Source organism: Trichomycterus rosablanca, chromosome 27, assembly GCF_030014385.1.
Source record: "Trichomycterus rosablanca isolate fTriRos1 chromosome 27, fTriRos1.hap1, whole genome shotgun sequence".
NCBI lineage: Eukaryota > Metazoa > Chordata > Actinopteri > Siluriformes > Trichomycteridae > Trichomycterus > Trichomycterus rosablanca.
The window spans coordinates 6,871,134-6,932,081 of record NC_086014.1 but is presented as its reverse complement, the minus strand read 5'-3'; the positions used below and the strand labels follow the sequence as shown (position 1 = coordinate 6,932,081).

The following is a 60,948-nucleotide window of genomic DNA, read 5'->3' as shown; positions in this document are numbered from 1 at the left end:
CTCTATTTTTTGCTCTAGTGTACGTTGCTTGCATAAAGCCTAGTTGCTATTTTCATATCCATGTGCCTTTGCTAACATGAGTGGAATGGTGCAGCACAGGGGGGACTTTCGAGGTCTGCATCTGCAGTGAGAGTTCTGCACCTGTTTAAATTCATTTTTTCTCATACATCTACTATTTTGCATCAAGTTTCGTGAAAGTTTCCTCTTTGATCATGATGTATTTGCCAATTTGTCACCTCCGACATAATCAAACAGGGAACTAGGTTGTAAGAAAATACTAGAGGTCTATTTTTTTCTATTTTATTTATGCATTTTCTCCCATTTTCTCCCAATTTAGCATAGTCAATTTGTCTTTCGCTGCTGGGGAATCCCTGATAGGAGTCAGGTGGGTATATTGCAGGCACTGCCAATTATGCCTCCTGGATGGCACCCAGCCAACCGGTGGCAATGCTGAGTTTCGAACCGAGTAGTTCAGAATCTCGGCGCTGGTGTGCTAGTGGAATATCCCACTGTGCCACCTGGGCGCCCTAGATGTCCATTTTTGATTATGACAAAGGTAGTCAACTTAAAAACAATTGTACTATTTGCCTGTGACAAAATACAGTAGACCCTTGAGTTACGAACGGTTTACCATTCGAACATTTCGTGTTACGAGTGATCTTTTTCAACTTAACATACGAACAAATTTCGGATAACGAACCGAGATTCTTGAATCAGAATCAGAATCTTTTTATTCGCCAAGTAGCAGATGTACAAGGAATTTCTTTTGGTGCAGGTGTCAACATACATACAAGTTAAATAGTAAAAGGTAGACTATTTCTAAACATATAATAAACAATAAACAATGTAGCAGCAGCATGAACAGTACAACATCAGGCAAAGTGTGCACTGATGGTACACTGACGGAGTAAGTAAAAAAAAAAATAGAAAGGTATCATATATATATATAATAAAATAAACAATATAGTAGTGATAAAAATTGTGCAATAGAGATTATTTACACATAAGTGTTCATAAAAATATGAAAAATGCGGGAAGCTCGTGTGAAACCCATGAGCATTTATTAAAACGGAGGGATGTGGGAGTAGTCCTTGTTTAGTGAGCTGATTGCCAATTGCGGTTTGTACAAGTCTTTAATGCTCTCACTCTATGTCTCTGCTGAGATGAGAACCTCTGAAAAAATGAGTGACCGGGGTGAGAAGAGTCTGCCATAATATTCCCTGCCCTCTTTTTCATCCTAGAGGAGTATAGATCTTCTAGGGTGGGAAGACGACAGTCGATGATTTTGTCTGCACATCTCACTGTACGCTGTAGCTTACGTTTGGTGTGCAGAGACGCCGAGCCGAACCAGACGGTGATAGAAGCTGTGATGACGGACTCGATTATCACGGTGTAGAATTGAACCAGCAGAGCTTGAGGCAGTCTAAGTTTCTTAAGATGTCTCAGGAAGTACAAGCGCTGCTGGGCCTTCTTCATAACTGCTGTGCCATCCTGTTAGATGGTCGTGCCCAGGAATTTACAGGACTCGGCTCTGCTGACTGTGGAGCCGTGTATGACCAGTGGAGGCAGTGGAGAAGGTTTTTTCCTGAAGTCAATGATCATCTCCACCGTTTTTTGTGTGTTTAAAAACACACGTTTTTGAAACACGTGACGTCACGAACAAGTTGACTCCGACCGTCTCTCTCTCTATATATATACACAGTGAGCGAACATTCGGACAGTGGACGATGTTTATTTCAGTGTTTACTTCATATTTCGTAAAATTCTATATTAAAATGGCCAAAAAGAAGCTGCAGAGAAAGCGTAGTTGTGTTGTATAATTACTCCTGCCAGTAGCTGTCACTGTGTATCAGACAGAGGGGACAGTGAGTGAGAGAGAAGAAGGAATTCAGTTGAGTAAAGTATTCGTGCAATTGCACCTACAAAATACAATACTATTAAAATAAAGAAGGAAATAATAGAGAAATATGAGAGTTATTGTTGTTTCTGGTAGATACATTTTATAAAAAAAGATGGAAATGTATTATGGTGTTTGGTACAGCACACATACTGTACTGAAATGTGATGTGTTGTTTTATGTACAGTACTACTGTGTATTGTTGTTTATTATTGTTTATTACAGTAATGTCTATTCTATAATTTAAGATTTAATACATTTGTATTTTTTAACAAAAAAGACCATTCAAGACATTAGAAATTTCATGATTGCTTATGGGAAAAATAGGTTTAACTGACGAACATTTTGACTTAAGAACAGCCCTTCAGAACCAATTAAATTCGTAAGTCAAGGGTCTACTGTACACCATTCTGATCCACACAAGTCTCATAAAACAATTGTTTTTTTTTATGATAAAAGCAAATTGCTTCAGCAGGAAATTAATCCATGAATTTTGCTCTCTATCGGAAAATCCTGAAGTAGAATAAATTAGTTTGTGACCTAAAGCCAGCTGGGTCATGTAGCAGGACAATGTTCTGACTTGAATCCCATTGAGATATTGTGGGAAGACCCTAAATGGACAGTTTATGCTCTAAAACCCCTCAATCGTAGCCTTATTAATGCAATTCATCAAAATGTAAAAGTCTCATTGCATTTTATTGCAAACAAGGGTGGCACATCCAGTTATTAGGTTCAGGGGGGCAATTTCTTTGTGACATGGGTGATATAGATTTTGAGGTTGATAGAGAGAGAAAGTGAGAAAAAAGCACACTCTTTTAATACTACATCCTACTTTTATCTTCTCGCAGGTCATCAGAGAGCATGTCAAAGGTGAATTCGGCGCGGTTGCGAGCTCAATCTCAATCTCCAGAATCCAAGCTCGAGAAGCTCAAAAAGTCCAGCATCCAAGGGGACAGCCAAACCTGGCCCAAGAAACCCCTGGACAACATGAGTACAGTGCAACGCAAACAAAAGACCAACGGCTGCAATCAGGGGCACACCCAAAACAATGGCCACAGGGGGCAAACAGCTGCATCTGTAAAAAGCAGGGACCTTTCTCAAGATGACCTCCTCTTTCTACTCAGTATGCTGGAGGGAGAATTACAGGTATTGAGTTAATTAAAATCAATATAATGGGATTGTTCAGCCAATTTCTCAGCTCTTTTACTACCCTGTTTTAAAAAGTTGAGCCTACAGTTAAGACTTGTTAACAGTTTTGTCTATTTAATTTAGACTAAAACAGCATTTTAATGTTTAAATGAAAATGACCATTCCATTTTGGCCAGAATAATCTTTCCACAAGATCTTGGGAGTGTTGGGAGATCTTGGAAGGTTGCAATCGCTTTTCCAGTTACAATATTAAATAAAAAAAAATAATAATAATAATTTATTAATTAATCTGTGCCTGATGCAAATGCAGATGACTAGATAATAAAAATTTCAAGGCGCCCAGGTGGCACAGAGGGATATTCCGCTAGCACACTAACGCAGAGATTCTGAACTCCTCGGTTCGAAACTCGGCGTTGCCTCTGGTTGGCTGACCGCCATCTGGCGGGCATAATTGGCAGTGCCTATAGCCGGACTATGTGTAAGTGGGTGGGTCTTCATAATCTGTGTAAGCCGCTCAGGTGGCGCAGCGGTAAAAAGTACGCTAGCACACCAGAGTTGGGGTTTCGAATACATCGTATCGAATCTCAGCTCTGCCTTTCCGACTGGGCTTGGCGGCTGCATGAACAACGATTGGCTGTTGTTCATAAGGGGTAAAAAGTCGGACCATAGCTCCTCATAACCGGTGCGACTGCGGCCCCTGCTGGCTGACTGATGGCGCCTGCACAGGGCTGAGGAATAATGCTGATGGGGGTGTGGCCCTCCGTACACAGTGCCCGTCAGTGTATGAACTCGACTCGTGCAGGTGAAAAATGCAGTCTTTACTGACTACGTGCCTGAGGGGGCGTATGTCAGTTGAGAGGCGTCCTCAGTCAGCGGTGAAGGGTTGAATCAGTATAGAGGACGCAATCAGGGTAATTGGACACGGCTAGATTAGGGGAGAAAATTGGGGGGGGAAAGTGGGGAAAAATAGAAAATTCATAATCTTTAGTTTATTCCGGCTGGTTGCTGGGCCTATAAACCCACTGGAGGGATTATATCTCTCGGCTGGCCTGGGAATGCCTGGAGATCCCACAGAAGGAGCTGGTTAAAGTTGCACAGTACAGATGCTGTTGCCACAGCGACCCTGAATAAACAAGTGGAAAAGAAGAAGTGGATGATGATGACTATACTGCATGACCCATGATTTTAAGGAAAGGGATTGGTGTATTTAACATAAGGGAATACAAAGAACTGCAGAAAGCATTGTAAAATAATAATAATAATAAAAAATGACAATAAAACTTTAAATTAGTTCTAAATTAAGTCTGAAAATGCATTTATTTTGTTGTTCTAGGCACGGGATGAGGTGATAACAGTGCTGAAGGCAGAGAAGACAGACCTGGCATTACTGGAAAGTCAGTATGGCTTCGTCACCCCTCAAAAGGTCCTTCAGGCACTTCAGAGAGACACTATACAGGGAAAAAGCTGTGGCCGAAAGGAAGACATCTACGAGAAGCCTATTGTCGAGGTCAGGGGCTAAAAAACATTTTTGACCTTTTGTAATTGTCTTTTTTCTTTAAGGGCTGTCCAGAGAACTCATTTCTCTTTACTTTTGTTCCCCCGAAAGCTGGACAAGCTTATGGAGAAGCAAAGAGAGACGTACAGACAAATGCTGGAACAGGTGCTGATGGTAGAGCAGGCGCATAAACAATCTCTGTACAGGCTGGAGGACGAGAAGCGCAATCACAGCGAATACATGAAGAAAAGTGATGAGTTCACCAACCTGCTGGAACAGGAAAGGGAAAGGTCAGTAAAAAAAAAAAAACAACAGCTTGAGAGCAAAACCCGACAAATATATGGATAAGACGGCTGAGACGGTTACACCACAAAATTGCTGGGGTTTTTTTTTTATTGAAGGAGCCGTGATCATGCTTAGAACGGGAGATTATCGTAGCTCAGTTAGAAACTCAACTTTGATCTTTCATCTTACTTAAGCTTAAATGGTAAATTTATTCTGAAAAACAACTTTAAAAATACAAGTACAAGTCTTACAACCAGTGGCGGCTCCTGCCAAATCCCTCCAGGAGGGGGGGGGGGGTGTTGGCCAAGGTGACCCGTTCAATGGGTAATTTAAAGCTTAAATAATTAACATCTTAAGTCATCTGTCAGTTTGCCCTCACATATAACTTTGAACATGGAGAGAGACCAGCTTTACCAATAATCATAAAATTAACTAAAGCCTTCACACTAACAACTTAACAACTAACAATTTAATTCAGTCTTCATCAGATAGCATTTTATTTTATGTGCAGCAGATCCAGGATAAAGATTGGCATCGGGGCTGATGTGCAATGAATAAAGAAGTACAATTACACAATTGGGGAGATACAATAAGTGCAATCACAATTCACAATTTAAAAATTACTTTACTTACTTGTAATTTACTTGTTACTTATATGATTTCCCCCCCCCCCTTTGTAGATACTTGCTTGATGTTTAAATTTGGTCTGGGTGGCCCTAATTCTTTAGTTGCTAATTTATCCTGATTACTACGATGACTGAATGGCATTTACCTTAATGACACGATGGAGTTGCTCCGAACTGAGGTAATGGTAGTCATGGTGATGAGATCGCTACAACAAGTTCCGTGTGACGCAAGTACGAAGGTGCGAGCCCTCCCGGAACCCATTCAGAATGTATTGCAGCGCCTGCAGTTTGAAAAAAAAAGTGCTTTAACATGAGAGTCTATGAGAGCAATCCGGGGTGATTTTCAGTTAGACTGAAATCTCCCAAAAAGGGCGGTACTGTACGGAGCACAACTCGACGCTGATTGGACTACGATATTCAGAGGCAGGACAGACAGTCCAGAACAGTCTTAGCTAGTTTAACACTGGCTGAATGTGATGAAAATTTCTTCCCTTTCGCCCTTTGGTGATGCGTCGCCCGATCGTCCTAAGGAACGAGCCGCCCCTGCTTACAACCTGAATGACCAAATCAGGTCCAACGTGCACAGAAGGGTTTATACCAGGGGTGTCCAAATTATGGCTCGTGTTCCATTTGTGGCCCATTACTAGGGTTGCCAACGTCCCGTAAAATACGGAATCGTTCCTTATTTGGAAACTAAACGTCGTGTTCCGTATTGAACTGATACAGTACGCGCTTTGTTCCATATTTTTATCAATGGGAGAGAAATACTGAGACAGGGCGATATGTATGAAACAAGGAAACTGCCTGGCTGTCTGCCATGCTCCAGCACCCAGAGAATGTACGTGAGTCACGACCAATGAGAAGCGCTGTCAGTGTTGCTACGATATGCGTAAAAAACGGCTTGGTCCCACCCATCTGAACAACAGGCCAATCGTTGTTCATGCGGCCGCTCAGCCTCAGCCGGCAAGGCAGAGCTGAGATTCGATACGATGTATTCGAGATCCCAGCTCTGGTTGCAGCATGTGTTTTTACCGCTGCGCCACCTAAGCAGCACGGCGCGAGATTTTAAAAATGGCAGTAATGTTAGTCCACTGGCAAAAAAAAGAAAAGATCACAAAAATACAGAAAGGAGGGGGAAATGACCACCAATGGCTGGAATGAGTAAGAGGCAATGTGTACAAGGCCAAGTGCACCATCTCCAGAGGCTGATATGGTATATCTAATAATCATATTGATTTATTTAACCCATATCTGGTTGATATATACCAGGGTTGCTTCTTTGAAAGCTACCAATTACTTTACATTGGAAGAAGCTGAACTACAGCAAAAATTACCCTAGGAAGAAATCTAGTTTGGTTAACTAAAATTACTTAATTACTAGTTTAAACTACTTTGTGGAAGAAAATATCAAATTCACAGTGTACATGTGATATAAAATTATAACAAAATATAATACAAAAAAGTGGGCCACTCAGGTGGCACAGCGGTAAAAAGTACGCTAGAACACCAGAGTTGGGGTTTCGAATACATCGTATCGAATCTCAGCTCTGCCTTTCCGACTGGGCTGGGTGGCTGCATGAACAATGATTGGCTGTTGTTCATAGGGTTAGAGGGTAAAAAAGTCGGATCACTGGCCCTCATAATTGGTGCAACTGCGGCCCCTGCTGACTGACTGATGGCACCTGCACAGGGCTGAGGAATAATGCTGAGGCCCTCCGTACACAGTGCCCATCAGTGTATGAACTCGACTCGTGCAGGTGAAAATGCAGTCTGTACTGACTGTACTATGTCAGTTGAGAGGCGTCCTCAGTCAGCGGTGAAGGGTCGAATCAGTATAGAGGACGCAATCAGGGTAATTGGACACGACTAGATTAGGGGAAAAAAATTGGGGGAAAAAGTGGGGAAAAATAGAAAATATAAAAAAAAAAAAAAAAAAAAAAAAAAAAAAATATATAAATATATATATAATACAAAAAAGTTACATGCCAGCAAAAAATGCCACAAAGTTGAGTTTATTCCAAACAGTGCCTATTGTAATACATAAACTAAACAAAAACAAAATACCCAAGTATTTATGGAAAAGTGTGAGAAATTGCATTTTTTGCATTCTCACTATTGAGAAAAAATTATACATGATGTCAGGGCTGGAGTGGGCCCCTTTTTCAGCCCGGGAGTTTCATGCCCAAACCCGGCCCACTTTTTCCATGGAGGAGGAATTTGAATAAATGAAACAGCAGCTAGCTCTTACAATGCCTTTTTATTGGGTATAAGTTCAGGTATATGTTGGAAAGTTAACAGAAAACACTTCACTTAAACATGTTTAATTCAAATTGAAATCAGATAAAGATTTAAAAGGTAAAAAAATTTGATAAAGATGAAAACGTATTTACATTTGGTCAGGAGCAATAAGTTGAAATAAAAATAATTTGAAATTAAAATTGCATTTGTCTTCCCACCAGAGAGGTGCTCTATTGTTAGGTTTACACTAAACTCTTAAGTAGCTTCACTACACGCATATTTAGTAGGCTACCTACAGCATCAAAAGCCTCCTAAGCAGTGCACTGGTTTCTGCAACTTTATTAATAACGGTGTAATTGTCTATAGACATGAGAATTTCCTTCTCTGTGTACATTAACATGAAGGCCTCCAAGAGTTCCTGTTTACCTATTTCATTTGGGCTGATTTTAATGCATTTTCAGCATTCTGAATATCTGGGTACTGGGTATCATTTAGAATCTATCCATCACATCTGTTCTGTGTGCAACTTGTTACATAAAATAGTTTTTTTTAGTTAGATAACTATCTTAGTTTAAATAACTCTGTGAGACTATCCTCTACCTGTCCCTTCAGTAGTCTCCTCGGGATCATCACTACAGTAGCGTTGGAACAAAAACATTCCATTAATGAGTTAGGCCAGTGGTTCTCAAACTGTGGTACGCGTACCACTGGTGGTACGTGAAGCAGCACGAGGTGGTACGCCAGATAATCTCGGAAAAGTAATTACATGCACCGAAAAAATAAATAATTTAATAATTATGAATAAAAAAAAATCATATGAAACAAATTGTGTAAATTACTAATAAATTCTGTTTCAAAGTTCTTATAATTCTGTTTTAATAAAATCAGTTTAATGAAAACAAATTGTATTAAAACTAATGTGTTTTTAAAAATATTCGGGGCTACGCAGCCACCGTACTTCATTACGTCTATACTTCACGTTCGTGGTTTCCATCTCGGAATTTCCGAAACGTTATCAGTAAAGTTATCAGTAGGTCTCTCACTTTTATCAGAGACAGATCTGCATTTGAATCTCACTGATCTCGCTCCTGACATCACAAGGCTGCTCCGCTAAACAGGCGCACTCACTGAAATGGTCAGTGGTAACTGCATATAGTGATGAGTCGTTCGCGAATGATCCGATTCTATTGAATGGATCTTTAAAATGAACGAAAGGAACCGAGTCTTTTATTTCTGCGCAGTTCTTATCGGCTGTAATCCACACATTCTGCTTCGCATCAGTAGAGGGAATTAATCATAACTCGTAATAAGAGCTGTTTATTGTCGAAATTCAAATCCGAAATCACTTTCAGTATCGCGGAGAGCAAGCGAGACACACACACACACACACACACACACACACAGAGAGAGCTAGTAGTATAATGACAAATAATTGAGAAATAAACCATAAACTTGTTTAATTGTGTTAAATACAAGAGAGGATTCTCTTCTGTCTCTTCTCTGTAGTTATTTTCCTTTTAAAATAAATCTTTTTTTCTCATGTAAGTGTTGTTTGAATTAGGCCTACATTTAAGGCAAAGTAGCAAAATTTGATATTAATATCGGGGGTGTCTTATAGTTTACCCAGTAGCGCCTCCCGAAGTATGAAGAGCCATTTTTTTGAACGGCTCTTTAAAAGGAACCGAGCCAAAAGATCCGACTCCCTTCAAGAAGCCATAATTCCCATCACTAATATATACACACACACACCTAATTAATGTGTGCCATATGTGGTTCTGAGATGAGAAACATAGGTGGTACTTGGAACTTTTGGTTTGATAGTGGGTGGTACTTGGTCTAAAAAGTTTGAGAACCACTGAGTTAGGCTATGTAATATATTACACTTCAAATTATGTTTATTATTTTTAGCTTGAAACTGGATGTTTGTGATTAATGGTGTGTATTGGGATCTACAAAACAAACTACGCTAAGTTGACGTTGCAAATGTTGCGCAATAGCCCTACAGTGACAATACAAAATTATTTCCATATCTCTCTTTACCGGCTGCAACTGGGGTCTGTCCTCTGGAAAACAGGTCTGTTCATTTGGCAGCATCTTTTTCCAACGCCTTAATTTTTATTAACCTGGCCTTTTCGGCTCCACCTGGCCTCTTCCTGCCCTCCATCACCACCGACTGATGGTTTGCGCTATTCTGTTGCTATATTTACTTTTACTTACTCCAGAAAAGACACCTCGTGGGCCAAACCAACTTCAACATTTGGGAGGGGAGAATTCCCTCAGATGGTAGAACCCATCTAATCTACTGCGATGTAGGGCTGCGCTGTCAGATGAATGAATGCAAGAAGAAGATTAGATAAGTGACAGATAAGTGTCAAAATTATTTTTCCCATCCAACCGGCCCACACTCGAGATTGATATGAGCTGGCCCATCAGGAATCCTCCCGATTAGCCACTCCGGGCCTGCATGATGTTCTTTTTGTTGTGTACATATAAATAAAATATTTTTTTGATAATGTTCCCATGACGGTGTAAGACCCGTTATATTTTTTATAGGTGCAAACCTAACCACCTACCCTCCCGCTCAGGTAAACACCCGCCAAAACACCCCCCACCCTATGCCTTCCGCCAACCCGCCAGCCCAGGGTATTCCTTATTTCCAGTTCTGAAAGTTGGCAACCCTATCCATTACCATTTTTTAAAAATGTAATTAAAGTTGGCCCAAAGGTTTAAGGTCTAAAAAAAGTAGTTCTGAGTTTGAACACTGGGTGTCGCTATCGCATAAAACTAGTCTAAAACGCTTCACGGCTCTTTTCCTCATCATTCAAAACTGTATCGACGTTACGCTTTTATTATTAGTGTTCCTGAACTTCATAACTCCATGAGTTGGCCTATTATTTTTTAATTTTTTTTATTTTTTAAACACAGTCTGTGGCCCAATATTGCATTTCTAAATCTGGCCCCCAACAAGAAAAGTTTGGACACTCCTGGTTTATACATTTGAAGTTTGTTAGCAATCTGCCTTTTTCACTGATGCTGTTAGCAAGCCAGCTAGCTCATTGTAAACAAAAGCAAACAAACAAAACAAACCCGCAAACATTAAAGATATTTACTAATCCTTAACCATCAAATTTACCATTCGGGCCGAGGATGCCTCATATTTATTAAAAGATTTATAGTTTGATTTGCAATTAGTTTTCTCACAGAAGTTAGCGAGAAGTGTGACAGGAATTAAACTGAGTTGTTCATAGTAATCAATTAGTACTATTATTTTTATTTGTTTTATTACACAGAGTCAGTGGCCCAATAATGCAATTTTATTTCTAAATCTGGCCCCCAACAAGAAAAGTTTGGACACTCCTGGTTTATACATTTGAAGTTTGTTAGCAATCTGCCTTTTTCACAGATGCCGTTAGCAATCCAGCTAGCTCCTTGTAAACAAAAGCAAACAAACAAAACAAACCCACAAATATTAAAGACATTTACTCATCTCTAACCATCAAATTTAACATTCTGGCCGATCGTGAACCAGGTTATCTCGTTTTCTCACAGAAGTTAGTGTGAGAAGTGTGACAGGAATTGAACTGGGTTGTTCATAGTAATTGAGGTGGCTTGGTGGGTAGCACTGTCGCCTCACAGCAAGAAGGTCCTGGGTTCGATCCCCAGGTGGAGCGGTCCGGGTCCTTTCTGTGTGGAGTTTGCATGTTCTCCCCGTGTCCATGTGGGTTTCCTTCGGGTGCTACGGTTTCCTCCCACAGTCCAAAGACATGCAGGTAAATTGGAGATACAAAATTGTCCATGACTTTGTTTGACATTAAACTTGTGAACTGATGAATCTTTTGTAACGAGTAACTACCGTTTCTTTCATGAATGTAAGTGTGTAAAACATGACGTTAAAAATCCTAGTAAATAAAAATTTTTTATTCATTTTATTACAGTGGCCCAATATTGAATTTATTTCCAAATCTGGCCCCCAACAAGAAATGTTTGGACACTCCTGGTTTATACATTGGAAGTTTGTTAGCAATCTGCCTCTTTCACAGATGCACCCACAAACATTAAAGATATTTACTCATCCTTAACCATCGAATTTACCATTCGGGCCGATCGTGAACCAGGTTGCCTCATATTTATTGAAAGATCTGTTTGATTTGCAATTAGATTTCTCACAGAAGTTAGCGAGAAGTGTGACAGGAATTAAACTGGGTTGTTCATCGAGTAGGCCTATTATTTTTAGGTCCGAGTCTGTGGCCCAATATTGCATTTATTTTTAAATTTGACCCCCAACAAGAAATGTTTGGACACTCCTGGTTTATACATTGGAAGTTTGTTAGCAATCTGCCTCTTTTACAAATGCTGTTAGCAAGCCAGCTAGCTCATTGAAAACAAAAACACTCACAAACATTAAAGACATTTACTCATCCTTAACCATCAAATACTTTAAATAAATAGGATTTACACAAATCATACAAACACAGAATTAAATGAACTAAAAGTTATAACTGGCAATAAATAAAGAAATAAATAATAATAGAGTTATTATTCGGTCTAGTCTTTAATAATGTCTGTAGTTAGTTCTTGTCATTCTTAGTGCAGTTACTCCCGACCCGTCACATCTGGCAGAAGCAGCATCGTTGGCACTGCAGTCTCGACTTTAATCCTTAACCTCGGCGGGTAAACAGGTTTCCATCAGAATGCCCTTGGGGTAAAACAATAGAGAATGTTAAGTAAAACAGTTTTACAGAGAGTTTTAAACTCCGGCAGCCCTAATTATTACAGCATAACTAAAAGGGAGTTATGGGAGCAGGTAACAAGGTCATGAAGGCTTTCACAGGACATCAGCGCCCACCTCCTCTACCCAAACCTGAGTGATCGGACAGGAGAGGCAGAACGACAGCAACCCAACATCCCTGATCACCTCAAGTTTCTATGACCAAGAACCCCCAAGCTCTGTGCCTTTGTCTATACTAATCAAAAGCCTGAGAAAATAAATATGTTTTCAGTGTAGACTTAAACATTGAGACTGTGTCCGAATCCCTAACAGAGACAGGAAGATTTTTCCAGAGTTGTGTAGCTTTGTAAGAAAATGCTCTTCCACCAGCTGTGATCTTTTTAATTCTAGGAACTATAAGTAACCCTGCATCTTGTGAGCGAAGTGGATGCGCTGGGTTGTAGTGATTAATAAGTTCACTCAGATACTGTGGAGCCAGACCATGTAGCGCTTTATAGGTTAGTAAAAGTATTTTGTAATTAATGTGGAATTTAACTGGCAGCCAGTGAAGTGATGATAGAACAGGACTGATATGATCAAATTTTCTAGTTCTAGTTAGCACTCGAGCTGCTGTAAGAATCCAGTAAGAAGAGCATTACAATAATCTAAACGAGAAGTTATAAACGCATGGATCAGTTTTTCAGCGTCATTAACAGATAGTATATTTCTTATTTTAGAAATATTACGCAAATGATAGAAAGCAACTCTAGTAATATTATTAACGTGTGTCTCAAAGGAGAGATCTGAATCTATTGTGACTCCCACGTTTTTTACATCAGAGCTAGGAGTAACAGAGAAAGTGATTAGGTTTGGCACCAGGTTAGACAACTCGTCTCTTGCAGCTTTAGAGCCAACAAGTAAAACCTCTGTTTTATCTGAATTAAGTAACAGAAAATTACCTGACATCCAGTTTTTTATGTCGTTTACACAATGTTCTATCTTACTGATTGTGTCAGTATCATTTGGTTTGTCTGATATATACAGCTGTGTGTCATCTGCATAGCAGTGAAAATGTATGCCATGTTTATGAATAATTTCTCCTAGTGGAAGCATATAGAGTGTAAATAATAGCGGTCCCAGTACCGACCCCTGTGAAACACCACACTTTACTTTTGTTGTTTCTGAGCATTTATTATTTAAATGAACAAATTGCGGTCAGTCAAATATGATTTGAACCAAGAGAGTGCAAGTCCTTTAACACCTACTGTATTTTCTAGCCTCTCCAGTAAAATGTTATGATCGACAGTATCAAACGCTGCACTAAGATCTAATAGAACAAGAAAAGAGACACATCCATTATCAGAAGACATTAACAACTCGTTAACTACTCTAATTAATGCGGTTTCGGTACTATGGTTGGGTCTAAATCCAGATTGACATTTTTCGTGAATACAATTTTCATTCAAATAAGAGCATAACTGTTTGGAAACGACTTTTTCTAATATCTTAGAGACAAAAGGAAGATTTGAAATTGGCCTATAATTAGCTAGAACATGTGGATCAAGATTAGGTTTTTTAATCAGGGGTTTAATAACAGCACTTTTAAACAATTTAGGTACGTACCCAAGGCTAAGGGATGCATTGGTTAATGTAAGCAGGGGCTCTACAATAGCTGGGAGTAAATCTTTAAGTAAATGAGTTGGAACAGGATCGAGTATACACGATGATGACTTCGATGATTTAATCAACACAGTTAGTTCATTTTGGGAGATTAGATTAAAGGAATTTAGTTGGATTAACTCGTTACTATTATCATCACTATTATCACCAATGCTGCTCAGAGTGAGTTCATACTTAACATTGGCAAGTGACGTACTCTGACTCTGAAGTCGTATTTTTTCTATCTTATCGTTAAAGAATTTTAAAAAATCATGGCTGGTACAGTCAGGTGGTATATTAGATTCAGTTTCATTGACGTTTTTAGTTAATTTGGACACTGTCTCGAAAAGGAATCTAGGATTGTTTTTATTTTTCTCTATTAGGGACGAATAATATGAAGATTTAGTTTTTATAAGGGCATGTTTATACTCAGTTAGAGCATCTTTCCAAAGTGTATAACACTTCCAGTGTAGAGTGACGCCACTTGCGTTCTAATTTTCGTGCTGCTTGTTTAAGTGCGCATGTGTGGTCATTGTACCAAGGAGCAAGTTTTTTCTCCCTAATTAGTTTAGTTTTGAGTGGGGCTACGTTATCTAAGGTTGTGCGCAATACGGTCTCTAGGTGTTGAGTTGCCTGATCTAGTTCTTTAGGTTCTGATGCTGATATATTTGGTAATTCTGGTAGGCAGTTTATGAACGCTGCTGCAGTTGCAGATGTAATAGTGCGCTTACATTTAAAGACATTTACACATACATAACCATCAAATTTACCATTCTGGGTGATTGTAAACCAGGTTGCTTCAAATTTATTTAACGATTTATAGTTTGACTTCGCAAGTAAATTTCTTTTTTTCTATTTTATTTATGCATTTTTTCCCATTTTCTTCCAATTTAGCGTAGTCAATTTGTCTTCCGCTGCTGGGGGATCCCTGATTGCAGTCGAGGTGGGTATATTGATGTTAATGCCTCCAACCCTCGCACAGCCCTTAGCGGAACCCTTTTTCACCCATGCATTCTGCACAGGCGACTCTCTATCTGCTAATCAGGGTCCTTACACAGCGTTTGAAGACCCCGCCCACTTAGTCCGGTCATCTTACCCTAGCAGAAACGTGTCTGCTGCAGGCCCTTCCAATTATGCCCGCTAGATGGCGCCCAGCCGACTGGTGGCAACGTCGAGTTTCGAACCGAGGAGTTCAGAATCTCTGAGCTGGTGTTCTAGCGGAATATCCCGCTGTGCCACCTGGGCACCTCGCCAGTAGATTTCTCACAGAAGTAAGAGAGAATTGTGACAGGAATTAAACTGGGTCGTTCATAGTAATCGAGTAGGCCTATTATTTTTATTTGTTTTACACAATTAGCATTCTGCCTTTTCACAGTTGCTGTTAGCAAGCCAGTTAACAAAAAACCCACCCACATACTGTACATACATTAAAGACATATAAACATCCATAACCTTTAAATTTACCATTCAGGAAGATTGTGAAATACGATTTTTAATATTTATGTGAAGATTTACAGTTAGACAGGTGTGACAGGAATAAAGTTGTGAAGTCTTAACCCAGAGTTGCCATTTACTTTTTCTAACCTATCTGGCAGATGGTTTCTTATGTTTTTCTAAATGCAGTGTTTCAAACCGGACCGGTCATTCTCACAAGCAGAACGGCATTTCACACTCTGGCCTTACACACTGTTGTAATGTCTATATATGGCAATGTACACTTTGACTAAGCTGTGTAACTACCTCATAGTCCATGATTACGTTATACCCAGTGCACCACATTTCAGTACATATTTTGGTTCTTGCTTCATTTAGAGGATGGAGGGGCAGATAATCAAACTACATCATGCTACATCATGTTCGCAATTGATAAAATATGATCTATCTATCTATCTATCTATCTATCTATCTATCTATCTATCTATCTATCTATCTATACAGTATATATATATATATATATTAGGGCTGTCACACGATAAAAAAATGTAATCGAGATTAATCGCGATTAAAGAACAAAATTAATCGTGATTAATCTTGATTAAAAATTTTAATCGTGTGACAGCCCTAATATATATGTATTCATCTCAATTAATCGCAAACTAATAATTAAGCAAAATATGAACAGTTATGCACATTGTTATTGCAAGAACGTGTTTACCAATAAAACATTCATAAAATATGATAAAATTATTAAATCTAAATTCATTGTAGAAAGCACATTATCTGACAAAAGTGAGGATCTTTTCCTGTTCATGACCCTGACACTGAAAACAGGTGCACCAACCATTATGTTTTGATCTAATATAAGGCATCAACAAAGCATCAAAACACAGATATGATTATTTCATAGATCTATTAAGAAAACCCTTTAATACTGTGTTTGTGCAGAAAGAATACTGGGAAATACTGTTCTAAATTACCATTTAAACATCTATAAATACCTGAAACAGTCAAGTTAGCAAACATTATCTGTAAGTAATTGACTGTAGCTATAAAAAAAAGTGTTAATTAAAACAGTCCATGTAAACGCTTAGTCCATATAAATATCAGATACGAATGTGTTTTTAGAAAACTACAAACATCACAAATATAAATTATGTATATAACCATGTGATGGAATAACCTGAATAAACTGTAGAGATGAAACATCACGCAGAGTTTCACTTTTTACCGGAGGGGGAAGAGGCGGAGCTACGCGGTTTTGATGGACAGCTCTAGCAGCCAATGGAAATACTCGTTACAAAGATTGCGTGATTTCATTCATCTTTTTATCAACACGTAAAAAAAGTGAAAACCACTAAAAGTAGTTTATCATCGGACAGTTCATGCGCTTTACATCCTAATTTATCTGAAATACAGTTAATTACCACAGAGACACACATGTATGTGGCACAAACAGCCAAATAAAAATAGTTAGATTAAAAATTTTAATCTTGATAAATGTTTTTAATCGCGATTAAAATTTTAATGCGTTAACGACAGCCCTAATATATATATATATATATATACTGATCAGCCATAACATTAAAACCACCTCCTTGTTTCTAAACTCACTGTCCATTTTATCAACTCTACTTACCATATAGAAGCACTTTGTAGTTCTACAATTACTGACTGTAGTCCATCTGTTTCTCTGCATGCTTTGTTCTTCAATGGTCAGGACTCTCCAGGACCACTACAGAGTAGATAAGCGGATAATGGATAAGACACAGCAGCGCTGCTGAAGATTTTACTTTTTTTCCACTGTCACTGCTGGACTGAGAATAGTCCACCAACCAAAAATATCCAGCGAACAGCGCCCGTGGGCAACGTCCTGTGAGCACCGATAAAGATCTAGAAGATGACCAACTCAAACAGCAGCAATAGATAAACGATCGTCTCTGACTTTACATCTACTAGGTATAGGAGTGTCTAATGGAGTGGACAGTGAGTGGACACAGTATCCACTCATACCAGCACAACACACACTAACACACCACCACCATGTCATTGTCACTGCAGTGCTGAAAATGATCCACCACCTAAATAATACCTGCTCTGTGGGGGTCCTGTCCATTGAAGAACAGCATGACAGGGGGCTAACAAAGCATGCAGAGAAACAGATGGACTACAGTCAGTAATTGTAGAACTACAAAGTGCTTCTATATGGTAAGTGGAGCTGATTAAATGGACAGTGAGTGTAGAAACAAGGAGGTGGTTTTAATGTTATGGCTGATCAGTGTATATATATATTTAGCCATTAGCCTAGCATTAGCTTAGCCTTTGTTCTCCTCTATTATTGTCACTAATAATGTGTGTTAATCTTGTCTTGGTATTTTGTAAATAAGCATGTCTAGAATGTCTCTGCGAGAGTGTGTCCGCCCCCGTCCTTGTGCCCGGCATTACACATAGCAAAACTATGTCTTTATGGACCTCGCATTGTGCTGGAACAGACAAACTTTCGCTACGAAGTTAAAGGCATATATTGTATTGTATAGAATTAGCTTAATACAGCGATTAGTGTTTGTGCACAAACTTTTGGCCATATAGTGTAACTTTAGGTGATGATTATAAAGTGACAGTAAATAGTACTCTCTGTAAAATGTCCCCCTAATACACTGATCAGCCAAAACATTAAAACCACCTCCTTGTTTCTACACTCACTGTCAATTTTCTCAGCTCCACTTACCATATAGAAGCACTTTGTAGTTCTACAATTACTGACTGTAGTCCATCTATTTCTCTATATACCTTTTTAGCCTGCTTTCACCCTGTTCTTTAATGGTCATGACCCCCACAGGACCACCACAGAGCAGGTATTATTAGGGTGGTGGATCATTCTCAGCACTGCAGTGACACTGACATGGTGGTGGTGTGTTAGTGTGTTGTGCTGGTATGAATGGATAAGACACAGCAGCACTGCTGGAGTTTTTAAATACCGTGTCCACTCACTGTCCACTCTATTAGACACTCCTACCTAGTTGGTCCACCTTGTAGATGTAAAGTCAGAGACGATCGCTCATCTATTGCTGCTGTTCGAGTTGGTCATCTTCTAGACCTTCATCAGTGGTCACAGGATGCTGCCCACGGGGTGCTGTTGGCTGGATATTTTTGGTTGGTGGACCATTCTCAGTCCAGAAGTGACAGTGAGGTGTTTAAAAACGCCTACAGTGCTGAGAATGATCCACCACCTAAATAATACCTACTCTGTAGTGGTCCTGACCATTGAAGAACAGCATAAAGGGGGCTCAGTGCTTCTATATGGTAAGTGGAGCTGATAAAATGGACAGTGAGTATGGAAACAAGGAGGTGGTTTTAATGTTATGGCTGATCGGCGTAATGTTTTAATCCGTCACTGTTCCCGTCAGTTGTTTATATGGCAGGAATGTTTCAGAATAGCAGGACGCCTCCCCAGATTTTGTCCCCCGAATATTTAATTTATGGTTGCAAACTTGATACGATACACTTGCTTTGATCATATTGTAATAGTGGGACAATACAATAGATATAGATACAATAGAATAGTTAGGGTTTTTTGCTATGTTATTTACATTAAGTTCTGAACTGGCTTCTTAAAATCATTTGTTAAAAAAAAACACACACACACGAACCGTGTGCTATCAAAGCTCAGACTCTGTGGAAACATTGCTTATTGAAGAGCAGACGTTTTTCATTTCATGCTTTCTAATTCATTGTTGTACAACGCATTGTTGCTGAATGTAATCACTTCCTTTCTGGGTTCTGGCAAGCAGAGCTAGAGATTACATACACACAGGACTATGTGTTACATGAATTGAAGAGAAGAAACCAGATCTCCCTCTCGACTTTTTTTTTTCCCGCGTCTCTTTTTCTCTCTCTCTCTTCTTTTGGTCGAAGCTTTTCGCTAATCGGAGAGGGTCTGCAACCCCTGCTGATTAATTACCTTCCAGGTTAGTCCAGGCCTGATGACCTCATAGTTTACTGGAAGGGTAAGCAGCCTCCTTACTTGCACACACACATGCACACACACAAGTTCGTAATCTTACCCCTACATGGCACAAAAATAGATCAGATCCAAAAGATCAGTGCAAACATGAAAAACTGTTTTTATATGCTTTTGGGTCATTCCTGGGATTGGGTGCCTTTTAGACCTTAAAACTTTTTGAAAATGAAACACTGTTTTAATTTGTTTTTCATGTTTTATTATTAAAAGGACGTGTTATACTTTTCCAAACTAATATTGGTCAAGCTCAATTCAGACATCCCAAGTCTCGTGGAAGTTCCGGGAGTCTCCCGCATATACATAGCGGCTCCCTGATGTCCGCAAGTCAGATAAAATCTCCCGGAATCTAGAACGAGCGGCCAGGAGCGACACAAACGCGCACGCAGGCGACACAGACTTTTTTCCCCGATCGCGTATTAAATCCGTTATCTGATATACAATCTAGCGCACTGTGTAGGGAACATAAATCAATTGTCTAATATACTGTCTAGTGCACTATGTAGGGAACATAAATCCGTTATCTGATATACAATTTAGTGCACTATGTAGGGAACAGAATTAATTATGTAATACACTATCTAGTGCACTATGTAAGGAACACAAATCATCATCTAGTTATACTTTCTAGTGCACTATGTAGTGAACATGAATGCGTTATCTAATACACTATCTAGTGCACTGTGTAAGGAACACAAATCATCATCTAGTTATACTTTCTAGTGCACTATGTAGTGAACATGAATGCGTTATCTAATACACTATCTAGTGCACTATGTAAGGAACACAAATCATCATCTAGTTATACTTTCTAGTGCACTATGTAGTGAACATGAATGCGTTATCTAATACACTATCTAGTGCACTATGTAGGAAACATAAATCCGTGATCTGATATACAATCTAGTGCACTGTGTAGGGAACATAAACCAATTGTCTAATTCATTATCTAGTGCACTACGTAGGGAACATAAATTTATTAACTAATACGCTACCTAAAGCATTATGTAAAAAACATAAGTCTATTATCTAGTACACTATCTAGTGCACTAAGTAAGGAACATAAATTCTTTTCTAATATACAATCTAGTGCACTATGTAGGGAACATAAATCTATTATCTTTCACACTATCTAGTGCACTGTGTAGTACACATTAATGTGTTTGTGACGCGAACACCTTTTAAACAGTATTGAAAGACTGAGATATTTTCATGATTAAACCTCATATATCATCACTAAATCAGAATGTACAGCACTTGGGACATGGGAAAACCTCTGGTATCTAAGAGATAAAAACAGTGTAAAATGTATACAGTCATTTGGGGGGGTAGAAAACATTGTGTTTAGTATTTGAAAGTGTTAATTATTTCAGTAAGATGTTTAGAAATTGTATTGTTTAAAATATACTTAAAAAATACAATGATCAGTACTGGGGGCACAAAAGGCACTGAATTGTAGGAATGACCCTTTTATTTGTGAACAGTATTTGTGGGCTTTCTGAAGGCATGCCTATTATGACTAATAGGAGAAATGCAAACAAGCTAGCCCTAAATTACTAAAAACACATTGGGCTTACCAGATACGTGTGCACAAACATTTGTTTCCACCTGGGTGCATTATCACTGTAAATTACTAATTGTAAATTTACCAAACACTGTATAGACATTAAAAATGTCTCTTGCTTTAACAGCACTAATTATTCAGTAAATGTTCATGTAAGCATTACAGGTCTTCATTATTTATTGTTAATGCTGCCATTTAGCACATTAAGCCTTGCACATTATAAAAAAAAAAGCATGTAATGACTCTGTTTACTCTAAAAATAGTGTGGTTGCTATTTTTTACTGTTGTTTTTTCATAGCAACGCCCTCACAAAATGCAAAATGCTGACAGATTAGTGTAATTTTGTTTTTTTTTACATTTACTTTGACTTTCATTTCATTGCAGACAGGATGAACCTGAGATATTTCATGTTTTGTCTGCTCGACTTCATTTCATTTATTAATAAACATCCATTCCTGCATTTTAGGCCTGCAACACATTCCAAACAAAGTTGGGACAGTAAAGCATTTACTGTGTTATGTTCACCACAATTAAAAAACGTTTTGGCACTGAGGATACCAAGTGATTTAATGTTTCAGGTTTTATTTTGTCCCATTCTTCCTGCAAACACGTCTTAAGATGTGCAACAGTACGGGGTCGTCGTTGTCGCATTTTTTGTTTCAAAATTCTCCACACATTCTCTATTGAGGACAGGTCAGGACTGCAGGCAGGCCAGTCCAGTACCCGTACCCTCTTCTTCCGCAGCCATGCCTTTGTAATGTGTGCAGCATGTGGTTTTGCATTGTCTTGTTGAAAAATGCATGGACGTCCCTGGAAAAGATGACGTCTTGAAGGCAGCACATGTTGCTCTTAGATCTCAATGTACTTTTCTGCATTAATGCTGCCATCACAGAAGTGTAAATGACCTTTGCCAAGGGCACTGACACAACCCCATACCATGACAGACCCTGGCTTTTGGACTTGTTGCTGATAACAGGCTGGATGGTCCTTTTCGTCTTTGGTCCGGAGCACACAGACCTGGAATGCTGATTCATCTGACCAAAATACACGTTTCCACTGTGTGATGGTCCCTCCTAGATGCCTTTGAGCCCAGAGAAGTCGACGACGCTTCTTGACATAATTAACATAAGGTTTCTTTTTTGCACAGTAAAGGTTTAAGTGGTATTTGTGCATGTAACTCTGTATTGTAGTGCTTGACAAAGGTTTGCCAAAGTAATCCCTCACCCATGTGGTTATATCAGCTATTGTTGAGTGGCGTTTTTTGATGCAGTGCCGTCTGAGGGATCAAAGATCACAGGCGTTCAGCTTAAGCTTGAGACCTTGGCCTTTACGCACTAAAATGTAATGATATTATGCACTTTAGAGGGAGAAATTTGCAAATCCCTTCCAATCTTTCTTTGAGGTTCATTGTTTTTAAACAATTTAATCATTTTCTCACATATTTGTTGACAAACTGGAGATCCTCTCATCAAAGACTACAATCACCTGTTAACATCACCTGTTTGGAATCACATAATAATTTAGTTTTGACCTTATTACCAGCCTTAAATTGTCCCAACTTTTTAGAATGTGTTGCAGGCCTGAAATGCAAGAATGGAGGTACAATATATTAACAAATGAAATGAAGTTGAGCAGACAAAACATGAAATATCTCAGGTTCAAACTGTCTGCAATCAAATAACAACTGCATTTTTATTTTCTGATTTGGGGTTGAAAACAATTAACATAAAATGAATACATTTGTGATTATAATCAGGCTAAATGAGCATGCTTTTTTCCAATAGTCATAAGCAGTTTGTGTTGTAGATGTGATGTTTTTTAATCAGTCTAGAGAATAACTAAAAGTTATTTATGGCAGCATGCATAATATAATTATAATATTGCACTACTTACACCATCCAGTCCTTAAACTGCTTCATTTTGCTTTTTCCCTTTATCTGACTAGGAAATGTTCTGTCTTAGGACAGCCAAACCCACCGTCTGGCATAACCGATCAGAGTAGATTTAATGCAGATCACACAGTTAGCATCATGCCATTCAAACCAATAGGATGAGGTGGCACAACACGCTAGCATGTCAAATAACATCTCCCTCTGTGTACCGAAAACAGTTAAACTCTCCCTGACAAGCCTGAACTTGCAAATAAAAACACTTGTGCAAGTTTATACAAATTAAAAATCAATAATAATTTATTCATGTTTGAAAAAACTCCATTCGTTTCTCCGCACCGTCCGCCATGTTTTTTATTTTTCTGTGAGAAAACTTGTGCCGCACTGAATGCTGGGATTGCCTTCACCGCTAAGGCAGCATCGGATGCTTCCTCGTTCTCGAGTCAAAATGCTGTTGAAATTTTAAGACACCTTACTAGTGAGCATATTAAGGCATCTAGGATTTCGAACAGCCTCCTTCTCGGGAGCTAGAGCTGGGCGGTTCCTGAGTCACCCGGGTTAATGATTCGATTCTTCGTACTGAATCTGAAATCACCAGTCCGAAATCTAAATGAATCCGGATCCTACGAGTCCTCTGACTGGCTGCTGCTTGGTACACAAGGCGAGTGAGCAGGCTCACTGGAAAAGCTGCGGACTCAGATGATTTGGCTGAACCGGCTTCACTCCAGTCCGTGAATCTAAGTAATAAGTTAAATATTCCAATAAACAAGCGGTTAAACACACTGGTGTTCGTTATGTGGCTGATTTTATGCACATGCTATTATTATTATTATCAGTAGTAGTGGTATAGATTAGTAATGCAGCATATTTTCTTGTAAGCAAAACAACAACAAAATATAGTTATATTATTATTAAAATGCAAATGCTTACAGGCTGCTTTAGTACTGTACCACTTAAGGAGTATCATAGCCCTTCCCCCATGGTAATTTATTGACTGTTTGTTTTGGTGCCACTGTGGCTGCCTAAATGGGTGAAGTTAAAATGGCAATTTGTTGTTGACCATCCCCCTAGAATCCTTGACCCATTAATATACCCATCTGATTGGTAGGTGAGTCCACCCCCCTCTCCCCCATGATCAGGATTCCACTTGTCTCTTGTCACTGACAAGAGAAGTGTGAGATTTGGATGCATTTTCATGCAGTAAATCAATCGCAATCAAGATGTCAGTACAAGTGACTCAAGTGAACCGGATCACATCACTGATACCCTTTTTTTCCACCGATGCGGAACGTTCCGGTTCTGGTTCGCGAACTTGATTTTAAACCGGTTCTGCTTGTTTCCACCGAAAAAAAGAGGTTCCAGACAGCGAACTAGCAAGCCAATTTGGTACCACAGAATACTTGGTTTTTCAGAGCGAACCGTGACATCATCGGTGGGCGTGTCAGAGTGTAGAGGTTTAGGTGCTTTGCTAAACCACTGTGCTGGTGTCTTGTATGGAGCTCGTCGCTGCATTTTTTATCTTTTTAAGTTCACCTGATTACATTTTGATCCAGTTTGCCGCTGATATTTTCATATTTTTTAAAAGAGATGAATTGTGTGATATGACGTGGTAAAAGTGACACGGACAGAACGAACGATGCTCAACGCGAAAAATAAAGTGTAATGTGGCTTATTGTACCAAAACAATGACTGATGAATTTGGGCAGTACAGAGCACTTATAACCTGTAATAACGGAAAGAAATGTAGTGTTTCTATGTCTAATTTTTTGTACATTTAGCCACGTTACACTTTTTTTGTTTTTTACGTTACACTTTTTCGACTCTCTCAAGAACATTTAGAACCCCGAGCTGCATAAACACCACACATGAAGTAAATCCAGCTAACACAGATATATGTATTGTATTTTAGAGTAGATTTGATGGTTATTTCACACAAATAGACCACTGAAGTCGTGCGTCATTCTGTAGTCCTCGTTATGCCCATATTTGGAGACCCGGGTCTAAGTCAGATTTCCTATGGGAAAAATCGACTCTAACGCATCCTGTGCTAAATAAACATGTTCAGAACCCTATATGTTTTGTCCTGTGTACATTTTTCTCTTGTACATCACTGGATCCTTTGAATTACGAGGTTGTTAAAGGGTCGTAATACTAATAATGCTACACAAAAGCTAATGCTACTGCACATTAATTAGACGTCAATGAACTACACCAGTCAGATCAACGGAATGAGCAGCCCGCTTTTGGTGAGTACAACCAAAGGCGTAACACCCAACTGTCCTTGCTTTCTACTTTAATGTAGCTACCTACTAAAAATATCAACTAAAACTTATGAATATCACTCCACTGTTACACTGTTGAATCGCGCTGCTTCGTGCGGTTATTTAAGAGGCTTATAAAAAAAAAAAATAAAAAAAAAATTAAGAGGCTTCCAGTCTAGTGACGTCAATTCAGTGCGCCGTAGCATTAGCTTACGTGTAGCAATATTCATATTTTGACTCTTCAACGACTTCATAATTCAGAGGATCCAGTGTTAATAGACAGAAGACTCTCCATAAAACAAAACGTAACAGCTTTGGAACATTTTTTATGACTACAGGATGCGAGAGAGGCAATTTGCGAAATCTCCATTCGTTTTTCCTATTCCAAATTTCTCTCAGACCCGGGTTACCAAATATGGGCATAACAACATGGTGTGGCCCACAAAATGACGACACGACTTCAGTGGTCTATGGATGTTCGTGTCGTGGAACTTTAGTGATGTTTTATCGCTCAAGTCGAGCGCTGAGCAAATCGGCTATTTGCGCCGAGAGTCGCGGTGAGAGCGGAGCGCAAAAAGCTTCTCACGTCAATGAACTAAAGAAAACAACAACTGCGACAAACACGTCTACGTCTTCTTATCACCAACAGCTGATCGATGCTTTTTACATAACGTCGAACATCTGTAACAGCAGCACAAATGCTCACACAAATGCTACACGCTCCGGCATGATATTACTACTCTTAACTTTCATTAAGTACTGTCGCCGTTGATGTCGGTTCTCTACAGAACACCAAGGTTCTAAGAAACCTGAACAGAACCGGTTCAAGAACCATGGTTATTTTGGTGGAAAAGCCCTGTGAGTGACTCAGATTAACCCGAGTCCATAAAATGAACCGAATTTACCACCACTATCGGGAGCGCGCGTAGGATGACGTAAAATGCCGTCTATGTAGAGAGCTCACTAGGTTTTCGAACACACCCACAGTCAATTCTCAAGCCGTTTTTTTTCTTTGCACATACCATATTTAATGTTTCCACACGTGTGTCAATGTGTGTGTATATGTGTGTGTGTGTTAGCCTTGCGGAACTGTTTATTTTGAGTTTTATTTAATTGTGTGTGTCGATCTGCTCTTATTATATCCTTGTCATTTAAATAATCTCAGGGCCTCGAAGGACAGGACAGTAACTACACTATATAGCCGTTTGGTTCAGGTGCTTCGGCCACACCCATCGCAAATAAATTACATGCTTCCAACTTTGTGGCAACAGTTTGTTTTAGCAAGACTGTGCCCCTGTACACAAAGCAAAGTCCATAATGACATGGTTTGATGGATTTGGTGTGGGGGAACTCCAGTGGCTTGTGCTGAGCTTTGTTCTTTATCATTGAACACCTTTGTGCGTTACTGATTGTAAGCAGATCTCAGAAATTCTTAGAGAAATTCAGAGATTCAGCACAAATGACCCCAGGCACACTCCAAAATGTAAAGGAAATCCTTTTTAAGAGAGGGAGACAACTATACATCAATCAGCCATAGCATTAAAATCACCTCCTTGTTTCTACACTCACTGTCCATTTTATCAGCTCCACTTACCATATAGAAGCACTTCGTAGCTCTACAATTACTGACTGCAGTCCGTCTGTTTCTCTGCATGCTTTGTTAGCCTGTTTTCACCCTGTTCTTCAATGGTCAGGACCACAGGACCACTACAGAGCAGGTATTATTTAGGTGGTAGGTCATTCTCAGCACTGCAGTGACACTGACATGGTGGTGGTGTGTTAGTGTGTGTTGTGCTGGTATGAGACACAGCAATGCTGGACTGAGAATGGTCCAACAACCAAAAATATCCAGCCAATGGCGCCCTATGGGCAGCGTCCTGTGACCACTGATAAAGGTCTAGAAGATGACCAACTCAAACATCAGCAATGGATGAGCGATCGTCTCTGACTTCTACATCTACAAGGTGGACCAACTAGGTAGGAGTGACTAATAGAGTGGACAGTGAGTGGACACAATATTTAAAAACTCCAGCAGCGCTGCTGTGTCTGATCCACTTATACCAGCACAACACACACTAACACACCACCACCATGTCAGTGTTATTGAAATGCTGAGAATCATCCACCACCCAAATAATACCTGTTCTGTGGTGGTCCTGTGGGGAGGAACAGCATGAAAGGGACAAAGCATGCAGAGAAACAGATGGACCACAGTCAGTAATTGTAGAACTACAAAGTGCTTCTATATGGTAAGTGGAACTGATTAAATGGACAGTGAGTGTAGAAACAAGGAGGTGGTTTTAATGTTATGGCTGATCAGTGTATATTCTATGTATTAATGGCAATCATTTAGGCATGAGAAATGAGACAGGTGTCCACATATTTTTGACCATGTAGTGCATTATGAGCTAGGTGTAAGCTAGGTGAACTGACTAATTACTTTTTACTCATTAAATTGATTGATTCATTCAATTATTGTTTGTTTTACCACCACTTTATCCTGGTCAGGGTTGCTGTGGGTTTGATTTATTGGGCAAAACAGGTCGCCAGCGTGCACACACACTTTCTAGCAGCACCAATTGGCGTGACTGCATGATATGGGAATCAAACCCAGGCTGTGGATGTGTATTACTTTTTTCACACTCCCTTATGAACTTCCATATGGTCATGATAAACAGGCAAATTATAAAAATGTATTTTAATGATAGAATCATATTCATAAGGAAGCTTTACATTTTACTGTTTGTAAATAAGGACTCTTTATAAATGTACATCATTTACCATTATTACCCTTTTATCGCCTTGTATTTGTTTTCCTGAAGGCTATCCATTTTTATAACATACTTCCTTACAGCTCAAAAAGAGCATTTTAGTCTGAGCAGGCCCTAGAGTTTCTCCTCCTGGTCTCTGAAGTCCACTTCACACCCCTTCCTTACTCATACTTATCTCTTCCTCCCTCCTCTACTCCTACGTGGTAGCTCCAAACATCTGTGCTTTCTCCTTATTAAGGTAGGAACCTTATCAGCCTAGACGATGACATCATCAAAAGTTCTGGAACGCTGAAAAACGACGGTTTATGAAAAGGTGGGCAGTGAAAAAGGGAGGTGAACAAAGAAGAGAGAGAAAGCAAGAAAGAAAGAAAGAAAGAAAGAAAGAAAGAAAGAAAGAAAGAAAGAAAGAAAGAAAGAAAGAAAGAAAGAAAGAAAGAAAGAAAGAAAGAAAGAAAGAAAGAAAGATAGAAAGAAAGAAAGAAAGAAAGAAAGATAGAAAGAAAGAAAGAAAGAAAGAAAGAAAGAAAGAAAGAAAGAAAGAAAGAAAGAAAGAAAGAAAGAAAGAAAGAAAAAAAAGAAAAGACAAAAAAAAAAGGACGGGCGGACAAATGGAGGGAAGAAAGGAAGGGATAGATAGATAGATAGATAGATAGATAGATAGATAGATAGATAGATAGATAGATAGATAGATAGATAGATAGATAGATAGATAGATAGATAGATAGGTAGGTAGGTAGGTAGGTAGGTAGGTAGGTAGGTAGGTAGGTAGGTAGGTAGGTAGGTAGGTAGGTAGGTAGGTAGATAGATAGATAGATAGATAGATAGATAGATAGATAGATAGATAGATAGATAGATAGATAGATAGATAGATAGAAAAAGTCAGACAAAAAAAGGAAAGAAAGATGTAGACAGAAAAAAGAAAGAAAGACAATGTAAAAGACACAGACAGGCAGGCAAAAAGAAAGAAACAAAGAAAAAGACAGACAGAAAAAAAAGCAGGCAGGCAAGAAGTAAGGGACATAGACAGACAGAAAGAAAGAAAGAAAGAAAGAAAGAAAGAAAGAAAGAAAGAAAGAAAGAAAGAAAGAAAGAAATGTAAAAGACACAGACAAAAAGAAAGAAAGCAAAATGTAAGACAGACAAAAAGAAAGAAAGAAAGACATTGTAAAAGACAGACAGACAGAAAGAAAGAAAGAAAGAAAGAAAGAAAGAAAGAAAGAAAGAAAGAAAGAAAGAAAGAAAGAAAGAAAGAAAGAAAGACAGAAAGAAAGAAAGACAATGTAAAAGACAGACAAAAAGAAAGAAAGCAAGAAAGAAAGACAATGTAAAAGACACAGACAGAAAGAAAGAAAGAAAGAAAGAAAGAAAGAAAGAAAGAAAGAAAGAAAGAAAGAAAGAAAGAAAGAAAGATGTAGACAGAAAAAAGAAAGACAATGTAAAAGAAACAGACATGCAGACAGACGAAAGAAGAAAGAACTACACTGACAAAATAGGAAGGGCGGATGAACGGAAGGCAGGAAGAAAGGAAGAAAAGAAAGAAAGACAAATAAAGAAACAATGAAAGAGACAGACAGATGGACAGAAAAAGGAAATAATAGAAAACAGGCAGAAAAAAGAAAGACAGACAATGTGAAAGAAACAGACAGACATAGAAAGAAACAAAAGAAAAAAAATGAAACATAGACAGACAGACATACAGACAGACAGAAAGAAAGAAAAACAGACAGACACACAGACAGAAAGAAACCACTACAAAAAAGAAAGAAAGATCGATAGACGGATAGATTAAAAAACCGCAAACAGAAAGGCAAACAGACACAAAGAAAGAGAGAAAGAAAGACAGACAAAGAAAAAATAAGAAACAAAAAATAGAAATAAAAACAGACTGATAGACAGAAAGGAAGAATGAAAGACCGACATATTTTGCATTTTCTCTCAATTTTCCTCCCAGTCTAGTCATATCCAGTTGTCTGTTTGTGTTTTTGCCTCCGCTGTTGCTGATCTCCACTCTATATGGAGATCCGTATTGCGCACAGAGAGTCACGCACTGTTATCCATTATCCCTGATCAGCCAGCAGAGGCCATAATTGCAGCAGTTATGAGAAAACCCTACTGCAACCCTCCCTCGAACCGGCCGTTCACTGTCTGTGTAGATGCCCGGCCGGCCGTTAGCAGAGCTGAGATTCGAACTTGCGAGCACCTTGACTAGAAAACGGTAGATAAAGTAGCACAGAAAACAAGACGAGTATTAAAAACATTTGTTAAATAGCAAGTCAAACCCAATATGCCTTTAGATTAAATAGCCTAAAACGCCTAAGATTAAATAGCATTTGACTTTGTTTAGACAGTGGGTTGCCTTGTTGTCTAGACTATCGTCATCGTCTATGTAATCAGCGCTCATCCCATGAAGAGGTAGAAGCGAACGTACTGCTAAGAAATAATAAGCATTGTGACACACACAAAACACACCGTAGCCTGTAATTTACTATGATGTAATGGAGAAAGCTGGGATGCAAAATAAAAATGCCTTGGAGACATTTTGTTTTTACGAAAGAACATGCAGGTCAAAGAAAAAGTAACACGGTTAGCATGCGTGCAGTCTTAAATACATGTTGGCAGTTTATTCGGTATAAAGACTGGTTATACACCAGAATGGTTTTGTCCAATGTGTCAAGACAACATTTTATTGACTTGACTTCTGATTTGATATATCGATTCAAATCGGTTTACATGTATAATGAATTGATATTCACTTTAAACAGCAGAGGGCACTGGCGCTATTCACTTTGCCTGGTTGACGTCACTACAGAGTTGCCAGGTTCAGAATTTTCCAGCCATTATTTATTTAATGTGGGATTTATTTCATTTCAGTTTCAGGGAAAAATGCAGCATTACCTCAAAAATAAAAGGGCATTCATTATTTAAATAAATAAAAAGTAATCCCTCACCCATGTGGTTATATCAGCTGTTGCTGAGTGGCGGTTCTTGATACAGTTCCGTCTGAGGGATCGAAGATCACAGGCGTTCAGCTTAAGCTTGCGCCCTTGGCCTTTACTCACTGAAATTCCTCTCGATTTCTTGAATCATTTAATGATACTGTATTATGCACTGTAGAGAAGAAATATGTAAATCCCTTCCAATCTTTCTTTGAGGTTCATTGTTTTTAAACATTTTAATAATTTTCTCACACATTGGTTGCCAGAATGGAGATCCTCAACCTTTCCTGGATGCTGCTTTTGTACCAAATCATGATTACAATCACCTGTTTGGAATCACATCATTTTTTAGTTTTTTACCTCATTACTAGCCCTAAATTGCCCCGTCCCAACTTTATTTTGGAATGTGTTGCAGGCCTAAAATGCAGGAATGAATGTATATTAACAAATGAAATGAAGTTGAGCAGATAAAACATGAAACATCTCAGGTTCAGACTGTCTGCAATCAAATAAATGTCAAAGTAAATGTAAATGTAAGGAACACTGTGTTTTTATTTTATTTGCATTTTCCATACTGTCCCAACTCTCTTTCTAATTTGGGGTTGTATTTGCTAGCCAGTAAGGTAGCTGTACTTTCATGGCAGTTACTTTTTTTTGTCTTGGCATCAGTTAAACCATGATGATGACGTCCTCGGTGTGAACACAGGGCGATGAGCAATCAGCTGCCGGTCTGAACATAGGGTAACACCCAGTCAGTTTAAGATTGCCCACAGGCCTGCAGTTGGATTTAAATCTGGTGATTGTGATTGGCCCGAATTAACTTGACTTACTTAGTGAAAGGTATCACATCTGTACTATTTTTATTGGTATCATAACATGATAAAATATTAGTTAAAGTTAGGTTTAATGAATAATAAATTAATTTAATGAGAAAATATGTAAACAGCGTAGTAATATTCCCCCTCCACACTACTGTATGTTTTTTTCTGGGCCTTAAATATATTCTTTAGACTTTTCTTTAGAGGCTAAATGAAGTCCACACATTCCAAAGCCAAAGGCGCTGTCAAGGAATAAAGAGCACAAACACAACACACCTTGCTCTGGTTAAGTGTGTGAAGCACTTTTCTCATCTGTCCTTTCCATCAATGTACATGCATGTGTGTGTGCGAGTGCTGAGATCACTACAGACATGCAAGAGAGCGAGAGAGAGAGCGAGAGAGAGAATAAGTGGGTGAACCATATGGATTTGATTACAGGGCAATGAAGTCATCATCAGGTAATCAGGCCTTGGGCACAAAAAATTGTACAAACATGTGGCTTTCTCTCTCTCTCTCTCTCTCACTTACTCACTCACTCTTATGCTCTCTCTCTCTCTCTCTCTCTCTCTCTCTCTCTGTGTCTATCTTTTTTGCTGTATTTATGTACACAATGTATTATTACACATTAAAAACACTTCCATCCTTTAGTCTTTAGGCATGTTTTAAATGTAAACAGAATTAGGATGTTATCAACAGCCCTGATTATAAAATATATGTTTCCTCATACATAGATTTGGTCTCTCTCTCTCTCTCTCTCTCTCTCTCTCTCTCTCTCTTTCTCTCTCTCTCTCTCTGTAAGCAGATGAGGTTTAGGGCCTGTGTCATGTTTTAGGAATGACTGTGTAATGATAGACCATTATGAGTCAAACGCAGAGAGAATGGAGGCAGTACAAGCTAAAAACTGTTTATTCCAATATTTATACAGTCGCAATAGAACTAGAAATGCGCAATTGCAAGTTGTTTTTAAATGTGGCCCCTCTGAAAAAGATGAGGACATTTTTGATAACATGAGGTTATGTTAGGTCTCTTTTTAGACTGAGTTATGTTGCTCTGGAATGAAAATGACATGATTATACGCTGAGAGTTATTTGGAGACTTCATGTTTGTGTAAAAGATGTAAAATGTAAAAGAAAGCAAAGAACATATTTTCTGAGACCCTCTTGACACGGGTTATTATATTAATCTTGCACATTTAGCAAGGATGACTTGTTTCTACACTCACTGTCCATTTCATCAGCTTCACTTACCATATAGAAGCACTATGTACAGTAGTTCTACAATTACTGACTGTAGTCCATCTGTTTCTCTACATACTGTTTTAGCCTGCTTTCACCCTGTTCTTCAATGGTCAGGACCCCCACAGGACCACTACAGAGCAGGTATTATTTGGGTGGTGGATCATTCTCAGCACTGCCGTGACACTGACATGGTGGTGGTGTGTTAGTGTGTGTTGTGCTGGTATAAGTGGATCTGTCACTGCTGGACTGAGAATAATCCAACAACCAAAAATATCCAGCCCACAGTGCCCCGTGGGCAGCATCCCACCAACTCAAACAGCAGCAATAGATGAGCGATCGTCTCTGACTTTACATCTACAAGGTGGACCAACTAGGATGGAGTGTCTAATAGAGTGGACAGTGAGTGGACACGGTAGCGCTGCTTTGTCTGATCCACTCATACCAGCACAACACACAATAACACACCACCACCATGTCAGTGGTCAGATTCAATACCATGTATTCAAAATCCCAGCTCTGGTGTGCTAGCATATTTTACCACTGCGCCACCTGAGCGGCCAGCACATGGCTTTTTAACATTTTGCCACACGTTTGAAAATGTCTTTCTTTAGGACCAATTCAAGTTTATGAATAGGTCTAAAATGTTTTAATATCTTAAATAGTTACCAGATATTTGTTGGCGATTGTGATATTTGTCTAGATTATCCTTAAATTATCCACTTTTAGATGCTTTTTAGATGCTCTCAAATTAAATATAACTGCCCGATCATGTAAGTAATAAAAATATTTAAATAAATAACTTATTTGCTGGCAAGTTCTACCAAATGTTATTTAGATTTCCTGAAATAGTGCAAATTCCCAAAATCACATGACAATTCCTGAAGGTACTTAACATAATTCATAGCAAAACCAATGACAAACATCTCCAGACCTTATCAAAATGGAAAATCTAATGGGACCGTAATGTTAAGCTTATGATGAATTTACAGAGTTAGTGTTACAATGCTAGAGTTTTTAAAACAAGGTTGTGTTGAAAATATACGGGGTGTTAAATATTAGGACATAAGTATCGTGTATGGAAGCAGAGCTCATGACAGCTTTAGGTGTTTCATAACATCTTTTATGGCAGCAGCTCTTGGGAAGTCTTTGGGACATCCAGATAAGATTAATAATCACAGCTGGAAGGAAAATTTGTATGTTGAAGTAGCTAAAGACAAAAAAGTATGAGAAACAACAGGAGAAGTGGATCGAGACAGTACACCAATGTGCACCAAGATCTGAACGTTAAGTGGAACTTAATAAGTAATAAGTAAATAAAAGATAGAAAAGAAATAAACATTGCTTAAACAGTGCAGGAGTGTTTTTCCTATTATTGTTTTTTTTTTTTTTTTTTTTTATGCATTGTCTCCCTATTTTCCTCCTGATTTACCGCACTTAATTTTGTCTTCCGCTGCTGAGAGATACCAGATTGCATCCAAGGAGAGCACGTCGCTGCACACGCCTCTTCCGACACGTGTACAGCCCTCCTCTTCTCGCCCCTGCATTTTGCACAGGCGTCTCTTCCGCCAATCAGGGTCCCTACACAGCGCATGAAGACCCACCCACACATAGTCCGGCTCCCACCCTGCAGATACGGTGGCCAATTAGTATCTGCTGCAGGCACTGCCAATTATGCCCCCTAGATGGTGCCCATGCCGACCGGTGGCTAGCGAAATATCCTGCTGTGCCACCTGGGCACCTTTTTCTATTATTATAAATACTATCCAGGCTGGAAGGGCTTTCAACACGGAAGTAAAAGGGCAAATTTGGAAGGTAAAAACGAGAAAATTTGAAAAAATGGCAGCAATTTCATAATGGAATGTTAAGTGGAACTTAATATGTAAAGTAGCCTATATCGCTTAAACAGTGCAAGAGTGTTTTTTTCCTATTATTGTTAACGCTATACATACCATAATACTGTATTAAAATATAGCATCCAGGCTGGAATGGCTTTGAACTTGGAGGTAAGAGGGTACCCAAATATCACTTTAATAGAGCTCCAAAAGCCATGTGCAGAGATAGGAGAACTTGTTGGATGAACAACCATAAATCAAGCCTTCATGGCAGAGTGGTAAGATGGTAGCCACTGTTGATTACAAAGTAAATGACGGCTTGCGGAAAAGATTCCCTGGTCTCATTAGATGTGAGAAAACAGGCACTGCACCTGGGTAATACCACCCCTATGGTAAAAGATGGTGGTGGCAGCATTATGCTGGCAGCATTATCCTCCAGGGGTACAAAAACTTCTGAGTTAACTGGCAAAGAAAAAGCAGGATCATTATCAGTATTAATATTTACAAATTGTGATATAAAAAAAATATTGATGTCTTTCAAACCTAGAGAGTGTCCAGTCTAATATAATTGTTTGTTTTGTTTATTAGGATTTTAACGTCATGTTTTACACTTTGGTTACATTCATGACAGAACCGGTAGTTACTCATTACACAAGATTAATCAGTTCACAAGGTTATATCGAACCATATATGTCTCCAATTCCCCTCACTTGCACGTCTTTGGACTGTGGGAGGAAACCGGAGCACCCGGAGGAAACCCATGCAGACACGGGGAGAACATGCAAACTCCACACAGAAAGGGCCCACCCGGGGATCGAACTGTGAGGCGACAGTGCCACTCACGAAATGGCCAGCGACAACCAAAGGTTATTATTTAGTAGTAGTAACTGCTTTAACTGCTTGAGTGCAAATTAAAAAGCCCAAGATTACTTGGCAAAATCCCCAAATCCCAAGTCGATCCCCCAAATCTCAAGAACTTGGGAAAAATCCCAAGGAGTGGCAACTCTGGTCCTTGTACAGCCCAGCCTAAACATCTGCGAAGAACTTTTCCTTAATAGGATCTGCCATGAGGAATGGGATATACGGCATCAATCCAAGAATGTAAAGATTGTTGTATTTGTTTTTATGAAAAGAGTTTTATTTTCTTTTTTTGTAAGAAAGTTTCAGAATTAAATGTGGGAAGGTAAAACAAAAAAGACATTGTACACTGAAACATTACGTTTGCATTTGAATTTATATTACATATAAAGGCTATACTAGAAATGCAAAAATTAAGGTTAGGTTTTGGCGCTTTCTAAAGATAAATTTCAGTTTCGGGTATAGCATAGAATATTCTTAAGCCTCTCTCTAAGATTGGATTGAATCAATTCATTAAGACAGCTTAAAATAATTAGTTAGCTAAATTAAGTAAGTAAGTAAGTAAGTAAATTTTATTTATAAAGCACTCTTAAAACAACTTACGTTGACCAAAGTGCTGTACATCGAATAAGCATACATAACACAACAATATATTAAAAAAGTAAGAACCAAATAAAAATACAGAGTAAGAGACAAAATAAAACAAATACAAATAGACTAAACAATTAAAATTAACACGGCTCCTCACTGTTCAAATGCCAGCTTATGTTTTTAGGAGTGATTTAAAAACAGCGGCCGAAGGTGCTTGTCGAATATTAGGAGGTAGAGTGTTCCATAGCCTCGGAGCATAAACTGCAAATGCACGATCACCTTTTAGCTTCAAACGAGCCCTAGGAACAGTCAACAAACTCTGAGTGGCTGATCTTAAAGATCGCTGTGCGGTTGCGGGAGAAAGCATACCACTGAGATAAGCCGGGGCTTGACCATTAAGCGCTTTAAAAACAAATAAAAGCACTTTAAAATGAATCCTGTGCTGAACAGGCAGCCAATGTAGTGAGGCAAGGACTGGTATAATATGGTTTCTTTTCTTGGTATTAGTCAGTAACCTTGCTGCTGCATTCTGGACTACCTGCAAGCGCCGCAACAGAGACTGACTAATCCCAATATACAGAGAATTACAGTAGTCAATTCTTGCAGAAATGAATGCATGAATAACTTTTTCCAGGTCAGAATAGCAGAGAAAAGGCTTCATCTTCGCAATATTTCTGAGCTGGAAGAAGCTATTCCTTACCACAGAGTTGATTTGTTTATCAAATCAGAGGTCAGAGTCAAAGATAACACCAAGATTTCTCACAGATGTTTTGACACATGTAGACAAGTGACCAAGGTTATTGGAGACACTATTGAATATTAAATATTATACCAATCAATCAATAAATCAATATTTAATTGAAGAATGGGATAAATTGCCTCAATCCAGTTTTTTTCTTTTGTTGGAAAATAAGTATGGGTAGGTAAAGTAAGATGGGGTGCAAATTATAAAAAAGGCCTTAATCACAGTATTTACATATGCTCAAAATGTCCCTTTAATATAATGATATAAAAAAACTCACAAGCTTTGAGTAATGTTAACAACCTTCTATGCTTCCATTAGAAACGGTTTGGCAGGACCCCATCCCCCTTCCCCCCACAGTGTTCAATTCATGGCTATGGCCTTGAAACATTGTTACAAATTACCTCTTTAGTCTTTCTTTAAACCAGCACATGCACACTGTAAAAGGATGTAAATGGATTATTTTCATGCACATAGTGAAAAACAGAATAGAAACAGCACATAAAAACAAATCTGACCTTAAATGACAACCACAAAATACCAACAAATAAAAGCATGACTGGGTTTTTGCAAAACTGTACTATAAGCTTCACAAAGCTTTTCTAATTAAAGGCTAATGCACAAGGAAGCATAGATTGGTGTAAAGAACACAAAGCTTGGGCCATTCAAAAATACACCGATCAGCCATAACATTAAAACCACCTTCTGGTTTCTATACTGTCCATCTTATCAGCTCCACTTACCATATAGAAGTACTTTGTAGTTCTACAATTACAATCTGTTTCTCTGCATGCTTTGTTAACCCCCTTTCATGCTGTTCTTCAATGGTCAGGACCCCCACAGGACCACCACAGAGCAGGTATTATTTAGGTGGTGGATCATTCTCAGCACTGCACTCACAATGACATGGTGGTGGTGTGTTAGTGTGTGTTGTGCTGGTATGAGTGAATAGGACCCAGCAGCGCTGCTGGTGTTTTTAAATACCTTGTCCACTCACTGTCCACTCTATTAGACACTCCTATCTAGTTGGTCCACCTTGTAGATGTAAATTCAGAGACGATCGCTCATCTATTGCTGCTTTTTGAGTTGGTCATCTTCTAGACCTTCATCAGTGGTCACAGGATGCTTCCCATGGGGCGCTGTTGGCTGGATATTTTTGGTTGGTGGACTATTCTCAGTCCAGCAAGGACAGTGAGGTGTTTAAAAACTCCAGCAGCGCTGCTGTGTCTGATCCACTCATACCAGCACAACACACACTAACGCACCACCACCATGTCAGTGTCACTGCAGTGCTGAGAATGATCCACCACCCAAATAATACCTGCTCTGTAGTGGTCCTGGGAGAGTCCTGACCATTGAAGAACAGCATGAAAGGGGGCTAACAAAGCATGCAGAGAAACAGATGAACTACAGTCGGTAACTGTACTACAAAGTGCTTCTATATGGTAAGTGAAGCCGATAAACTGGACAATGTATGTAGAAACAAGGTGGTGGTTTTAATGTTATGGCTGATCGGTGTAAGTATGGTTAAAGATCTATAGGAAGAAATTTAACAGGATTAACAACCCACTGGTGATATTTCAGTGCTAGAAAAAAACACTTCAAAGAACATGATGATTTTTCATACATAACCATTCTGGACCTCTGCAAGAGCATGACGGAAGCATTTCGAGAAGTTCTCCTGGGAAAGAAGCTGGGCCTTCTGTTCATAAGCTGCTTGACAAAAATACATTGATAGCTGTTTCCAATATTTCGTCCACCAACTGTTTATTTTTCTTTCGGGCTTGATCTCTTATCGCTAGCACATGCTTTCTTTCACACATGCTACACACACACACACACACACACACATTTTTCCTAGACTGTGACAAACATAAGCACACACCCTTGTAAGAGGCCGTTCAGCAGAAAGTTCCATATAAGGGCAGGATGATGATGTAATGCTCCATAGGCAGTCAGCACACAGTGAGACCATCTCTCAGTTTTTGCGTTTCCTGCTGGAATGATCACATCGCTTATGCTAGGGCCGCTTCATCTCGCTAGATTTTCACGCTGACAAGACACTCAGGTAGGAATGCATACAGCCTGGAACTGAGATGTGTATATGTAAATATATATATATATATATATATATATATATATATATATATATATATGTATATAGATGTAAATATATTAATGCTAGAAAATATATTAGTATAAAAAACTTGTTTAAAAACTTTATTAAGAAATGAACTGTCACAAACTGATAAGTGTTGCATAATTAGGTCTTTGTACCTAATTAAAATGATTCGCATTCAGCATTAGATTACAATTGTCGCAGACCTTTGTTGAAATGTTTAGTCATAATCAGAAGTTTGCATAAAGCAACTGTTCAAATATTTTTGAGAACTTTAGTTTCGAGTTCTTTTCTGTTGTGGGATTTATCATTTACTTATGATACAAGTATAATGCTAGACATACAGCATATTCAAAGTTGTGGCATGACCTTAAACCTCTAGCTTAGCGGTTACAGTTTGCGACTTCTCTGTGCCCTTAGAGGTCCTTCTCTGCGCCCCATTTCTAGGTACCTTCAGGTCCCAAGATCAAGCATCTGACAGATCAAACTGTGTTCTTAAATATAATAGTCAGACAGAAAACCCAAATGAATTAGAAGCTTGCTGTCATACACTGATTACAATTCTTAGTCTTAGCCAATCAAAATGTAAAGTTTGTTCGATTGTACACAGCAGGCTTTACATTTATGACAGACCTCTTTTTTTTATGATGGTTTTATAATAGCTGAATGTTCTTCCCAACCTTGGCGAATGACCCTTGTTCCATGTATTTTTTTTTTTACTCGGTGCAGTCTAAGTAGCCTTGTTATATGGGCGCAGAGAAGTAACCAGCTATAGCTTTGATTATAGAACTTTGTAAACCATCAAATTAATTTGGTTCTCCCCAGCATTTTAAATGTGCTTCTCTCTGGGGTTGCCAGATTTAATTTTGTTGTGTGTTGGGTGGTTGATTTTGTGACCCACGCGATTATAATCTGAACCTGAAATCTGAACCTGTGGCAACCCGCTTCCTGACATGTAATAGTGTATTTAATATATAGAAGGGGTCCTATGGTACTGGATGAACATATACACCAGGCATTCAGAGACATAATGATTTGAAATGTCAGTTTTGATTGTTGTTAGCTTCTACTTAACTGTATCATTGGTGTATCTAGTGACGTGATAAGTAAACCACTGGGAGAATAAATAATTATAAATTATTATATATATAAACATAAATTTTAGAAAACATGGGAAGTTTTGTAAAATGCAGTAAAAATGAAAATCTGTGATTTTATTTCTCTTGAACCTTTATTTAACTTACAAAGTACATGACTTTTAATGTTTTGGCTGACATACACTGATCAGCCATAACATTAAAACCACCTCTTTGTTTCTACACTCACTGTTTTATCAACTCCACTTACCATATAGAAGCACTTTGTAGTTCTGCAAGTACTGACTGTAGTCCATCTGTTTCTCTGCATGCTTTGTTAGCCCCCTTTCACCCTGTTCTTTAATGGTCAGGACCACTACAGAGTAGGTATTATTTAGGTGGTGGATCATTCTTAGCACTGCAGTGATACAGCTGGTATGGGTGTATCAGACACAGCAGCGCTGCTGGAGTTCTTAATTACCGTGTCCACTCACTGTCCACTCTATTAGACACTCCTACCTAGTTGGTCCACCTTGTAGATGTAAAGTCAGAGACGATCGCTCATCTATTGCTGCTGTTTGAGTTGGTCATCTTCTAGACCTTAATCAGTGGTCACAGGACGCTGCCCACGGGGTGCTGTTGGCTGGATATTTTTGGTTGGTGAACTATTCTCAGTCCAGCAGAGACAGTGAGGTGTTTAAAAACTCCAGAAGCGCTGCTGTGTCTGATCCACTCATACCAGCACAACATACACTAACACACCACCATCATGTCAGGGTCATTGCATTGCTCTGAATGATCCACCACCCAAATAATATCTGCTCTGTAGTGGTTCCTGGGAGAGTCCTGACCATTGAAGAACAGTGTGAAAGGGGGCTAACAAAGTATGTAGAGAAACAGATGGACTACAGTCAGTAATTGTAGAACTACAAAGTGCTTCTATATGGTAAGTGGAGCTGATAAAATGGACAGTAAGTGTAGAAACAAGGAGGTGGTTTTAATGTTATGGCTGATCAGTGTATATTCAGCAAATGATTTCAACTTTTGCTCATATGTTGATCTGCCCATTTATCAATTGATAAAGACTCTCATAGAGCCCCCACTGAGCAGATGTTATTTGGGTTCTTAGTACTGTAATGACGGTGGGTTAGTGTAAGTGTAGCAGGTGCAGCAGTGTTGCTAAAATATTTAAACACCTCATCATGTAATCAGAAAGTATCCACTGATAAAACATAGCTATAGTGTATAGCTATACTCCTTTATCGAGTGTGAACAGGCTGTATGTTCCTAATAAAGAGGTAAGTTGAAGCAGTATTAAAAATTCCAGTGGCACTGCTGCACCTGGAACACTAATACAAGAACAACACAAAATCATGCCATGGCCTGTTAGTGTCCGATGGTGTACCCGAGCATAATCTTTTATTTGTTTTATATTTTTCTAAAGCAGCATTAAACCAGCTTTCCAGACTTTGAACAGTAGGCGCTCTGAGAAAACAAAAGTCCCTCCCAATGCATTCATCATAACATGCATGATTCGTCATCTTACTGCCTGTCTAGCCTGCCAAAGAATTATTAAAGACATACACGGTTGGCCCAGCATGCCAGGCTTCGGTCGCTCAGGTGTACCGAGCTAGCCTTAGTGGCCTCGTGGTCACCAGCCATGTTTTATTGTTTTTTTAGGCTAGAGGGATCAATCATGAAAAAAAAATAGAGACTTTATATACACTGATGAGGCATAACATTATGACCACCTCCTTGTTTCTACACTCACTGTCCATTTTATCAGCTCCACTTACCATATAGAAGCACTTTGTAGTTCTACAATTACTGACTGTAGTCCATCTGTTTCTCTACATACTTTTTTAGCCTGCTTTCACACTGTTCTTCAATGGTCAGGACCCTCACAGGACCACTACAGAGTAGGTATTAGTTGGGTGGTGGGTCATTCTCAGCACTGCAGTGACACTGACATGGTGGTGGTGTGTTAATGTGTGTTGTGCTGGTGTGAGTGGATCAGACACAGCAGCGCTGCTGGAGTTTTTAAACACCTCACTGTCACTGCTGGACTGAGAATAGTCCACCGACCAAAAATATCCAGCCAACAGCGTCCTGTGACCACTGATGAAGGTCTTGAAGATGACCAACTCAAACATCAGCAATAGATGATAGATCGTCTCTGACTTTATATCAAACTAGGTAGGAGTGTATAATAGAGTGGACAGTGAGTGGACACGGTATTTAAAAACTCCAGCAGCGCTGTTGTGTCTGATCCACTCATACCAGCACAACACACACTAACACACCACCACCATGTCAGTGTCACTACAGGGCTGAGAATGATCCACCACCTGAATAATAGTGGTGTGGTGGTCCTGTGGGGGTCCTGACCATTGAAGAACAGGGTGAAAGCAGGCTAAAAAAGTATGTAGCGAAACAGATGGACTACAGTCAGTAATTGTAGTACTACAAAGTGCTTCTATATGGTAAGTGGAGCTGATAAAATAGACAGTGAGTATAAACAAGGAGGTGGTTTTAATGTTATGGCTGATCAGTATATGTATGAACTAAACAAAGTGCTCAACTAGTGAAGTTTAAAAATAATAAAAAGAGTACATTGTCGTCAGCATTTCTGCAGTTTTTTTTGTACAGCAGCATTTTTATCTAGCTAAAGCTTATTTGAATATACTTTGCTGTTAATTTTACAAAAAAGTCATCAAGCTTTATGGTTACATTTGTATAATTTTCGGCAGATTAAGGATCCATCAAAAAGACTGTTCTATTAGTAGTTTATTTATTGAGCACAGTCAATTTTTTATTTGATTTATTTTGTAACTATGCTGCTAACACAAGCTGTATTAAGTATAATGTGTATTGTACGCATTAAAGTCAACAGCATTAATGGAATAGCACAAAACCATGTAGACCTTTTTGAGTCTAACGTGAGGACTTATGTAAATAAATATCCATTATTATAGTCATATGTCATATAGCACATTATTCTCTGATGTAGAAGCCCTGTGACACTAGTGTGGCCTAAATGAGAAACTGGGGCGGCACGGTGGCTCAGTGGGTAGCACTGTCGCCTCACAGCAAGCAGGTCCTGGGTTGGATTTCCAGGTGCATGTTCTCCCCGTGTCTGTGTGGGTTTCCTCCGGGAGCTTCGGTTTCCTCCCACAGCCCAAAAACATGCAAGTGAGGTAAACTGGAGATACAAAATTGTCCATGACTGTGTTCGATATAACCTTGTGAACTAATGAACCTTGTGTAATGAGTAACTACCGTTTCTGTCATGAATATAACCAAAGTGTGTAAAACATGACGTTAAAATACTAATAAATAAATAAATAAATAAATAAATATGGACCTGACCATAAGTTTTTGGACGTCCCATTTCAATGTGTTGGTCTCATGTTTGAAGCTGTTGCAATTTTATGTTAGGATTTTTTAACGGACAAAATATAGGTAGAAAACATCATATCCAATCATAATACCTGTTTCTAATTTTGTGGCTCGATTATTATGTAAATTCTCACAAATACTTTGGCCATGTCCCAACTTTTTTTGAGTGTGGTGCTGGGGAACAGAGTTTTACTCAAATGCCTGTAAAGTGCACCATTTATTTTGTAACTATACTGCTAAAACCTGCTGTATTAAGTATAATGTGTATTGTTCGCATAAGTCAACAGCATTAATGGAATAGCACAAAACCATGTTGACCTTTTTGAGTCTAACAACATGAGGACTTATTTAAATAAATAACTATTTCCACAAAAAAGTTAAATTTTATTAATAATAATAAAATAATAAAATAAATTTTAATTTAAATTTGAAGCAAACAATTGGTCATATGTCATATAGCACATCAGTCTCTGATGTAGAAGCCCTGTGGCCTGAATTTGAAATTGGGGAGGCACGGTGGCTCAGTGGGTAGCACTGTCGCCTCACAGCAAGGAGGTCCTGGGTTCGATCCCCAGGTGCATGTTCCCCCCTGTGTCTGCATGGGTTTCCTTCGGGAGCTCCGGTTTCCTCCCACAGCCCAAAGACAACAAAATTGTCCATGACTGTGTTTGACATTAAAGTTGTTGAACGTCCCATTCCAATATGTTGGTCAATTATTATTTTGAGTGTGGTGCAGGGGAACAGAGTTTTACTCAAATGCCTGTAAGATGCACAATTTATTTCCACACTAGTCCTGACCAGCTGCTGAAAATTCTCCCTATGACATGATATATAACATATATAACAATGTGCACTTTGTACCACATTGAACTCTGTACTTTTTACAAATGTATCATCTCACTTGTATATACCATCAGTATTTTGCAAATTTGCACATGGCACTATTGCACTACTTCCACCAGCACAACAATAATGTATATACTGTACGTATATATCTGCTATGCTTATACAGTGTATCACAAAAGTGAGTACACCCCTCACATTTCTGCAAATATTTCATTATATCTTTTCATGGGACAACACTATAGACATGAAACTTGGATATAACTTAGTGTAGTCAGTGTACAGCTTGTATAGCAGTGTAGATTTACTGTCTTCTGAAAATAACTCAACACACAGCCATTAATGTCTAAATGGCTGGCAACATAAGTGAGTACACCCCACAGTGAACATGTCCAAATTGTGCCCAAATGTGTCGTTGTCCCTCCATGGTGTCATGTGTCAAGGTCCCAGGTGTAAATGGGGAGCAGGGCTGTTAAATTTGGTGTTTTGGGTACAATTCTCTCATACTGGCCACTGGATATTCAACATGGCACCTCATGGCAAAGAACTCTCTGAGTATGTGAGAAATAGAATTGTTGCTCTCCACAAAGATGGCCTGGGCTATAAGAAGATTGCTAACACCCTGAAACTGAGCTACAGCATGGTGGCCAAGGTCATACAGCGGTTTTCCAGGACAGGTTCCACTCGGAACAGGCTTCGCCAGGGTCGACCAAAGAAGTTGAGTCCACGTGTTCGGCGTCATATCCAGAGGTTGGCTTTAAAAAATAGACACATGAGTGCTGCCAGCATTGCTGCAGAGGTTGAAGACGTGGGAGGTCAGCCTGTCAGTGCTCAGACCATACGCCGCACACTGCATCAACTCGGTCTGCATGGTCGTCATCCCAGAAGGAAGCTGACGCACAAGAAAGCCCGCAAACAGTTTGCTGAAGACAAGCAGTCCAAGAACATGGATTACTGCAATGCCCTGTGGTCTGACGAGACCAAGATAAACTTGTTAGGCTCAGATGGTGTCCAGCATGTGTGGCGGCGCCCTGGTGAGAAGTACCAAGACAACTGTATCTTGCCTACAGTCAAGCATGGTGGTGGTAGCATCATGGTCTTGGGCTGCATGAGTGTTGCTGGCACTGGGGAGCTGCAGTTCATTGAGGGAAACATGAATTCCAACATGTACTGTGACATTCTGAAACAGAGCATGATCCCCTCCCTTTGAAAACTGGGCCTCATGGCAGTTTTCCAACAGGATAACGACCCCAAACACAACCTCCAAGATGACAACTGCCTTGCTGAGGAAGCTGAAGGTAAAGGTGATGGACTAAACCCAATTGAGCACCTGTGGCGCATCCTCAAGTGGAAGGTGGAGGAGTTCAAGGTGTCTAACATCCACCAGCTCCGTGATGTCATCATGGAGGAGTGGAAGAGGATTCCAGTAGCAACCTGTGCAGCTCTGGTGAATTCCATGCCCAGGAGGGTTAAGGCAGTGCTGGATAATAATGGTGGTCACACAAAATATTGACACTTTGGGCACAATTTGGACATGTTCACTGTGGGGTGTACTCACTTATGTTGCCAGCCATTTAGACATTAATGGCTGTGTGTTGAGTTATTTTCAGAAGACAGTAAATCTACACTGCTATACAAGTTGTACACTGACTACTCTAAGTTATATCCAAGTTTCATGTCTATAGTGTTGACCCATGAAAAGATATAATGAAATATTTGCAGAAATGTGAGGGGTGTACTCACTTTTGTGATACACTGTATACTTTACTTATTTATTCTCATCCATTACCCATACATGTAGCCACTTTAGTCACCTTCCATTAGTCACTTCTGCATTTTAACTGTAATATATGTAAATAATCTCTATCTTGCACTTCTGGTTAGATGCTATTGTATTTCGTTGGCTTTGTACTTATTTACTCTGCACAATGACAATAAAGTTGAATCTAATTTAATCTAATGTTAACCACAACACACTGTATTTTGTAGTAAGTTGGGTGTTCGCTGGTTAATGCTTCTTAGAATTGAACAGCAAGAAGGACCTGGATCGTAAAAAAAATCTGCTAGCGCTTTTCCACCAAAAGAACAAAAGAAGAGTCCTGTCATGGTTACTTCCAACCTTGGTGAACCTTTTTTTGAGAACCGACCCGCGTTTCCACCAGTTTTTGGGAACCAAGCATGCATCATTAATGGTGGCCGTTGTGCAATGAAAGTAAAGAGTAGTGACATGATGGTGGAGCGTGTGGATTACCTGCAAGCGTTTGTGTTGTTGTTACAGATGTTCCTTTTTAAGCAAAAAGCATCAATCAACTATTGCTAATAAGAAGACGTAGAAGACAACTCTGTTCCTCATGTTTGTTGCCATTGTTGCTTTATTTAGTGCATTTACGTGAGAAGTGTTTTGCGCTTCGCTTTCACTACGACCCTCTGCGCAAATAGCCGATTTGCTCAGCGATTGGCTTGAGCATTAAGACATCACTAAACTTCCACGATACGAACATCCATTTGTGTGAAATAACCATCCAACCCAGTCTAAAATACAATACATGTATCTGTGTTTAGCTGTGTTTACTTCACGTGTGGTGGTTCTGCAGCTCAGGAATCTGCTTCTCGGGAGAGTCGAAAAAGCTTAACGTGGCTTAATGTACTAAAAGTACAACATAGGAACACTAAATTTCTCTTCATTATAACTGGTTATAAGTGCTCTGTACTGACAAAATCCATCGGTCGTTGTTTTAGTACAACAAACCACTTGTTTGTACTTTCTGGTTCACTTTTACCACGTCATATCACACAGTTCATCTCATTTGAGGCGCTTTGAAAATATAAGCGGCAAACTGGCTCAGAATTGAATCAGGTGAACTTGGAAGTGCAGCGTCAGCACCCAAACCTCTACACTTTGACACGCCCACAGATGACGTCACGGTTCGTGCTGAAAAAATCAAGTATTCTGTGGTGCCAGATGAGAACGCTAGTTCGCTGTCTGGAACCTCTTATCTTCGGTGGAGACACACAGAACCGGTTCAAAATCAAGTTTGCAAACCAGAACCGGAACCGTTCCACATCTGTGGATAGGGGGTATTAATGTAACATGTGCCACTAGCCTTTTTTTTGGTATTTTTGCTATTTTCTTTTTTCACATTTTTATAAATCATGTACATTTAAAATCGTCTTTTTGTTTGTTTTTTATCAGATTAAAGTTGGTCATCGATCAAGAAAAAGTCTACCAGGAACGAAAAGAGGAAGAGAATAGCAAAAAGATCACCAGTCTTAAAGATGAACTGACGAAATTGAAGTCGTTTGCCCTTCTGGTCATTGATGAACAGCAACGTGCCACGGAGCAGTTGGCCCAGCACACTGCAAAAGTTCAGGAGCTGCAAACTGCTGCCACTAAGGCCCAAGACGAATTGATCTCTGCCCGAAACAAGGCGCAAGAACTGGAAAGTAAAGTGTTCTCCCTGGAAGCTGAATTGCTCGATCAGGCCAGTCGGTTCAAGCAGGAACAGGACGCCATGACTGCCAAACTGACCAATGAGGACAGCCAGAATCGACAGCTGCGTCAAAAGCTGTCTGTGCTTAGCCGCCAACTGGATGAGCTCGAGGAGTCGAACAAGACCCTTCGAAGGGCAGAAGAGGAACTGCAGGATCTGAGGGAGAAGATTAGTCATGGGGAATGTGGCAACCCAAGCCTGGTGTCAGAGGTGGAAGAGTTGCGGAAAAGAGTGCTGGAAATGGAGGGAAAAGATGAGGAATTGATCAAGATGGAGGACATGTGCAGAGACCTCAACAGAAAGCTGGAGAAGGAATCGAATCAGAGTCGGAGCTTAAAAGCCGAGGTGGACAAGCTGAATCATAGAATCATGGAACTTGAAAAATTGGAAGATGCCTTCGGAAAGAGCAAGCAGGAGTGCAACTCTCTCAAGTGCAACCTAGAGAAAGAAAGGACGGTGACCAAACACATGTCCAGTGAATTAGACGGTTTGAGGGTTAGGATCAAGGAGTTAGAGGCCGCTGAAGGTCAGTTGGAGAAGACTGAGTGGACACTGAAGGAAGATCTCGCAAAACTCAAAACCTTAACAGTAATGCTTGTTGATGAAAGAAAAACCATGGCGGAGAAACTGAAGCAGCTGGAAGACAAGGTACAAAACAGCACTGATAAATTGCACGCCGAGCAGGACAAAGTCACACTAGTGACGGAGAAGCTTATTGGAGAAAGCAAGAAATCCTTGAGGTCCAAGGCAGAGCTGGAAGATAAAATGTGCATTGCCTTCAAGGAAAGAGATGAGCTCAAGACCAAGCTGAAAGTCGAGCAAGACAAAAACAACGACCTTCAGTCCAAGGTCAACATGATGAAGAAAAGGCTTCAGTCACTGGAGGCTGTTGAAATTGAATTTTTGAGGAACAAATCAAAGGAGGAGAACACGAAAGCATCCGTACCGAACCATTTCCAACTAGAAGACAACAAAGTAAAATATTTGACTCAGGAGGTAGAAAGGCTCAAGTCTAAGCTCAAGGAGAGGAATGTGGTTGAAGACGGTCGAATGAAAACGGAGGATGTGTGTGAATCTTTGGAAAAGAGGTATTCAAACGAACAACAGCGAGCTAAAGCGCTCATGGAAGAGCTGGAGCTCTCGCAAAAAGAGCTTTCTAATTATCAACTTGTTGAGAAAGAGAATTCCAACCAACATGCTCTGTACATGCATTTGAGAGAGGAAGAGGCCAAGTCTAGTGAACTGACCAAAGAAGTTGAAGCATTGAAAGAAACAATACACAAGTACATGGGCACAGAGGAGACTATTTGCCACATGAAGACAGAGCACGCTACTCTGAGAAGAAAGCTTACCCAGCAGGAAATCAGGAACAAGGAACTTGCCAGGGAGATGGAGACCCTAACAAGAGAACTGGAGAGGTACCGTCGCTTTAGCAAAAGTCTTCGTCCTGGCATGAACGGTAGACGCTTCTCAGACTTGCACGTCTCCACGAAGGAAGTCCAGACTGAACCAACGGACAGCTTCTCACCGAATTATAAAAATCTTGCTCTTCTGGAACGAGCCGTGGTGAACGGAAAATTGTACGAGGACAGCGATAACGAGGATGAACCCAGTTATAACGAGATTAACCTTATGAAATGCAGCCCCTCACTTTTAAACAATATCACCAATCTGGACAACAATACAAAGCAAACCCGAAGTCCTCTTTTGAAGACTAGGGAGAATCAGCAGCCGATCAATGACAAAACGCAGGCTAGACAAAGCAGGTCTCAGATTCAGCAAGGGGATAAGTTTGTCACCCATAGTCCGGGCCAACCTCTGCACATAAAAGTGACTCCGGACCATAACTATAACACGGCTACTCTTGAAATAACAAGTCCCACGGGCGATAAAGGTCAATCTTATACCACTACAGCAGTTATTCCGACCACTGGAGCGCCACCGAAACAACGAATTACCATCATCCAGAATTCACCAGTCTCACCTCACAATCATATTAAAGGTTCTCCTTCCACAGAAAGTCCTTGCACACCTGACGGATCAGCGTCGCCACTCGCAACTTACTCTCACAGAGGGACCCCTGAATTCCGAAGTGTAATGACCCCAGAAAGAGCCATGTCACCCACAGAGACGGTCTCGATCACGACAGAAATCCCCGACAGAACGCATCCAGGAGAGACAGTAGAAATCACCGCAGGTCACACTGTCGTGTGTTTAACACCGCAGAAATCGAACAGCTGGCAGCTGCAACGGTCCAACAGCACAGGCCCGAACGTCATCACTACTGAAGACAACAAAATCCACATTCACTTCGGCCACCCATACATCCAAACCATGAACCAGCCTGTAAGTCCTTGCAAATCTCCCAGCCAAGAGCAGAAGTCTCCAGTAATAAACAGTGCGCCAGTCAAGGGCAACAACAAGATTGCAAGTAGCATCATGATCAAGCCAACCTCCAGCCCAATCCCACAGCCTTCACAAATTACAGTAAGTAGTCGCTATGACTGAAATGTGCTGGGTGGTCTTTTCATTTGCCCAACAGTAAAGCTCTTAGACATAAAAGGAAGCTAAACCACTTCAAACCATATAACGAATCCAGTTTGCTTAATACAATCTACGTTTAGGGTCTGTCTGAAAACCTAGCGAGCTCTCAACTTAGACAGTATTTGATGTCATCCATAGTGCGGAAAACTCCAGAAAAGAAGGCTGTCTCAATTCTTAAATGCCTTAAAATGCTGCCTACCGAGATGCCTTATTCTGAGTGATATTTTGACTGAATAACGAGTGTGCTTCCTCACCTGGATTCGTCAATGACAATGAAACAGTTTTTGGTACACTAAGGGAGATATTAGCTGGTGTGCTAGCTTATTGTGTCACCTCAGGCCATACAACTCTGTTAGCTTAGTAAGCTAACTGCTACTTAAAAAGCTGCACAGGTAGGCAGTTGGCAGCAGGGCAGCTTACTAGTTTTTCAGACAGACCCATTGTATACTATGCACATTAGTGGCTAGCAAAAGCACACATTCTTGCTACTAGTTAGCTTGTTTGGTGGATGCTGCTTTTCAAGTACAAGTACACGTATTGTATGCTCAGTGATAAGTTAGCATGTAGCAAAAGTATTTACTTAAGTACATACACCGATCAGCCATAACATTAACATTAACACCTCCTTGTTTCTACACTCACTGTCCATTTTATCAGCTCCACTTACCATATAGGAGCACTTTGTAGTTCTACAATTACTGACTGTAGTCCATCTGTTTCTTTACATATCTTTTTAGCATGTTTTTACCCTGTTCTTCAATGGTCAGGACCCCCACAGGACCAACACAGAGCAGGTATTATTTAGGTGGTGGATCATTCTCAGCACTACAGTGACAATGCCATGGTGGTGGTGTGTTAGAGTGTGTTGTGCTGGTATGAGTGGATCGGACACAGCAGCGCTGCTGGAGTTTTTAAATACCGTGTCCACTCACTGTCCACTCCTACCTAGTTGGTCCACCTTGTAGATGTAAAGTCTGAGACGATCGCTCATCTATTGCTGCTGTTTGAGTTGGTCATCTTGTCGACCTTCATCAGTGGTCACAGGAGGCTACCCCCAGGGGGTGCTGTTGGCTGGATATTTTTCAGTTTCACTGCAGTGCTGAGAATCATCCACCACCCAAATGATACCTACTCTGTGGTGGTCCTGGGAGAGTCCTGACCATTGAAGAAAAGCATGAAAGGGGGCTAACAAAGCATGCAGAGAAACAGATGGACTACAGTCAGTAATTGTAGAACTACAAATTGCTTCTATATGGTAAGTGGAGCCGATAAAATGGACAGTGAGTGTAGAAGGTCTTTGTATATATCCTAGCTTATAAGACTTTCTAAGGAAATGTGGGAAAAAGCCAGGATTCCTGCCATGCATTGGCTTGGTTGAGTTTGTTTTATAGGCTGATGTCATATTTTCTGTCCCACTCCAAAACACTAATATCCACCAAAAGCAAGAATGTCTTTTTAGATGATCCAGTGGAAACTAGCTTAGGGGTTAAAGTGATTTAAACAACTCCATATATTGCAATCACGTTTAGCTTAGGCATTGCAATCCACTTCTGCTTGTGTGTCCTTTTTCTGGTATCCACCCACCCATTGTCCTGGGCTAATGTGTTTTTTTTGGGGGGTGGGGGGGGGGGGGGGGGGTAGGCTCCAGACTCAAAGGAGGAAGCGATTATGAAGGAACGAATCAATAAATATTAATAAAAGCTTATTGTGTGCAAAAAATGGCACAAAGGGCATTAGCGGCTCTAATGATTCATAAAAAAGCATGACATTTCCTGTCTGCTTGCCCCGGGGAAAAAAAACACCACCTAGACCGTATGTTTAAAATAGACAACGAACGAATGTTAGTATTCCAGGACGGAGTTGAAACATCTCGAGTGATCTCATCGGCTGCGTTGCGAGCGAGCGAGCCTTCATTTCAGGGTCTTGTGTGCTCGGAGGTAGCTCCAAACCCCAAACAGTCTTCGTGTTTGGTTTCCATGGCGACAGTAGTTAAAACAACTCGGCGGAGCCCACGGGCAAGTCTTGGCACAGGAAGTGCTCACTCTGAGCTTTATGACTCCGAAGGGAGGACACTTTTAATTAAGGGTCATTATGTGAAAATTCTACAAGCCCCTCTGCTTTAAACGGTATGGAAAATCTCGTGCTGACAACATTGGCTATACCAGATTGAAAAAATATATATATAATAATATTTTTGTACAGTTTTACAGCACCGACGAATAACGAAGAGGCTGCAAGGCTATTGTAAGGGAACGGTCGCTCCCTTTTTTTGAATCAGTTCAGTTAAAAAAATAGATTTTTTGTCGCGTTCTCGTGCAACGAGGGAATTTAAATGACTGGCCAACAGTCATTATTTTATTCTAAGCATGATTCTCATCTCAGAAATCCACATAAAACACCAAATCAAAACTTCAAACGACTAATAGATGGGTAGCAGAGCGAAGTTTTATAAGATGCCAAGGCCATGTGTGGATATTTGTGCCCATTCATTCGCTCACAAAAGGTCAGACACTGATGATAAACAAGAAGGTCAGTCACCTATCCGCTTGTTAAGTGGTGACGTGTCGACCTTATGATACGTCACATCCGGGTCCAAGTTGGCCGAGTCCCTCGTATTTTCAATAAGCCACAGTGCTGTGTCCCGTACTGCTTCAACAGGTCCGAGTCGAAAAAAAACTACCCAACTGTCTTTTTACCGCTTTCCTTGCGATTAGATATCATGAAGTAATATTTTTGTTCATAATTCAATGTAAAAAGGTAAACTGTCATTGTATATTCATTACACGTGTTTCAAGCTTTTTTTTTTTAATTTCATTTAATAATGTGAGATTCTGGATTTTTACTATATAAGCTATTAGCTATACTGATTAAAAGTGAAACTAAAGAGTTAGAAATGTCAGTTTTCATGTAATGGATTAAAAATATGACCGCTTACCTCTTGATGAGGTGACATGAAATGAAATAATGACATGAACTTTTCATGATATTCTGATTACCTGAAGTGCACTAGTGTACTGCACATCTTGTCTTCTTTAACCAAACAGAAAATATTTATGACAATAAACATTTATTTACAATTAGTGCAATATGGCTCTTACAATATACTGTATATATATAAAAAGGTTCACAGGTTTAGCCATAGTTGTTTGCGTTTGCGATTAAAGGTTCGTTTGGCCCCGGAAATGACGCATGACGTCACACTTAACAAGCGAATACTGTCAATGATTAGCTCGCCCGAAGGGTGGACTGCTGCAATTACGACCTCTGCTGGTTGATCTATGGAGTCGGGGGATGGAGTCGGGGATATATGAATCCGCCTCGTGTTACTGCACACGCCTCGTGCTACTGCACACGCCCTCCTGGGTGTTTTATGTGGAACATGAACTGAACTAGAGGGGACCAGATCTACCAGAAGGAGGGGTGGTCCTAAATTCTAAAAAAATTAGACACATGAAGCTCCTTGTGCCTTAAGTAAAACTCTAATACAAACCTCAGGGGAGCCTCCTCACCACCGCAATTATTAAAGTTATCAAGTTTAGTGTCTCACTAGTTTCATAACAGTGGTATACACTGACCAGCCATAACATTATGACCACTGACAGGTGAAGTGAATAACACTGTTTATCTCTTCATCACGGCACCTGTTAGTGGGTGGGATATATTAGGCAGCAAGTGAACATTTTATCCTCAAAGTTGATGTGTTAGAAGCAGGGAAAATGGGCGAGCGTAAGGATTTGAGCGAGTTTGACAAGGGCCACATTGTGATGGCTAGACGACTGGGTCAGAGCATCTCCAAAACTGCAGCTCTTGTGGGGTGTTCCCGGTCTGTAGTGGTCAGTATCTATCAAAAATGTGGTCCAAGGAAGGAACAGTGGTAAACCGGTGACAGGGTCCTGGGCAGCCAAGGCTCATTGATGCACGTGGGGAGCGAAGGCTGGCCTGTGTGGTCCGATCCAACAAACGAGCTACTGTCGCTCAAATGCTGAAGAAGTTAATGCTGGTTCTGATAGGAAGGTGTCAGAATACACGGTGCGTCGCAGTTGCAGGGCTGTTTTGGCAGCAAAAGGGGGACCAACACAATATTAGGAAGGTGGTCATAATGTTATGCCTGATCGGTGTATGGACACCTGTAAACTTGTTGGAATTTGTTGGATATCATAAAGCCACTTTGCATTTATACCAACCTCCACTTTTCTGGGAAGGTTTTAGATCATGATTTTGCTTGTGTGTGGGAATTTGTGCCCATTCTTTCGCAAAAGGTCAGACACTGATGATAAACAAGAAGGTCGGTCACCTATACTGTCAACGATTAGCTCGTCCGGAAGATGGACTGCTGCAATTATGACCTCTGCTGATACAGATCTCTATGTGAATCCGCCTTGCGCTACTGTACACGCCCATATCCAAAGTCCTCCAGGAGTGGAGGTCAGCAGTAGTACAGAGGAAGTGAAATGCAATTGGGTAACTGGATACAACTCGATTGGGTAAAAAAATGGGGAAATGCATAAAAAAGTTCCAAGTGAATCAAAGTGATTCATCCCAAAGAAATATAATAGGGTTTTGAGGTCAGGGCTCTATTTACAGTAGATTTAGGCCTTGATTAAACTTTAATTATAATAATATAATATAAATACAATCTAAATACAAATAATACAAAAAACATAAAACATATAGTAGTAAATTGCAAACAACAACCTTGTGCAATGCCTCGATAAGGCATAGCATTATGACCACCTCCTTGTTTCTACACTCACTGTCCATTTTATCAGCTCCACTTACCATATAGAAGCACTTTGTAGTTCTACAATTACTGACTGTAGTCCATCTGTTTCTCTGCATACTTTGTTAGCCCCCTTTTGTGCTGTCCTTCAATGGTCAGGACTCTCCCAGGACCACCACAGAGCAGATATTATTTAGGTGGTGGATCATTCTCAGCACTGACATGGTGGTGGTGTGTTATTGTGTGTTGTGCTGGTATGAGTGGATCAGACACAGCAGCGCTGCTGGAGTTTTTAAATACCATGTCCACTCATTGTCCACCCTATTAGACAGGGTAGACTAGTCGGTCTACCTTGTAGATGTAAAATCAGAGACGATCGCTCATCTATTGCTGCTGTTTGAGTCGGTCATCTTTGAGATCTTCACCAGTGGTCACAGGACACTGCCTATGCGGCACTTTTGGCTGGTTATTTTTGGTTGGTGGACTATTCTCAGTCCAGCAGTGACAGTAAGGTGCTGTGTCTGATCCACTCATGCCAGCACAACACACACTAACACACCACCACCATGTCAGTGCTGAGAATGATCCACAACCTAAATAATACCTGCTCTGTAGTGGTTCTGGGAGAGTCCTGACCATTGAAGAACAGCATGAAGGGGGGCTAACAAAGCATGCAGAGAAACAGATGGACTACAGTCAGTAATTGTAGAACTACAAAGTGCTTTTATATGGTGAATAGAGGTGGTTTTAATGTTATGGCTGATCAGTGTAATTAAATAAGCTTAAAGAAGCCATTTGATCAGGATTAAGGTTTGGTAAAGCTTTGAACACTGGTTAATGTCTGTATGAGCTTCCTTCAGCCAGTCTGCTTCACTCCCATCTTCCTAAACCATACAGTAGATTAAGTGGCTGCTATAAACCCGTCCTAAGTGTGATTGATTAAATGCGAATGATGTGAATGTGGTGCTTAAAGAAGAAATGGTGTATTTCTTTTTTGTTTTAAGATCATAATTATTCTCTTACCTGACAGATACCTCTTGAAGCATTCCGCCAGTCTGGTCCCACCAAGATACCTAAACCTAAAGGCTGCTGTTCCAAAACAGGAACAAATACCATCGCTGTGCCAGCTGATAACAAAGGAATTCCTCCTGCTCCGCTCAACTTCGGGAAAAACGTATCCAACAACCTGAACATGCTGGACATCCCTGCAAACTCATGAACGCCCAGGTTCATGTGCATTCTATTTCTTTATTTTATCTTTGTTTATTTACTGAAGAAAATGCAAAGAACTTTTTTTAATGCATTTTCTCCCTTTTTGTCCCGCTGTCCTTTTTTTTTTTGCGCGTCCAATTTTTACCCAGTTGCGTTATGCTTCCTCTCTACTGGTGCTGACCCCCGCCCCACTTGAGGAGAGCGAACTGACACACGCCCCCTCTGACACGTGAGCAGTAGCCGACTGCATCTTTTCACCTGTACGAGGCGAGTTCATATGCGGATCAGCCTTGTGCACGGAGAGTAATTGCATCAGGTCCCTATCCGGCTCCCTCCCTGTATAAACAACAGCCAAACGTTGTTCATATAGCCGCCCAGCACAGCCGGATGGCAGAGCTGAGATTCACTACGATGTATTCGAAAACCCAGCTCCGGTGTGCTAGCGTGTTTTACCGCTGCGCCACCTGAGCGGCCAAAGAACTTTTAAATTCAGTTCTTTTTCATGGCTTATTTATTGTGCTTGTTTAATGTCCAGATGTTTTCTTTTGCTTTTGTAACTGGTCGATTGATATGAGATGAAACAACAATTGAAAACAAGCCACTGTGTTTCATTATGCAGTACTTTGTAGCACAATGTCTATGCGTCGATATGTTGTACAATACACAAATAACAGTCCTGATTGGAACATTTACATAATGATGGTTAGCTAAAACTATATTTTTTAATATTAAATTAATTAATTAATCAATAAAATGTTTGTCATCATCAACTTAAGTGCTGTTTATAACCTGATAGTCGAATTCACTTGCCTAGTAGTTCATTAATTACATTTAACTTGATTCCCAGGCATTATGCTTGATATGCACAACTGATGTAGCAGATGCACTGATGTTATTGTTGAAGAAATTATATTTTTAAGTGCACCACTTTGTTTTTCATATATATTCAAAAATAAAAAAAAGTGTATGTGGTTGTTTTATCCTAATAAAAGTATCATTTTTATATTACGTAATTTTGATGTAGCATGTATTAATTTATAATTTATTAACAGTGGTACCTTGTAACTCAACGTCCCCCAAACTCAACGTCCTTCGTTGAGAAATTTGTACCCTTAACCTCAATTTTACATTTAAAAATGTATTTATTTAATTTCACCTTAAAAATGAACCGCTTTGTTTAGCGCTCGGCTTGAGCGGTGTGGTAAAACGTCATCAAAGTGCACGTGTGAGACGAAACTGCATTTGTTTGGAATAACCGTCAGATTCACTCTGAAAGCGTCCACATATATCTGTGTTTAACTGTTTTTCCTCACTGTTTCACTTTTAAACTTGTGTTACAGCTCGGCGTTCTGAGAAATTGTAGAATCCGCTTTTTATTTCAGTGTTTTTATATTATGTGGTAACCAGGTAATCACGTGATGTTTTGAAGCACAGTTGCCCAGTGTGACGTAGTAGTCATGACCATTCAAATACATTTACTACTAGCCTAAGACTAAACCAGTAGGTTCACCACCCAAATTTGAAGCTGATCAAGTAGAATTTTGTGATTGACTGTATTAAAATCAGCACTTAAATCTAAACAATTCAAATGCTGATGTTACCCGTGTCTTTGTTGTTTCTTAGATCATATAAGACCTTAAGAAGTATTTTCATCAAGCTGTTTGTCTTCAAGATAATTACTGGAATAGATTGAACCTGGATTTTTAAGAAATTGAAGATTAGAAATTGGCCTGTAATTATTAAGTACAGAGGGGTTAGGACTTCTGTTCTTCCACAATGGCCTGATAACTGCTCCCTTAAGTATTTGTAAGTGATTATAACTCTTTAAGTATTGGTTAACCAAGCACTAGACTGGGGAGGATATGGCTAAGCTAAAGATAACAAAACATCTCAGATGGAACTACATAATCAAAACCAAAAGTTCAGTCCAAAGTCCAAAATCCTCCCAGAATAGTAGATGTTGTCATGGATGGGTTTTATAGTTTTGGAATAGGATGTTTAGCAAGTTCAGGGTCAGTAGTCCACATAGTTTTGTCTATATGTTGTATGAAAGATGCTTAGACAGAAGTACAGCCTAAGCCACACCGGATACCTGGACTGATCTCAGAAGGCCTACTAAGACGACAGTCTGCCTGCTGTTTCTGTCATCTGACACCCTGCTCAAGGTGTGTATATAAAAACATCCTCCCATACCCTTTGAAGGGCTTAGAAGGATAAGGATGTATGGCTTATCGTGGGGGTTCGTACGGGATCACAGATAACTGATCTAATGATGGAGAACAGCACCGTGAATTTTAGCAATATTGCAGGTCCACTTAACAAAGCTCTGGTGAAAATAAAGCACACTACAGCGCCCAGTTTATTTAGCAAGGATCTCCAAACTCCGGACGTTAATTCATGACCTAAATCCATTACTATTTGTCCTCTATGAAGTCATATTAATGAAAGACCTGGTATAACAGTACCTCAGCAAACTGGAATGCGGTAGGTTGAGATTTCAAGTGGCATGAAATAACATGCTTTTAGGAATAGGTTACAAAGTTAAACATATTATACCAAAAGTACAAAGGAAAACAATATGGCCATGACAGCATCTGTTTTAAAACATGTAATAGCATGATTCACGCTAGACCTGTTCTTTTAGACTGTTCTTAAATACGTCATCTAATTTCAGCTGTAGTGACTACAGGGTTTCTTTCCAACATTCGTAAACTACTATTTTATATCCTCTTTGTTTATGAATGCAGTCAAATGACTTATATGGACACAGAAAAATTATGATCACTGACATGGAATTGGGAAACCATGCTACTATTATAATAATGTTGTGTTGGTCCCTTTTTTGCTGCCAAAACAGACCTGACGCGTCGAGACATGGACTCCATTAGACCCGTGAATGTGTGCTGGCTGTGGTATCTGACACCAAAATGTCAGCAGCAGATCCTTTAACTCCTCTAAGTTGTTAGGTGGGGCCTCCATGGATCAGACCTGTTTGTCCGGCACATCCCACGGATGCTCGATTGGATTGAGATCTGGGGAATTTGGAGGCCAAGTCAACACCTCAAACTCGTTGTTGTGCTCATCAAACCATTCCTGAAGCATTTTTGCTTTGTGGCAGGGCGCATCATCCTGCTGAAAGGGGCCACAGCCATCAGGGAATACCGTTTCCATCCATGTAAGGGTGTACATGGTCTGCAACAATGCTTAGGTAGATGGGACGTGTCAAAGTAACACCCACATGGATGGCAGGACCCAAGGTTTCCCAGCAGAACGTTGCCCAAAGCATCACACTGCCTCCGCCGGCTTGCCTTCTTCCCATAGTGCATCCTGGTGCCAGGACAGGGGTCAGCATGGGCACCCTGACTGGTCTGCAGCCTGCAACACATTCCAAAAAAAGTTGGGACAGTAAAGCATTTACCACTTTGTAATGTTGCCATTCCTTTTCATCACACTTAAAAGACGTTTTGGCACCGAGGAGACCAAGTGATTTAGTGTTTTAGCTTTTATTTTGTCCCACTTTTCCTGCAAACACGTCTTAAGATTTTTCGTTTCAAAATTCACCACACATTCTCTACTGGGGACAGGTCAGGACTGCATTTTTTCCAAAAAAGACCTGGAGTGCTGAGTCAGTCATCTGACCACAATACACATTTCCACTGTGTAATGGTCCATCCTAGATGCCTCTGAGCACAGAGACATCGACGCCGCTTCTGGACATGGTTAACATAAGGCTTCTTTTTTTGCACAGTAAAGTTTTAAGTGACATTTGTTCATGTAACTCTGTATTGTAGTGCTTGACAAAGGTTTGATAAAGTAATCCCTCACCCATGTGGTTATATCAGCTATTGTTGAGTGGTGGTTCTTGATGCGGTGCCGTCTGAGGGATGGAAGATCACGGGCATTCAGCTTAAGCTTGCGCCCTTGGCCTTTACGCACTGAAATCCCTCCCGATTCCTTAAATCGTTTAATGATATTATGCACTGTAGAGGGAGAAATATGCAAATCCCTTCCAATCTTTCTTTGAGGTACGTTGTTTTAAAACATTTCAATTATTTTCTCATGTATTTGTTGACAAACTGGAGATCCTCTGGCTATCTTGGTTCATCAAAGACATTATTTAGTTTTTTCACCTTATTACTAGCCCTAAATTGCCCCTGTCCCAACTTTTTCTGGAATGTGTTGCAGGCCTGAAATGAAACATGAAATATCCCAGGTTCAAACTGTCTGCAATCAAATAAAAGCCAAAGTAAATGTAAGGAACACTGCATATTTATTTTATTTGCGTTTTCTGATTTAGGGTTGTACTTGCTATAACCTTCTTTCCAACAGCACTTAGTCTTCTCTTGTAACATCTTATAAGGTTGGAAAATACAGAGCACTCCCCTCTTTTACTCACCTTTTATGGGATTTAGATCAGGGGATTGAGACGGCGATGGCTCGATTTTGTAGGTTGATCTTGACATATGTTTTGGATCACTGTCCAGATGGGAGTTCCAACAAGGACCCGTTTTTAGTTTCTCGGCAGAAGCAGA

The 60,948-nt window shown here is 39.8% G+C and overlaps 1 protein-coding gene across 1 annotated transcript; it reads left to right on the top strand.

Annotated features, from left to right (window-relative positions):
• Positions 1-2,823: 2,823 nt before the first annotated feature.
• On the top strand, positions 2,824-57,383 carry filip1l (filamin A interacting protein 1-like). The gene is made up of 5 exons (XM_062989502.1): positions 2,824-3,043; positions 4,380-4,553; positions 4,653-4,831; positions 47,643-50,427; positions 56,235-57,383. Exons 1-5 carry the CDS (start codon positions 2,885-2,887, stop codon positions 56,421-56,423), a joined length of 3,486 nt encoding a protein of 1,161 aa, XP_062845572.1. The 5' UTR covers positions 2,824-2,884; the 3' UTR covers positions 56,424-57,383.
• The last annotated feature ends 3,565 nt before the right edge of the window (positions 57,384-60,948 follow it).

Coding starts and splice junctions, on each gene's coding strand:
- filip1l (XM_062989502.1), top strand. CDS start 2,885: ATGAGTACAGTGCAACGCAAACAAAAGACCAACGGCTGCAATCAGGGG. Junction 4,554..4,652: donor ACGAGAAGCCTATTGTCGAG/GTCAGGGGCTAA, acceptor TTCCCCCGAAAG/CTGGACAAGCTTATGGAGAA. Junction 4,832..47,642: donor CTGGAACAGGAAAGGGAAAG/GTCAGTAAAAAA, acceptor GTTTTTTATCAG/ATTAAAGTTGGTCATCGATC.